Source organism: Aegilops tauschii, chromosome 4 (assembly GCF_002575655.3).
Source record: "Aegilops tauschii subsp. strangulata cultivar AL8/78 chromosome 4, Aet v6.0, whole genome shotgun sequence".
Classification (NCBI taxonomy): domain Eukaryota; kingdom Viridiplantae; phylum Streptophyta; class Magnoliopsida; order Poales; family Poaceae; genus Aegilops; species Aegilops tauschii.
The window spans coordinates 203606201-203678289 of record NC_053038.3 but is presented as its reverse complement, the minus strand read 5'-3'; the positions used below and the strand labels follow the sequence as shown (position 1 = coordinate 203678289).

The window sequence follows — 72089 nt, the reverse complement described above, 5'->3', positions numbered from 1 at the left end:
ATGACCGAGGTGGATTATGGTGGAGGGGGGCACCGCACACGGCTAAAAGATCACCAAATCAACTTGTGTGTCTATGGGGTGCCCCCCTCCCCCGTATATAAAGGAGTGGAGGAGGGGGGAGGGCCGGACCTCCTAGGGCGCACCCTGGAGGAGTCCTACTCCCACCGGGAGTAGGATTCCCCCCCCTTCCCTAGTTGGACTAGGAGAGAAGGAAGGGGGAGAGAGGGAGGAAGGAAAGGGGGGCGCCCCGCCCCCCTCCTAGTCCAATTCGGACTAGAGGGAGAGGGGGCGCGCGGCCTGCCCTGGTATCCTCTCTCTCTGTCTCTCTCCACTATGGCCCAATAAGGCCCATACACTTACCGGGGGGTTCCGGTAACCTCCCGGTACTCCGGTAAAATCCCGATTTCACCCGGAACCATTCCAATGTCCAAATATAGGCTTCCAATATATCGATCTTTATGTCTCGACCATTTCGAGACTCCTCGTCATGTCCGTGATCATATCCGAGACTCCGAACTACCTTCGGTACATGAAAACACATAAACTCATAATACCAAATTACCGATCGTCACCGAACGTTAAGCGTGCGGACCCTACGGGTTCGAGAACTATGTAGACATGACCGAGACACGTCTCCGGTCAATAACCAATAGCGGAACCTGGATGCTCATATTGGCTCCTACATATTCTACGAAGATCTTTATCGGTCGAACCGCATAACAACATACGTTGTTCCCTTTGTCATCGGTATGTTACTAGCCCGAGATTCGATCGTCGGTATCTCAATACCTAGTTCAATCTCGTTACCGGCAAGTCTCTTTACTCGTTCCGTAATGCATCATCCCGCAACTAACTCATTAGTCACATTGCTTGCAAGGCTTATAGTAATGTGCATTACCGAGAGGGCCCAGAGATACCTCTCCGACAATCGGAGTGACAAATCCTAATCTCGATCTATGCCAACTCAACAAGTACCATCGGAGACACCTGTAGAGCACCTTTATAATCACCCAGTTACGTTGTGACGTTTGGTAGCACACAAAGTGTTCCTCCGGTATTCGGGAGTTGCACAATCTCATAGTCATAGGAACATGTATAAGTCATGAAGAAAGCAATAGCAACATACTAAACAATCAAGTGCTAAGCTAACGGAATGGGTCAAGTCAATCATATCATTCTCTAATGATGTGATCCCGTTAATCAAATGACAACTCATGTCTATGGCTAGGAAACTGAACCATCTTTGATTCAACGAGCTAGTCAAGTAGAGGCATACTAGTGACACTCTGTTTGTCTATGTATTCACACATGTACTAAGTTTCCGGTTAATACAATTCTAGCATGAATAATAAACATTTATCATGATATAAGGAAATATAAATAACAACTTTATTATTGCCTCTAGGGCATATTTCCTTCAGTCTCCCACTTGCACTAGAGTCAATAATCTAGTTCACATCGCCATGTGATTTAACACCAATAGTTCACATCACCATGTGATTAATATCCATAGTTCACATCGCCATGTGGCCAACACTCAAAGGGTTTACTAGAGTCAGTAATCTAGTTCACATCGCCATGTGATTAACACCCAAAGAGTACTAAGGTGTGATCATGTTTTGCTTGTGAGAGAGGTTTAGTCAACGGGTCTGCCAAATTCAGATCCGTATGTATTTTGCAAATTTCTATGTTTACAATGCTCTGCACGGAGCTACTTTAGTTAATTGCTCCCACTTTCAATATGTATCCAGATTGAGACTTGGAGTCATCTGGATCAGTGTCAAAACTTGCATCGACGTAACCCTTTACGAAGAACCATTTGTCACCTCCATAATCGAGAAACATATCCTTATTCCACTAAGGATAATTTTGACCGTTGTTCAGTGATCTACTCCTAGATCACTATTGTACTCCCTTGCCAAACTCAGTGTAGGGTATACAATAGATCTGGTACACAGCATGGCATACTTTATAGAACCTATGGCTGAGGCATAGGGAATGACTTTCATTCTCTTTCTATCTTCTGCCGTGGTCGGGCTTTGAGTCTTACTCAATTTCACACCTTGTAACACAGGCGAGAACTCTTTCTTTGACTGTTCCATTTTGAACTGCTTCAAAATCTTGTCAAGGAATGTACTCATTGAAAAAACTTATCAAGCGTCTTGATCTATCTCTATAGATCTTGATGCTCAATATGTAAGCAGCTTCATCGAGGTCTTTCTTTGAAAAACTCCTTTCAAATACTCCTTTATGCTTTCCAGAAAATTCTACATTATTTCCGATCAACAATATGTCATTCACATATACTTATCAGAAATGCTGTAGTGCTCCCACTCACTTTCTTGTAAATACAGGCTTCACCGCAAGTCTGTATAAAACTATATGCTTTGATCAACTCATCAAAGCGTATATTCCAACTCCGAGATGCTTACACCAGTCCATAGATGGATCGCTGGAGCTTGCACATTTTGTTAGCACCTTTAGGATCGACAAAACCTTCTGGTTGCATCATATACAACTCTTCTTTAAGAAATCCATTAAGGAATGTAGTTTTTGACATCCATTTGCCAGATTTCATAATCATAAAATGCAGCAATTGCTAACATGATTCAGACGGACTTAAGCATCGCTGCGAGTGAGAAAATCTCATCGTAGTCAACACCTTGAACTTTGTCAAAAACCTTTTTCGACAAGTCTAGCTTTGTAGATAGTAACACTACTGTCAGCGTCTGTCTTCCTCTTGAAGATCCATTTATTTTCTATGGCTTGCCGATCATTGGGCAAGTCAACCAAAGTCCACACTTTGTTCTCATACATGGATCCCATCTCAGATTTCATGGCCTCAAGCCATTTCGCGGAATCTGGGCTCATCATCGCTTCCTCATAGTTCGTAGGTTCGTCATGGTCAAGTAACATGACCTCCAGAACAGGATTACCGTACCACTCTGGTGCGGATCTCACTCTGGTTGACCTACGAGGTTTGGTAGTAACTTGATCTGAAGTTACATGATCATCATCATTAGCTTCCTCACTAATTGGTGCAGGAGTCACAGGAACAGATTTCTGTGATGAACTACTTTCCAATAAGGGAGCAGGTACAGTTACCTCATCAAGTTCTACTTTCCTCCCACTCACTTATTTCGAGAGAAACTCCTTCTCTAGAAAGGATCCATTCTTAGCAACAAATGTCTTGCCTTCGGATCTGTGATAGAAGGTGTACCCAACTGTCTCCTTTGGGTATCCTATGAAGACACATGTCTCCGATTTGGGTTTGAGCTTATCAGGATGAAACTTTTTCACATAAGCATCGCAACCCCAAACTTTAAGAAACGACAACTTTAGTTTCTTGCCAAACCACGGTTCATATGGTGTCGTCTCAACGGATTTAGATGGTACCCTATTTAACGTGAATGCAGCTGTCTCTAATGCATAACCCCAAAACGATAGTGGTAAATCGGTAAGAGACATCATAGATTGCACCATATCTAATAAAGTACGGTTACGATGTTTGGACGCACCATTACGCTATGGTGTTCCAGGTGGCGTGAGTTGCGAAACTATTCCGCATTGTTTCAAATGAAGACCAAACTCGTAACTCAAATATTCTCCTCCACGATCAGATCATAGAAATTTTATTTTCTTGTTATGATGATTTTCCACTTCACTCTGAAATTATATGAACTTTTCAAATGTTTCAGACTTATGTTTCATCAAGTAGATATACCCATATCTGCTCAAATCATCTGTGAAGGTCAGAAAATAACGATACCCGCCGCGAGCCTCAACACTCATCGGATTGCATACATCAGTATGTATTATTTCCAATAAGTCAGTTGCTCAATCCAATGTTCCGGAGAACGGAGTTTTAGTCATCTTGCCCATAAGGCATGGTTCGCAAGCATCAAGTGATTCATAATCAAGTGATTCCAAAATCCAATCAGCATGGAGTTTCTTCATGCGCTTTACACCAATATGACCTAAACGGCAGTGCCACAAATAAGTTGCACTATCATTATTAACTTTGCATCTTTTGGCTTCAATATTATGAATATGTGTATTACTACGATCGAGATCCAACAAACCATTTTCATTGGGTGTATGACCATAGAAGGTTTTATTCATGTAAACAGAACAACAATTATTCTCTAACTTAAATGAATAACCGTATTGCAATAAACATGATCAAATCATATTCATGCTCAACGCAAACACCAAATAACACTTATTTAGGTTCAACACTAATCCCGAAAGTATAGGGAGCGTGCGATGATGGTCATATCAATCTTGGAACTACTTCCAACACACACCGTCACCTCGCCCTTAACTAGTTTATGTTCATTCTGCAACTCCCATTTTGAGTTACTACTCTTAGCAACTGAACCAGTATCAAAATGCCGAGGGGTTGCTATAAACACTAGTAAAGTACACATCAATAACATGTATATCCAATATACCTTTGTTCACTTTGCCATCCTTCTTATCCGCCAAGTATCTAGGGCAGTTCCACTTCCAGTGACCATTTCCTTTGCAGTAGAAGCACTCAGTTTCAGGCTTGGGTCTAGCTTTGGGCTTCTTCACGGGAGCAACAACTTCCATTCCGTAATTTTTGAAGTTCCCCTTCTTCCCTTTGCCCTTTTCTTGAAACTAGTGGTCTTGTCAACCATCAACACTTGATGCTTTTCTTGATTTCTACCTTCGTCGATTTCAGCATCACGAAGAGCTTGGGAATCGTTTCCGTTATCCCTTGCATATTATACTTCATCACGAAGTTCTAGTAACTTGGTGATAGTGACTAGAGAACTCTGTCAATCACTATCTTATTTGGAAGATTAACTCCCACTTGATTCAAGTGATTGTAGTACTCAGACATTCTGAGCATATGCTCACTAGCTGAACTATTCTCCTCCATCTTGTGGCAAAGTACTTGTCAAAGGTCTCATACCTTTTGACATAGGCATGAGTCTGAAATACTAATTTCAACTCTTGGAACATCTCATATGTTCCATGGCATTCAAAACGTCTTTGAAGCCCTGATTCTAAGCCGTAAAGCATGGTGCACTAAACTATCAAGTAGTCATCATATCGAGCTTGCCAAACGTTCATAACGTCTGCATCTGCTCCTGCAATCGGTCTGTCACCTAGCGGTGCATCAAGGACATAATTTTTCTGTGCAGCAATGAGGATAATCCTCAGATCACGGATCCAATCTGCGTCATTGCTACTAACATCTTTCAACTTAGTTTTCTCTAGGAACATATCAAAAATAAAACATGGGAGCTAAACGCGAGCTATTGATCTACAACATAGATATGCTAATACTACCAGGACTATGTTCATGATAAATTAAAGTTCAATTAATCAAATTACTTCAGAACTCCCACTTAGATAGACATCCCTCTAATCATCTAAGTGATCACGTGATCCATATCAGCTAAACCATGTCCGATCATCACGTGAGATGGAGTAGTTTTCAATGGTGAACATCACTATGTTGATCATATCTACTATATGATTCACGCTCGACCTTTCGGTCTCAGTGTTCTGAGGCCATATCTGCATATGCTAGCCTCGTCAAGTTTAACCCGGGTATTCTGCGTGTGCAAAACTGGCTTGCACCCGTTGTATGTGAACGTAGAGCTTATCACACCCGATCATCACGTGGTGACTCGGCACGACGAACTTTCGCAACGGTGCATACTCAGGGAGAACACTTACACCTTAAAATTTAGTGAGAGATCATCTTATAATGCTACCGTCGATCTAAGCAAAATAAGATGCATAAAAGATAAACATCACATGCAATCAATATAAGTGATATGATATGGCCATCATCATCGTGTGCCTTTCATCTCCATCTCCAAAGCACCGTCATGATCACCATCGTCACCGGTGCGACACCTTGATCTCCATCGTAGCATCGTTGTCATCTCGCCAACTATTGCTTCTACGACTATCGCTACCGCTTAGTGATAAAGTAAAGCAATTACATGGCGATTGCATTTCATACAATAAAGCGACAACCATATGGCTCCTGCCAGTTGCCGATAACTCGGTTACAAAACATGATCATCTCATACAATAAATTTTAGCATCATGTCTTGACCATATCCCATCACAGCATGCCCTGCAAAAACAAGTTAGACGTCCTCTACTTTGTTGTTGCAAGTTTTACGTGGTTGCTACGGGCTGAGCAAGAACCGTTCTTACCTACGCATCAAAACCACAATGATATTTCGTCAAGTATGTGCTGTTTTAACATTCACAAGAACCTGGCGTAGCCACACTCGATTCAACTAAAGTTGGAGAAACTGACACCCGCCAGCCACCTATGTGCGAAGCACGTCGGTAGAACCAGTCTCGCGTAAGCGTATGCGTAATGTCGGTCTGGGCCGCTTCATCCAACAATACCGCCGAATCAAAGTATGACATGATGGTAAGCAGTATGACTTGTATCGCCCACAACTCACTTGTGTTCTACTCGTGCATATAACATCTACGCATACACCTGGCTCGGATACCACTGTTGGGGAACGTAGTAATTTCAAAAAAAATCCTACGCACACGCAAGATCATGGTGATGCATAGCAACGAGAGGGGAGAGTGTCGTCCACGTACCCTCGTAGACCGTAAGCGGAAGCGTTATGAGAACGCGGTTGATGTAGTCGTACGTCTTCACGATCCGACCGATCCAAGTACCGAACGCACGGCACCTCCGAGTTCAGCACACGTTCAGCTCGGTGACGTCCCACGAACTCCGATCCAGTAGAGCTTCACGGGAGAGTTCCGTCAGCACGACGACGTGATGACGGTGATGATGTTGCTACCCACGCAAGGCTTCGCCTAAGCACCGCTACGATATGACCGAGGTGGATTATGGTGGAGAGGGGCACCGCACACGGCTAAAAGATCACCAAATCAACTTGTGTGTCTATGGGGTGCCCCCCTCCCCCGTATATAAAGGAGTGGAGGAGGGGGGAGGGCCGGCCCTCCTATGGCGCGCCCTGGAGGAGTCCTACTCCCACCGGGAGTAGGATTCCCCCCCCCCCTTCCCTAGTTGCCCTAGGAGAGAAGGAAGGGGGAGAGAGGGAGGAAGGGAAGGGCCCCCCTCCTAGTCCAATTCGGACCAGAGGGAGAGGGGGCGCGCGGCCTGCCCTGGTCTCCTCTCTCTCTCTCTCTCCACTATGGCCCAATAAGGCCCATACACTTACCGGGGGGTTCCGGTAACCTCCCGGTACTCCGGTAAAATCCTGATTTCACCCGGAACCATTCCGATGTCCAAATATAGGCTTCCAATATATCGATCTTTATGTCTCGACCATTTCGAGACTCCTCGTCATGTCTGTGATCATATCCGGGACTCCGAACTACCTTCGGTACATCAAAACACATAAACTCATAATACCGATCGTCACCGAACGTTAAGCGTGCGGACCCTACGGGTTCGAGAACTATGTAGACATGACCGAGACACGTCTCCGGTCAATAACCAATAGCGGAACCTGGATGCTCATATTGGCTCCTACATATTCTACGAAGATCTTTATCGGTCGAACCGCATAACAACATACGTTGGTCCCTTTGTCATCGGTATGTTACTAGCCCGAGATTCGATCGTCGGTATCTCAATACCTAGTTCAATCTCGTTACCGGCAAGTCTCTTTACTCGTTCCGTAATGCATCATCCCGCAACTAACTCATTAGTCACATTGCTTGCAAGGCTTATAGTAATGTGCATTACCGAGAGGGCCCAGAGATACCTCTCCGACAATCGGAGTGACAAATCCTAATCTCGATCTATGCCAACTCAACAAGTACCATCGGAGACACCTGTAGAGCACCTTTATAATCACCCAATTACGTTGTGACATTTGGTAGCACACAAAGTGTTCCTCCGGTATTCGGGAGTTGCACAATCTCATAGTCATAGGAACATGTATAAGTCATGAAGAAAGCAATAGCAACATACTAAACAATCAAGTGCTAAGCTAACGGAATGGGTCAAGTCAATCATATCATTCTCTAATGATGTGATCCCGTTAATCAAATGACAACTCATGTCTATGGCTAGGAAACTGAACCATCTTTGATTCAACGAGCTAGTCAAGCTGAGGCATACTAGTGACACTCTATTTTTCTATGTATTCACACATGTACTAAGTTTCCGGTTAATACAATTCTAGCATGAATAATAAACATTTATCATGATATAAGGAAATATAAATAACTTTATTATTGCCTCTAGGGCATATTTCCTTCATCAGCGTGCCTGGAAGAGCCTCACTCTGCTATGCTCTCAAGATGAACTTCAAGCAGATGGCTTCATTAAACGTTTCAAGTTTGACTCCAGGCCCTCACAGTCAGCAAGTTGGCGTCCAACACCATCCATTGAAGACTCTGACTATTCATCTTCGACTCCAACTATTGTTGCGTGAGTCATTGATGAGGAGGATGATGATACGTCTCCATCGTATCTATAATTTTTTATGGTTCCATGCTATTATATTATCTGTTTTGGATGTTTAATGGGCTTTAATATGCTCTTTTATATTATTTTTGGGACCAACCTATTAACCGGAGGCCCAGTGCCAGTTTATGTTTTTTTTGCCTATTTTAGTGTTTCGTAGAAAAGGAATACCAAACGGAGTCCAAACGGAATGAAACCTTCGCGATGAACTTTCTTGGATTGAAAGCAAACCAGAAGACTTGGAGATGAAGTCGGAGACGCAACGAGGCGGCCACGAGGCAGGAGGGCGCGCCCAGGGGGGTAGGCGCACCCCCACCCTCATGGGCCCCTCGGCGTACTTCTTTCGCCTATATATACTCTTATACCCTAGAAACATCAGGGGAAGCCACGAAACCACTTTTCCACCGCCGCAACCTTCTGTACCCGTGAGATCCCATCTTGGGGTCTTTTCCGGCGATCTGCCGGAGGGGGAATCGATCACGGAGGGCTTCTACATCAACACCATAGCCTCTCCGATGAAGCGTAAGTAGTTTACCACAGACCTTTGGGTCCATAGTTATTAGCTAGACGGTTTCTTCTCTCTCTTTGATTCTCAATACAAAGTTCTCCTCGATGTTCTTGGAGATCTATTCGATGTAATACTCTTTTGCGGTGTGTTTGCCGAGATCCGATGAATTGTGGATTTATGAACTTGATTATCTATGAATATTATTTGGTTCTTCTCTGAATTCTTATATGCATGATTTGATATCTTTGCAAGTCTCTTCGAATTATCAGTTTAGTTTGGCCTACTAGATTGATCTTTCTTGCAATGGGAGAAGTGCTTAGCTTTGGGTTCAATTTGCGGCGTCCTTTCCCAGTGACAGTAGGGGCAGCAAGGCACGTATTGTATTGTTGCCATCGAGGATAAAAAGATGGGGTTTATATCATATTGCTTGAGTTTATCCCTCTACATCATGTCATCTTGCTTAATGTGTTACTCTGTTCTTATGAACTTAATACTCTAGATGCATGCTGGATAGCGGTCGATGTGTGGAGTAATAGTAGTAGATGCGGAATCGTTTCGGTCTACTTGACACGGACGTGATGCCTATATTCATGATCATTGCCTTAGATATCTTCATAACTATGCGCTCTTCTATCAATTGCTCGACAGTAATTTGTTCACCCACCGTAATACATGCTATCTTGAGAGAAGCCACTAGTGAAACCTATGGCCCCCGGGTCTCTTTCTTATTATATTGCATCTCTTTTATTTACAACGCATCTCGTTTATTATTTTGCAGTCTTTACTTTCCAATCTATACAACAAAAATACCAAAAATATTTACTTTACTATATTTATTAGATCTCACTTTTGCGAGTGGCCGTGAAGGATTGACAACCCCTTTATCGCGTTGGTTGCAAGGTTCTTGATTGATTGTGCAGGTACTAGGTGACTTGTGCATTGTCCCCTACTGGGTTGATACCTTGTGTAACGCCCACGATGCGGCTATATCTCCCACGTGTCGCAGTGGAGAGGGCGGCGGACGTTGTCCGGCGCGGGCGGACGCGTCCGGCGGCGCGGAGGGAAAAATTTCTAGGGTTCGACTGCGGTTGTATTTCGGGATGCCCACATATTTATAGGTAGAGGGAGTTAGGAGACTCCAAATGAGGTGCGGTTTTCGCCCACACGATCATGATTGAACGACCTAGAGCATGGAAGAGAGTTTGGTGGGTTTTGGGCTGGTTTTAGAGGGGGGTTTTGCTGGATACTCAAATGGACTTTGCGGATGCCCGGTTAACCGTTGGAGTACCAAACGACCTCCGAATGGAACGAAACTTGACCGGTAGTCTCCGGGTGGTATAAGAAGACCACTTGACAAGCCTCGGTCCATTCCGAGAAAGTTTGACATACGCACACGAAAGAAAACAAGAGGGGTGCACCGGAGGAGATAGGAGCGCCGGATTGCAAAACGGACAACGGGGAAAATGCTCGGATGCATGAGACGAACACGTATGCAAATGCAATGCACATGATGACATGATAAGAAAATGCATTACATGACAAAATGCAAAACGAAAGACAAAACCCGACAACGGAGGGAAAAACATATCACATAGCCGGAAATGGCAAGAGTCGGAGTTACAAATATGGCAAGTTACATGCGGGGTGTTACACCTTGGTTCTCAAAAACTGAGGGAAATACTTACGCTACTTTGCTGCTTCACCCTTTCCTCTTCAAGGGAAAACCAACGCATGCTCAAGAGGTAGCAAAAAGGATTTATGGCGCCGTTGCCGGGGAGGTTTAAAGTCAAGTCAAGATTTGATCTACCGTCAACTTGCGGATTTCTGGCGCCGTTGTCGGGGAGATCTTCATTGTAACACCCCGAGAATCATGCTACAGTTGTCTCCCCCTAATGGTGGCCATGTCATCGTGATTACTATGCAGCTCGCCACTTGTCCAAAAATCAAAGCCTTTTTCAAATTTAAAATAAGTCAAATAAATTATTTCTTTGAGCAGTAAAACTAAAATGTTCACCTTATCTTGTAAATTTCCCTGATCACTGTCATGTTGAAACCAACCTCTTCTGAATTCCCAAAATGCCCATAGGAATTAATTCAGTGCTCCAGCAGCATTTAAATTGGCCTTTTTAATTTCTAAAATTGGTTAGGCAACTCCTTTTGACCCCAAACTTTTTGTTCCATCTCAAGGTATTGTGTTAGTTTTATGTGCCAAGTTTTGTTCAAAACAAAACTCATTTGGTACTAAAAGGAAAATGCAAAACAGAACAAATAAAAGAAAACAAAAAAGAAAAGGAAAAGGGAAAAGGCAGACGAGAGAGAGAGAGAGAGAGAGAGAGAGAGAGAAAGCCCCCTGTCCCCTTTGGGCCTCGGCCCACATCCACCAGCCGGCCCAGCTCCCCGCACCGGACACCCCGCCTCCCTGTTCCTCGGTTGCGCACGCTACAGGCGTGGTTGCCACCGGACTCCCTCGCCGGTGACGCCCCCACGCAGATAAGGTAGCCCTCGCGCCCCCTCGAGCTTCCCCCCGATCTCATCCACTCGCCCACTCGTCCCCACACCGTCTCCTCTCGGCCCTCGCCCCAGATCCCCTTCTTCCCCCTCTCCCGAACGCCGCCATCACCACGGCCTCGCCGTGCGCGTGGCCACCGGCCGCCGCCCTTTGTTCGACCACGTGAGAGCTTCCTTATCGCCGCCTACGCCGACTGCGTCCACTTCCCCGAGCTCGGAGCCCCTACCCCGTCGGCTTCGCGGTCATCGTCAACCTCCGTCCGCCTCGGGCCGCCGCACGCCGACGCCGTCCCGGCCACCTCGAATCTTCCCCGGGCCTTCCCTGCAATGGCAATGAGCCACCTCCCCTCCTCCTCCTCCCCTTTAGCTCTCCCGCATGTTGTAGGTCGCTCCCGCCGTCGCGCCCGAGCTCCCGAGGAGCTCGCGGTTGCCGCGCCCTGCCTTCCCTGCGCTGCTGCTGGCCCTCCGCGCGCGCTCTCGCAGACCCGCGCGCCCGGGGCCGTGCCTCGCCCGTAGTCGCCGTGCCCGGGTGGCGCCTCGCTCGCAGCCACCACGCTCGGGCCTCTACTGTTGCTTTGCTAGTTGCTGCTGCGCGGCCATAGCAGCTGCTGCTCAAGTACTGCTGCTACTCGCGTACTGCTGCTGCCACTAGGTGCCACCGCTGCTCGTCGGCGCCACTGCTCGCCGGCGCCGTTGCTCGCCGTTCATCGCTGCCGGCCGCTGCCCGCCGCTGCTACCGCTGGCCATGGCCATAGCCATGGGCGAGCGGCTATGGGTGTGTGCAGTGTGTGTGTGCGTGCAGTGTGAGTGTGTTGAGTGTGGTCGCGCCCACGTCCGGTCGCGTCCACCTCTGGCCTCGTCCGCCTCCGGCTGCCGCTGCTCCCTGCATTCTGCTGCTGCTCTGCTATAGTAACATTCAGTTACTGTAGCAGTAGCTAGCTTGGTTGCTGCTATGCCGACTGGCCCTCTGTACAACCCCTAAACAACAACTAAACAACAATTAATATGAGTAAAATTCATATGGGAAGGTAGTACACTTGACAAGGTTCAAAACATCCCATCGGTCCAAATTCAAAAGATGTAAGGATTAAATCCTATGAAAATCACAAAATCCTATGTTCGTATATTTTAACAGTTTCTGGAATTAACTTCAAGTGGTACTTTCCAAACGCAGTTTCGATCAAGCAACTGAACTCTAACATGGATGTCAATGATACTATCATGTAGATCACAGAAAGATGATAAAAATTGGTAAAGGGCACTAAGCCATAGGATGTACATAACTACAGTTATAGCCTTCGGAAAACAGCTAAGTGGTGTTAAAACTGAGCGATTCTCAGACTTAGCCAATTTTCAGGAAATTCCAAATAACTGTTTAAAACTTTGAAAATTCGTAGAAATTAAACCGTAGCTCGGATGGAAAAACTTTATACATGAAAGTTGCTCAGAATGACGAGACGAATCTGAATACGCGGTCCGTTCGTCTGCCACATACCCCTAGCATAGCGAACATGCAACCTTCCCCCTTCGGTTCGTCTGTCCGAAAATGCCAAACTTCGGGAAAACTTTCCCGGATGTTCTCCCCCTTCGCCGGTATCGTGTAGTGCCGCGTTAGAACACTCCTAGCACTGTGTATTGCCATGTTATGCCTTGTGATGCTCTGTGTGCTTTGTATTTACTGTTTCTTCCCCCTCTTCTTCTCTGGTAGACCTCGAGACCGCTGTTGATACCGCTGTGATTGACTACGTCGACGACGACCCTTCTTCCTTTTCAGCAGAGCTTCCAGGCAAGCCCCCCCTTTGATCATCCCGATATCGCCCATTTCCTTTCTCTCATGCTTGCATTAGATTTTGCTACTGTAATTGTTTGATTATATTCTGATGCATAGCCTGCTTTTGTAACCTGCTTATTGTTACCTGCCTGCTTATCCTAAACTGCTTAGTATAGGTTGGTTAGTGATCCATCAGTGACCCCCACCTTGTCCTTGTTGCCCCTGCTTCATCATCGAAGACCCGATCAACGGGATCGAAGACCAGGCCCCGGCACCGCACATCACTTTCCCCTTAGTTGCTCGACACTACTGGGTTACTATCGAGTGCCGAGGGTGAGACCTCATCAGCACTTCTGATGTTAACCCTGTAGTGTAGCTATTCGGTCGTGGTCATCGAGGGTGATTCCGCCTTAACCACTTCCGATACGACTCTGTCGTGCAACCCCTCAAGTGTGAACCTCGAGGGTGGATCCTCTTACGTTCACCTTGATGATTACATCGAGTGGAATCCGTCAAGGGTGATTCCTCAGGTTTTTCCCTTGGTGTTAGACACACGGTTACTATGGTTACTATGACTTTACACTGAACCCTGTTACTAAAGACGGGTCGGCCCTGATGGGTACCCGCGCGAGCATATTTGCGAGTGATGAGGAGTCGGGTTGACCTGGAGGGTGCCCGCGAGATAATTACGAGGCGTGGCCGGGCATTCTTAGCCCTTGCCGCAAGTCCTCGAGATGGGACGACGGGGTCACATCTTTCGTGAGTCTCTGCTTGTTACCGCACGTTCCTAATCCACTACGATTTGGATATTTGATCTGAGGGGCCTCTGGCCTAATAGCACTAACCATCACGTGGGCATAGTATGGGCGTTCTGCGTCGTATGCATCAGCCGAAGCTTAATAGACGTCAGCGACTGAGCGGCGCGCGCCGGGTTGGACTGCGTAAGCACCTGCCTTGTTAAAGGAGGTAGCTAGGTCTACTCACCGGCCGCCCACGCAACGTGCAGGAGTTCCCGGGGCGATGGCCCATGACCCCTGGGGGCATAGGTTTAGTCCGGCGTGCTGACCTCTCTATTAAGCCTAGGTCGGGTTGCGGCGTATTGTTTGGCCGAGGCCGGGCATGACCCAGGAAAGTGTGTCCGGCCGGAGTTAATCGAGCATGGTGGGTAAGTTGGTGCACCCCTGTAGGGAAGAAATAATCTATCGATAGCCTGTCCTACGGTAACGGACACTCGGAGTTGTATCCCGATCGATACAACTAGAACTGGATGCTGAGGCATGTTTTGGATATGTTGCTTTGGGAGTCGAGAAAGGATCCCGGAGCGTTGGTACAACAACATAAATATGACTTATGTTATACTACTCTACTCCCTCCTGTTGCTGCAAGATGGTGGTTTCCAGAAGATGCTAGTCTTCGATAGGACTAGCTTCTCCCCCTCTTATTCTGGCATTTCTGCAGCCCAGTCCACATATACCGCCTTCCTTTGATAATGTTGCATATGTAGTGTAGATCCTTGCTTGCTGAGTACTTCGGATGAGTACTCACGGTTGCTTTGCTTCCTTTTCCCCCTTTTTCCATTCTTCTAGGATGTTGCAACCAGATGGTGGAGCCCAGGATCTAGACGACACCACCGATGACTACTACTACCCCGAGGGTGCCTACTACTACGTGGAGGCCGCCGACGACCAGGAGTAGTTAGGAGGCTCCCAGGTAGGAGGCCTTGCCTTTTCGATCGATGTTGCTTTTGTGCTAGCCTTCTTAAGGCAAACTTGTTCAACTTATGTCTGTACTCAGATACTGTTGCTTCCGCTGACTCTTGTGTTTTCGAGCTTATGTATTCGAGCCCTCGAGGCCCCTGGCTTGTAATATAAAGCTTGTATTATTTTAATTTGTGTCTAGAGTTGTGTTGTGATATCTTCTCATGAGTCCTTGATCTTGATCGTACACATTTGCGTGTATGATTAGTGTACGATTGAATCGAGGGCGTCACATACGCCAAGTCAAGACATACCAAGTACCCATCATAAACTCTCCTCCCTCGCATTACATTATTTGCCATTCCCCTCTCGTTTTCCTCTCCCCCACTTCTAAAACGATTTCCGAAAACCTTTGCCTTTTCTTCGCCCCTTTTCCGTTCGTCTCTTTTCGCTTGCTTCTTGTGTGCTTGTGTGTTGGATTGATTGTTTGTCACGATGGCTCAAGATAATATAAATTGTGTGACTTTTCCAATACCAACAACAATGATTTTATTAGCACTCCGATTGCTCCTACTACCGATGATGAATCTTGTGAAATTAATACCGCTTTGTTGAATCTTGTTATGAAAGATTAATTTTCCGGCCTTCCTAGTGAAGATGCTGCTACCCATCTAAACAACTTCGTTGATTTGTGTGATATGCAAAAGAAGAAAGATGTGGATAATGATATTGTTAAATTGAAGCTATTTCCGTTTTCGCTTAGAGATCGTGCTAAAACTTGGTTCTCTTCTTTGCCTAAAAATAGTATTGATTCATGGAATAAGTGCAAAGATGCTTTTATCTCTATGTATTTTCCTCCTGCTAAGATCATCTCTCTTAGGAACAATATTATGAATTTTAAGCAACTTGATCATGAGCATGTTGCACAAGCTTGGGAGAGGATGAAATAAATGATACGTAATTGCCCTACACATGGTTTCAATTTGTGGATGATTATACAAAAAAATTATGCTGGATTGAATTTTGCTTCTAGAAATCTTTTAGATTCGGCCGCGGGAGGCACTTTTATGGGAATCACTTTAGGAGAAGCTGCTAAACTCCTAGGCAATATTATGGTTAATTATTCTCAATGGCACACCGAAAGATCCACTAGTAAAAAGGTTCATGCGATTGAAGAGATTAATGTTTTGAGTGGAAAGATGGATGAACTTATGAAATTGTTTGCTAATAAAATTGTTTCTTCTGATCTTAATGATATGCCTTTGTCCACTTTGATTAAGAATAATAATGAATCTATGGATGTGAATTTTGTTGGTAGGAGCAATTTTGGTAACAACGCGTATAGAGGAAATTTTAATTCTAGGTCGTTTCCTAGTAATTCCTCTAATAATTATGGTAATTCCTACAACAACTCTTATGGAAATTTTAATAAGATGCCCTCTGATTTTGAGACTAGTGTTAAAGAATTTATGAATTCGCAAAAGAATTTCAGTGCTTTGCTTGAAAAAAATTGCCTAAGATTGATGAGTTGGCTAGGAACATGGATAGAATTTCTCTTGATGTTGATTCTTTGAAACTTAGATCTATTCCACCTAAGCATGACATCAATGAGTCTCTCAAAGCCATGAGAATTTCCATTGATGAGTGCAAAGAAAGAACCGCTAGGATGCGTGCTAAAAAAGATTGCTTTGTGAAAGTGTGTTCTTCTAGTTTTCATCATAATAATGATGAAGATCTAAAAGTAATTGATGTGTCTCCTATTAAATATTTGTTTTCCAATATGAATCTTGATAAATATGGGACTGGAGATGAGTCAACTTTAGTTAAAAGGCGCCCCAATGATTCGGAGTTTTTAGATCTTGATCAAAAATTGATAAAAGTGGGATTGAAGAGGTCAAAACTTTACATAGCAATGAACCCACTATTTTGGATTTCAAGGAATTTAATTATAATAATTGCTCTTTGATAGATTCTATTTCCTTCTTGCAATCTGTGTTAAATTCTCCTCATGCTTATAATCAAACTAAAGCTTTTACTAAACATATCGTTGATGCTTTAATGCAATCCCATGAAGAAAAGCTTGAACTAGAAGTTTCTATCCCTAGAAAACTTTATAACGAGTGGGAACCTATTATTAAAATTAAGATTAAAGATTATGAATGTTATGCTTTATGTGATTTCGGTGCTAGTGTTTCCACGATTCCAAAAACTTTGTGTGATGTGCTAGGTTTCCGTGAATTTGATGATTGTTCTTTATATTTGCATCTTGCGGATTCCACCATTAAGAAACCTATGGGAAGGATTAATGATGTTCTTATTGTTGCAAATAGGAATTATGTGCCCGTAGATTTCATTGTTCTTGATATAGATTGCAATCCTACATGTCCTATTATTCTTGGTAGACCTTTCCTTAGAACGATTGGTGCAATTATTGATATGAAAGAAGGAAATATTAGATTCCAATTTTCGTTAAGGAAAGGCATGGAACACTTTCCTAGGAAGAAAATTAAATTGCCTTATGAACCTATTATGAGAGCCACTTATGGATTGCATACCAAAGAATGGCAATACCTAGATCTATTCTTGCTTTTATGCCTAGCTAGGGGCGTTAAACGATAGCGCTTGTTGGGAGGCAACCCAATTTTATTTTTGTTCCTTGCTTTTTGTTCCTGTTTAGTAATAGATAATTCATCTAGCCTCTGATTAGATGTGTTTTTATATTTTAATTAGTGTTTGTGCCAAGTAGAACCTTTGGGAAGACTTGGGTGAAGTCTTTGCGATCTTGCTGTAAAAAACAGAAAATTTTGCGCTCACGAGATTAGCTCCCATTTTTTTACTGGAAAGTGCTTTTAGGTTGATTATTTTTGCAGATGATTAATAGACAAATTCCTCACGTCTACCAATTTATTTCAAAAAAAATTGAGTTCCAGAAGTATTCGATTAAGTCAGATTGCTACAGACTGTTCTGTTTTGACAGATTCTGTTTTTCGTGTGTTGTTTACTTATTTTGATGAATCTATGAGTAGTATCGGGGGGTATGAACCATAGAGAAGTTGGAATACAGTAGGTTTAACACCAATATAAATAAAGAATGAGTTCATTACAGTACCTTAAAGTGGTGGTTTATTTTCTTTTACTAACGGAGCTCATGAGATTTTCTGTTGAGTTTTGTGTTGTGAAGTTTTCAAGTTTTTGGGTAAAGATTTGATGGATTTTGGAACAAGGAGTGGCAAGAGCCTAAGCTTGGGGATGCCCAAGGCACCCCAAGGTAAAATTCAAGGACAACCAAAAGCCTAAGCTTGGGGATGCCCCGGAAGGCATCCCCTCTTTCGTCTTCGTCTATCGGTAACTTTACTTGAGGCTATATTTTTATTCACCACATGATATGTGTTTTGCTTGGAGCGTCTTGTATGATTTGAGTCTTTGATTTTTAGTTTACCACAATCATCCTTGTTGTACACACCTTTTGGGAGAGACACGCATGAATCGGAATTTATTAGAATACTCTATGTGCTTCACTTATATCTTTTGAACTATACAATTTTGCTCTAGTGCTTCACTTATATCTTTTGAACTATACAATTTTGCTCTAGTGCTTCACTTATATCTTTTTGGAGCACGGTGGTGGTTTTATTTTATAGAAATTATTGATCTCTCATGCTTCACTTATATTATTTTGAGAGTCTTTTAGAACAGCGTGGTAATTTGCTTCGGTTATAAAACTAGTCCTAATATGATGGGCATCCAAGATGGGTATAATAAAAACTTTCATATAAAGTGCGTTGAATACTATGAGAAGTTTGATGCTTGATGATTGTTTTGAGACATGAGGATGGTGATATTAGAGTCATGCTAGTAAATTAATTATGAATTTAAGAAATACTTGTGTTGAGGTTTGCAAGTCACGTAGCATGCACGTATGGTAACCGTTGTGTAACAAATTTGAAGCATAAGGTATTTCTTTGATTGTCTACCTTATGAGTGGCGGTCGGGGACGAGCGATGGTCTTTTCCTACCAATCTATCCCCCTAGGAGCATGCGCGTAGTGCTTGGTTTTTGATGACTTGTAGATTTTTGCAATAAGTATGTGAGTTCTTATGACTAATGTTGAGTCCATGGATTATACGCACTCTCACCCTTTCACCATTGCTAGCCTCTCTAATACCGTGCAACTTCCGCCGGTACCATGAACCCACCATTTATTTTCCTCAAAACAGCCACCATACCTACCTATTATGGCATTTTCATAGCCATTCCGAGATAATATTGCCATGCAACTTTTCACCGTTTCGTTTATTATGACACGCTTCATCATTATCATATTGCCTTGCATGATCATGTAGTTGACATCGTATTTGTGGCAAAGCCACCATTCATAATCTCTCATACATGTCACTCTTGATTCATTACACATCCCGGTACACCGCCGGAGGCATGCATATAGAGTCATATTTTGTTCTAAGTATCGAGTTGTAATCCTTGAGTTGTAAATAAATAGAAGTGTGATGATCATCATTATTAGAGCATTTTCCCGTGTGAGGAAAAAAAGAGGCCAAAGAAGCCCATAAAAAAAGAGGCCAAAGAAGCCCAACAAAAATATGAGAGAAAAAGAGAGAAGGGACAATGCTACTATCCTTTTTCCACACTTGTGCTTCAAAGTAGCACCATGATCTTCATGATAGAGAGTCTCTTATTTTGCCACTTTCATATACTAGTGGGAATTTTCATTATAGAACTTGGCTTGTATATTCCAACGATGGGCTTCCTCAAATGCCCTAGGTCTTCGTGAGCAAGCAAGTTGGATGCACACCCACTTAGTTTCTTTTGTTGAGCTTTCATACATTTATAGCTCTAGTGCATCCATTGCATTGCAATCCCTACTCACTCACATTGATATCTATTGATGGGCATCTTCCATAGCCCATTGATACGCCTAGTTGATGTGAGACCATCTTCCTCCTTTTTGTCTTCTCCACAACCACCATTCTATTCCACCTATAGTGCTATGTCCATGGCTCACACTCATGTATTGCGTGAAAGTTGAAAAAGTTTGAGAATATTAAAGTATGAAACAATTGCTTGGCTTGTCATCGGGGTTGTGCATGATTTGAATATTATGTGTGACGAAGATGGAGCATAACCAAACTATATGATTTTGTAGGGATGAACTTTCTTTGGCCATGTTATTTTGAGAAGACATAATTACTTTGTTAGTATGCTTGAAGTATTCATATTTTTATGTCAATATTAAACTTTTGTCTTGAATCTTTCGGATCTGGACATTCATGCCACAATAAAGAAAATTACATTGATAAATATGTTAGGTAGCATTCCACATCAAAAATTCTATTTTTATCATTTACCTACTCGAGGACGAGCAGGAATTAAGCTTGGCGATGCTTGATGCGTCTCCAACGTATCTATAATTTTTATTGTTCCATGCTATTATATTATCTGTTTTGTATGTTTAATGGGCTTTAATATGCTCTTTTATATTATTTTTAGAACTAACCTATTAACCGGAGGCCCAGTGCCAGTTTCTGTTTTTTTTTGCCTATTTTAGTGTTTCGCAGAAAAGGAATACCAAACGGAGTCCAAACGGAATGAAACCTTCGCGATGATCTTTCTTGGACCGAAAGCAAACCAGAAGACTTGGAGATGAAGTCGGAGACGCAACGAGGCGGCCACGAGGCAGGAGGGCGCGCCCCCACCCTCGTGGGCCCCTCGTAGCTTCACCGACGTGCTTCTTTCGCCTATATATACTCTTATACCCTAGAAACATCAGGGGGAGCCACGAAACCACTTTTCCACCGCCGCAACCTTCTGTACCCGTGAGATCCCATCTTGGGGCCTTTCCCGGTGATCTGCCGGAGGGGGAATCGATCACGGAGGGCTTCTACATCAACACCATAGCCTCTCCGATGAAGCGTAAGTAGTTTACCACAGACCTTTGGGTCCATAGTTATTAGCTAGATGGCTTCTTCTCTCTCTTTGATTCTCAATACAAAGTTCTCCTCGATGTTCTTGGAGATCTATTCGATGTAATACTCTTTTGCGGTGTGTTTGCCGAGATCCGATGAATTGTGGATTTATGAACTTGATTATCTATGAATATTATTTGGTTCTTCTCTGAATTGTTATATGCATGATTTGATATCTTTGCAAGTCTCTTCAAATTATCGGTTTAGTTTGGCCTACTAGATTGATCTTTCTTGCAATGGGAGAAGTGCTTAGCTTTGGGTTTAATCTTGCGGTGTCCTTTCCCAGTGACAGTAGGGGCAGCAAGGCACGTATTGTATTGTTGCCATCGAGGATGAAAAGATGGGGTTTATATCATATTGCTTGAGTTTATCCCTCTACATCATGTCATCTTGCTTAATGCGTTACTCTGTTCTTATGAACTTAATACTCTAGATGCATGCTGGATAGCGGTCGATGTGTGGAGTAATAGTAGTAGATGCGGAATCGTTTCGGTCTACTTGACACGGACGTGATGCCTATATTCATGATCATTGCCTTAGATATCTTCATAACTATGCGCTCTTCTATCAATTGCTCGGCAGTAATTTGTTCACCCACCATAATACATGCTATCTTGAGAGAAGCCACTAGTGAAACCTATGGCCCCTGGGTCTCTTTCTTATGATATTGCATCTCTTTTATTTACATCGCATCTCGTTTACTATTTTGCAATCTTTACTTTCCAATCTATACAACAAAAATACCAAAAATATTTACTTTACTATCTTTATTAGATCTCACTTTTGCAAGTGGCTGTGAAGGGATTGACAACCCCTTTATCGCGTTGGTTGCAAGGTTCTTGATTGTTTGTGCAGGTACTAGGTGACTTGTGCGTTGTCTCCTACTGGATTGATACCTTGGTTCTCAAAAACTGAGGGAAATACTTACGCTACTTTGCTGCATCACCCTTTCCTCTTCAAGGGAAAACCAACGCACACTCAAGAGGTAGCAGACGACGCCACTTCACCAGCCATGACTTCACTGCATCATGATTCTGCATCAGGCCCTTCTACACCGCCCAACTCCACCGTCGACCCGGCTGTCCCAACATCTTCACCAACACCTTCTAGGAACGCTTAGACACTCTATGTCTTCACTCCTTTTGGTCATTCCTGACAAAAAGGGGAGAAGCATATGAGTTGATAGTCTTCAAGCGGGTCTATATGGGTCGGGTGCTTATTTTTGTTAAGTTTTGCAACTCTCGTTCTTGAACTGTTGGTTTTTGAGTTGTAACACTTAAGCCTTTGATGGTCGTCTGCTACTTTTGCTGCTACCTTTTATTGTGATGATAAATTCCGCATGAAGTTATTCTGCAGACACCCATTTTTCATTGTGGATATCATTATATTCACTACATTTTTGTATGCACGATGAATTGTCCTCATGAATTGAAGGAGATCTCCACAAAGCAGAACCTGCCATGTGCATTTGCATTCAAAGGCAAATTACTTATATGCACATCTTCAGGGGGAGCCCTTTCAACTTCATGAAGACAATGACCTCGTTCTTTAACTTTCACATATTTTTATCCCCATTAAAAACTTCAACCAGTTTGTCATCAATCACCAAAAGGGGGGAGATTGTAAGTGCATCTAGTGCCACCCCTAGCTGGTTTTGGAGTATTGACAACAAACGTGGTTGAGGGACTAATGTGTTTGTGAGAATTGTAGGATAACACAAGTAGAAGTCCCTCGTTGATTCGGTTTACCTACCAGATATGACCCCTAAAAATGTATGAAGACATTAAAGACAATGGTGGTTCGTGAAGACATTCACGTTGAAGATAATGGCGTGTGAAGACATTCACGTGAAGGCTATGGAGTGCGAAGACATAGTTTCTTTCGTAGTTTCATTTTCTTCTTTCTTGAGTCATATGAACCACCTAACTGTTAAGTGGGGTCCAGGTGAACAAAGTCGGAAGACTGACGTGATGCTCAACCAAAATCCTATGTCTTCTAGTGAAGACAATGAGAGCAAATCTTATCCAGAGTTGGATGAGTCAGCTTTACTTGTAGCCCAAGTCAAGCTGCCTCGTGTGTTTGAAATCCGACCGTTGGACACGTGTCAGTTCCTTAGTGACCCAGGGTCATTTCGGACATATCATGTCGGGTTGCCTCCTAGCTATAGATAGCCCACCCCCTACACCATAAATTGGTGGCTGCTCAAAGTTAGTGCACGGCTTTTGTCGTTTGAGAGCAACCCACCTCCGAAGCCTTTGAGAGAGAAACCTTGCGAGGACAAACCCAAAACACCCAGAGCCAAAGAGTGTTAGGCATCACTGAAGTCTTTCTGTCCCCGTGATCTGAAGACTTATTACAATTGAGGACTATGTATCCTCCAGCCGGTTAGGCGTCATGTTCTGAGGATTCAAGAGTCATTGTGGATCGCCGGTGAACGGAGTCTGTGAAGGTTTGGAAGTCCACCTTGAAGACTTACATGAGTGATTGGGTGAGCACTAAGTGTCCTTAGCTCAAGGGAATAAGGTGAAGACATGGTCTTCTGAGTTCAATCTCAGCCTCCCTAGCCAGACATATAGTTTGCACAGCAACTGGAACTGGTCTACCAAATCCTTGTCTTCATCAAGCAACTGGTTGTATCCCCTAACTCCTTTACATTTCAGTTTGCCTTCGTGAAGTCATTGCTTGCTTGCCTGGTCTGTTTGACTTCGTTGTGTGAAGACTTTCACATATTTGGCTTCATACTGTCTTCCATTCCGATCTGTTCTACCTAGTTTCCTTTAGTCTTCGTGCTTTCATTATACTGTTTACTTGACTATGGTATGTCTAGCGTAGTTTATCTTTCGTTGCATATCGTATAGGTGTTGTTTGGTTGTCTGTCTTTGAAGATCTTGCATCTTTCGAAGACTGCCATAAAAATCGCCTATTCACCCCCCCCCCCCCCCCGTCCTCTAGTCGATAACTAGCATTTTCAGGTGGCATAAAATTTATGCAATTGTTAGCAAGATTCAATAATGTTGAAAGAGATTCACAATTTTGCAAGTGAAACAAGTAGACCAAAGCAAGATGTGGCACACGGAAACACACGCACGGATAGATAAATGGGGTCGTGCAACCAAGGGACGAGCTCAAAATGTGGAATCCACGAAAAATGCTCTTGTTGCACAAGACTAGAGAGACGCTAGCACGATTTTCAATAGCCAGATACGATACTTGTGCACAACCTACAAAGCAAAAATGCAATGAATTCTATCCCAAGTATGCTATATGTATGATTCCCGGTGATTCTCTTAAGATGATCCAAGATGATCGAGTATGGCAATTTGTATGCAATATGTTATGGTTCTTGCTTACAAGCTTCTTTGTTCTCTTTTTGCTTAAAAGCTTTCCTCTCTTGCTCTTTTGATATCTTTCTTTGGCCACTTTTGCAAAATGCTCGAACCAAGAAGCAATTGTGTATATGCCGGAACAATGTATGACACTATAGATGATACAATGATAAATGCGCGCAAAGGAATGTGTGGATCGATTATCACTAAAGTGCACAAGAAACGTTGCCCGACAATACTCAAATGGTTAGTATCGATAGGAAACTGACGCAAAATGGGCTCGGGGTTAACAATGCAATGGCAAGGGAGAGTATACGAAGGTGTCGTCGAGGTTGCCGCCCTTGCCTACGGTTGAAGGTATCAAAATGGTGAAGTGGTCGTTGTCGATGACGAATCCGTGTCGAGGATGAGTGGCGGTGATGTCGTTGTCGAACCGTCACTAGTAGCCGAAACACGTTAGGAAACGGAAACCCCAACTCAAATTCTCAAAACAAAATGTGTCAAAATTGTCGGAGGTGGTAGCGGAAAAGTGATGGTGGTTGCAGAAAGCGGTGGTCGTATGCAGAAGTAATGGTGGAAACTCCGATCAAAATGGTGAAATCGGGGGGAAATGGTGGTGATGGAGACGTTTGCTGCTGCCAGGCGCCAGATGTCCATGCGTTGGGCCGGATGCCCGGGGGCCACGGGCCGGATGTCCGAGGCGCCAAATCTATGGACGAACTCGATGAACTGGGTGGAAAAAGAAAAATTCGGGGCAAAATTCATGGAATTTCGTGGATGGAAATTGGGCAAAAGTGAAGGGAAGCTAGATTCACTAGTAACACAGCAAATCCATGGATCAAATCCAACAAAACATCATCAAACCAACAAATCACAAAAAAATTCGAGACTGTTTTTTATGGGGATTTTCGAAATTGGTCGAAAACACACAAAATTGGGGCTAGAAATCGAAGGGGGAGAACTCCAAGTTGTGAATCAACGTGGCTCTAATCCAAGATGATGTAGGGTGGAACCCTAATAGGTTGATCTTTTCACACTTGGAGGGGGAAAGAGGGTAAATCAAAGAGAAATACAAGAACTCTCAAATAGACTTGATCCAACCACAATTGTGCTAGATCCACATACACAAAGAGGTAGCAAGGGTCCAAATCCAACAAATGAGGATCTTCCCACAAGGGGTTTTTTAATCCACTTGGGGGACCTTCTCCTAGGAGGCCTTGGTCTCCAACGGAGTAGGTACAAGTGGATCAGCAAAGCTTTATCTCCAAAATGAGCTATCACAATGCTAACCCTAAAACGTAGGTAGAGGAAGAGTATATATAGTCTAGGGGGCGAAGGGGTACATGGGCCTCGGCCTAGATACACTGCACGCAGGCAGGAGGGGCCGGATGTCCGGCACTGGGGCCAGATGTCCGGGCTGGCAGGGGCAAGTTTTGGGTGCTCTCTGTATTAAAGGGGGCGGATTTCCGGGGCTGGGCCGGATGTCCGGGCTGGTCGGGCCGGATGTCCGGGGCTGGGCCGGATGTCCGATGCCTGTAGGTGGTCTTCAGCCGAGCTGCTGCTGTGGTTGACATCTCCAAGGGCCGGATGTCCGAGGCATGTAGACCTTCTCCGGTTCCTTCCGCCATGCTCCTTCATCCATGCACTTGGGGACTTGTCCGTCGTCACGAGCATCTCCGAGGGGGTGTTCTTCATACCTAATCATACATATCATTTCGGCTTTAGGTAGTAGCCATGTCTCACGTGGGCCATACCTAATCACACATATCACTAAGGAGAGATGTCACCTCGATCTCGAGAGCTCTTGCACATGCTCGTGTCATCGATCCACTTAACACTTGGAGAGGTGTAGATAGGTCCATAGGAATGGCCATAGGATGCTCCGCATCAGATAGAGTACCTTGTTAGAGACAATATGGCTGGGTTGGGAGGGTTGCCGCCTGCACCGCCACCTTCGCCCGCCGCCGGCGATGCACGATCAGAAATCAAGGGCTGGAATTTTACTACCAAAGAATTGTTCTCCAGCAACCAGACTGAAGGACTAACTACACCTGAACAACGCCTCTCCGGCCACCACCGAAAGATCTCCGCCGCCTCAACCGGAGCTCGAGCACGGATTTTACGAGAGATCCCAACCTCAAAAAAATCTCAAATACGCACGAATGTGCTTATCATATTTCATAGAAAGAGGGGGTTGGTATAGAACCCAAACCAGGATGTTACAATACAATTACAGCTACAACATCGCCTGCAACCCACTACTCCACCCGTGATTTGCATTAATGAATCACTCGCATCTCACCCACCCCGACAACATAGCTACCAACAATTGAAGTTAGCACTTGTATTCAAGGCTTTACGGATTTTCTCTCTAACTAATCTCTCTCCCATTCAGCCGGGATGGGGCCCATCCTCCCCTCTTCTCCAATCCTAATCTCCCACGTTTGCTAGTCCGTGAGTCCCGTAATCCTCCCCTCCGTGTGTCGCATTTCTCGTATTCAAACATTCAGAGAGAAATTGTGGACCGAGTTCTAGAATGGGAAAGTAGGTAAAGCTCACCACCGGCGGCTAGGGTTACAACCCGATTACAAATCACATGCCCTCTAAGGAGAAATGGGGGCTTTATAGCCCTTACACACAGAGAGTGGTTGAAAAGCTAAACAAACTTAGTCAAAATAGCAGTGACCCGGGAACGAAGGACAGCCGTTCCATGGATGATGGATGACGAAGAGAGTTCCCCAACAAGCGAAACGTTATCTTCAACCGTGTGCCTTAAAATGGACAATGTGCCTTTACATGGACGATCGACGTCTCAGAGCGCATCCAAAACACGAGAACAGGGGAAACACAGCCAACTGTAGTTATCTTCAGTATGAAGAGCCTGAGAGGGCTATGAACATGATGCCATGCTTTTTTAGTCAAATCATTACCTTAAATGTTGTCTCACGCTATATCATGAAAACTTTTCTGGACATATGTGATAAGAAGTACAGGTCAAGGGGCAGACTGAACAGTAGTGAATTAATCTACAGAACAGGCCTACAAAACTGGAAGTTAAATGTTTTCTCGAGTAAGCATTTTTTACCAACGGATAGGAGCAGCCTGCTCTGGAGTTAAAAATGAACCTGCAGTAATGTGTGACCTATCTTGCCTTCATCACAGAATGTCATCCCTTTTCATGGTTGATCTATTGTCCGACCTCAAAATTCAGGCCCAAGGTGGATGGTCCTCTTCCCTATTCTGTGGGGGGTGTGGCTTCCAACCTGGTTTATCATCCCAGTACATGTCATAGTATATGTGCCCAATTTCACGGAACTCAACACAACACCATATTCCTGTATACCTCTTCACACGATTCCGAAACTGCGTCTCCACAGCCTGGTTTTTCGTAATTAGATAAAATTTAAGAGTGCAGACTTTCATCCAGAAATTTAATCAAAACTGAGGTAAATGATCAGCAGCTTACCGCATCAGCAAAACCTCTGAAGCCATCAACCATAGACGAGAAATGTATGATCTTGATATTCTTATACGATGAAAAGACATCCAAAAGCTGCAAAAAAATAGGGGGGTGGGGGGGGGGGGGGGGGGGGGGGGGGGCTTCAGCATAAAGCTCTTAATTAAACCCTGTAATAGATTTTGTTCATTATATATCTTAGGACTCCCAGTTTGTATCTACAGGAATGTTAGGTGTATCAATCTCTGTACACCTTTATATTTACTTCTTTACAAAAATATGTATGCCACTTTCCTCACTGATGGACTGATACTGAAACAGAAAACCCATATCGGCACACCTTGAAATTATAGCAGTAATCGCGAGTTAGCAGGAAATGCATTAATTTATTTGCTTCAATTTTATATTAGCTTTTGCCTTGTTTTCATATTATTTTAGATGACTGATCTATGCATATGCATACAGAATGCATAGCTCTCCTAGAAAGGAAAATAACAATTCGTAAAGGAGTTGATTGGGAGCAACTAAATCAAACAAGATTAAAGGAAACATATGGGACATTTTACAATGTGACAAGTGTGACCAAGTGAATGATGTGTTGCGCTGAACTGAAACCAGACACAACAGTAGGTTCCTCATAATTTACCATTTGTTCGGTGCTATTCCTTGGCAATAGAAGGGCTCTGTGTTTATTGGTTCCATTGGCTGTGGAGCATCTGGTGCTATGCTCATTGCAGAGCCGCACCTCAAGAAACGACTCTTTCACCTAAATTAATACTCCAAACAGAAACTATTAGGGAACAAGCCATCTTGTTTCCGGATAAAGGTGAAATGCCTGCAAAGAGCATAGTGTTACCTGTTTAGGCAATGATGGATTCTCAAGAAATGTGTATTCTCTGAAATCAATACGTGGCCCAAATTCCTCCTCAGGCAAGTCCTTCAGCATAACATGTACCTATACATGTAAATCACTGAGCTGAAGTAGGAAAATGTTGCTTCATGGTTGATGTACAAAAATAAGTTAGATACCCCCTCCGTTCCAAATTAATATAAGTTCTAGGTTTGTCCAAAGTTAAACTTACTGAAGTTTGACCAAGTCTATATTAACATCTGCAACACCAAATTAGTTTCATTAGATTCTTTATAAAATAAAGATTTGTATTATAAATATTTAATGTTGTAGTCTTGGCAGATTTTTCATAGATTTGGTCAAACTTTAAAAGATTGACTTTGGACAATCTTAGAATTTTAATTAATTTGGAACAGAGGGAGTACCATATAGAAGCAAGTCTACCAGATTTTGGCACGAGGGAAATGTCACCTCCCGCCCGTGGCTATTCGCGATCTCCACCGCCAGACTAGCGTTGATACCCCCCCCCCCCCCCCCCCCCCACGAGCGTGCTCCTCCCCTTTTCCCACCTCCCAGCAATATTAAAGCACCGGCGGAGCGGTCATAGGCCTGGGCGGCCATCTCCGGCAAGTGGCAGATGCTGAGCCACACGCACATCCAGTTCTAGCGAGCCGGATCTCCGCAGCCCACTTGCCCCATTGCCGCTACCACACCATGTGGTACATCTTCACCGCCCCCCCCCCCCCCCCCCCCCCCCCCGCGCCGGGAGGAAGACCTGATGAGGAACCAACGGTGTGGTGGTGGCTCTGCAAGCTGCATGGCGGCGAAGTTGGTAGGGACGTGGCTTTGGCAGTAGTACACGCTGGAACCGAGCGGCGGGATGGTGACAAGGGGCACCAGATGGGAGTAGACAGTGTTGAGCGCATTGGCGCTACCGGGGGAGCGCAGTTGGGACAACGCCGCTGAGCGCACCTCCCGGGGAAGCTGACCGGAGGCGGTGTGTAGAGGCTGGCGTAGATGGATGCCATTGTTCAGGGTGGGCTGTTCTGGGTTTTCACGGGCGGGGTAGGAAGCTCATCATCGAAGGACATCATATCACCCTTGCTCAGCCTTCTCAAGGAGGGACATGACATCACGGTGTGCGCGCTTGGGCTGCGACGCTGAGAGTGTCAAAGAGCTCGTGCAGGCCGGGATTTGTTCACACCACCGCGCTCAAGGAGCTGCTCACCCAGAGGGGACACTTGCAGGCCCGGTGCAGGAGTTTACGATGTGCAGATTCAATGGCGGAACGGAGGTTACAAATGGGAAAAGCCAACCTCAGTGACAAATGGATCCGGTATGGCAGAAGCAATATAAAGGCTGTTTTTTTAGGGTGTCTGAGTTTGCGCGATTGCACAGCAACCTTAATAAAAATTTAAAGGGTGCTTGGTTTTAAAGGCTCTGAATTTAGGGAATCTGATAGAGTTGCTCTAATTCAACTCACAAGCAAGGCTAGCGTATGAGTATATTTCTTCTCCAAAGTTCAAACTGAAGAGACATGTCCCCAGATATATCAACTGTTACAAACCACTTTATAGACATCCTGTAGTGCTCACTGCACTTGTCTGCCCTATCTATCATGTCAAGTACAACCAACTTTATTTCACTCTATTGTCAACTGGTTTGGTTGAAAGCACTATGTTCTATCAACACTTTCTCTGTTCAACAATATTTAGCATGCCTCCAAAGAATATATTGCACTTCCACATTTGTAGACATAATAATCAAAGGCTTTTTACAATGATAGACCCTCGATGATGACTGATTGAAAGATTAAAATAGTATCTTCGGATTGGGTTCAACAAAAAATGGTGCGAAATTCTGTAGTGTGAAGACACAAACTTATGTAAAATGCCTTCTTTACAGAGGAAGTATTTGTAAAATGAAAAGTAGAAACCAATTGAGCAGCTACCGTGAAAGCTGTTATATTCTTGCCTGATAGTCATACAAATTTGTTTGCGGCAAAGTGTGAAGGATAATACAGGTCATTTGACCGCCAGAGGCAGCCATATATGAGTAGTTCACCAGATCACAAAAGAAGGCATTCCTAAAATCAAGTTCTCCAAATCCAGAAGACAGGATTGTAGAACTATCCTGCTTTTGGGCAAATACTTCTGAGCGACCTTCTACGTCATCTATACCGAACTGTCATGTCATCACATGATACAATTTCACTTAAAATTATATTTTTTTTACTCTTTTAATTACTCAGTTCAGTTGACCAACAGATGAACCTATTTGTGACAAGCTGTCTGAAACTGTAACTCTTACAGCAACTAGTTACATAAGGGTAGTTAAACATAGCATACAAAATGATAAAGGGCAATAGGTACCTTCCTGACAGAATTCATACAGGTATAAATAAAACCATGAGAAACGATTTTTGTTCCTCGAGTAATTACCTCAAATACATGATCCATTGGACAGAGAAAAGGTTGTCTAGTCATTGTGCCTTCCATAACTCCAGGATGCCCAAACCACATCCTATCAAGCCTGCACCATAATGGAGGCATTACCTAAAAGTACCAAAAGTGGTCAGAAAAGGATGATTCACATGCTTGCACAAAGCTCAACAAACAAGATAATGCTATAAAAGGTTCACACTATAAGCCCTGAACTATTCGGTTTTGTTCAATCAAACCTGAGTAGCATCAAAAAGAAACTTCACTGACCAGGGTCCGCTTTAACAAGGAAGCCATAGCCAACGCCGTTCTTATTTGCTTCATCTGAAGAGTTTCAAGCAAGTGACTCCTCAGATAGTAAACAGACAACTTTTACCAATAGAAGTGCACCCATAAAATTGGTGAAATATAGATATGCCAGAAGATACCTGGTAATTGACCAACGCAAAATGAGATTCAACGGTATGGGCACCATCTAACAGCATTCGTTTGGGAATATTAGGCCTAAATGATAGGAAACCTCCTGCAACATGAGACCGCATACTATATGGGCATGATAAAATTGGAATGAGGTAAAAAAATATTATCTATGCAGTGGGAAATGCACCATCCAATGAAGCCTAACAATATTAATAAAAGCAACGTCAACAATGAAGTCACAGCTGAAGTCTGGCATGTGCAAAAATGATGTTATAGGCAATGTCGTCTTGAGGGCTTAAAAGGCAGTGTCGGCCTTCATGGACCAGCAGTAACCCTCCTTCTTGAGGAGCTTTCTGAGGGGTGTCGCGGTGGTGCCCAAGTTTTGGATGAATATCCTGTAGTACCCCGCGAAGCCAAGGAAGCCGAGAAGTGCCCGCACTGCCTTGGGTATTGGCCAGTCCACCACCGCTTGCACCTTGCTACAGTCCATCACAACATTGTCGGCTGACATGACGTGGCCCAGGTATGCAACAGATGTTGCACCGTATGTGCACTTGGACTATTTGAGCAAGAGCTCGTGCTGCTGTAAAAGTTGCAACACTGCGAACATGCCGAAACTGATCAGCCCAAGATGGACTAAATATCAAAATATCATTGACAAAGACAAGCACGAAGTGGCGTAAGAAGGCCACAGCACTTTGTTTATGAGAGCTTGGAATGTCAACGATGCGTTCATCAAGCCAAAAGCATGACGAGGAACTCAAACAAGCGTTCATGTGTGTGAAATTGCGGACATCATCGAGATGCATGCGGACTTAGTGGCAGCCTGAGTAAAGGTCAAGCTTGGTGACGAACTTGGCACAGTAGTCCACGCAGAAACGGCACAACTTGTCGGGCTTCCACCAAGAGCATGGACGAGAACTCAGAGTGGCTATGGCAGATCAGTCAAGGGCTCAAACATCTCCGCGCACTGGCACTCAATCTCATACCTTTGGATGGTGGGGTAGCAATATGGACGGACAATGACCGAGCCTGGGCCAGGTTGCAAGTGGACCTTTGACAAGGGCTCGCACACATGCCACTGAAAGCAAGGTGAACTCACTCCTCTTCGAGCTCCATATACATTTAGATGAGACTAGGCTACTACTCCCTCCGTCCCACAATATAAGATCGTTTTTTGTTAGCTTGAAAAACGATCTTATATTATGGGACAGAGGGAGTACCTCACAAAGAGACCCTATGTGGCATTAGGTAAATTGATGAACATCACGAAGAAGCGAGGAAGGAACACCAAGTCCATGAAGAGGAGCAAGAAGAACGCACGGAAGACAGTGCCCAGCAGCTGGAGGAGAAGATCAGCTCTCTGGACACCCCGTGCCCACGAGGCCCCAGACCCCATGTGCACGGGGCATCAACTCTCTGGACACCCGTACCCACAGGGTCCTGGACATCGTGCGCACGGGCCACCGCTACAGCTATTGGACACCCCGAACGTTTTTTGGGTGTCGCACGGGGCTTGTACCGTGCCCACAAAACCCCCGTGCGCACGGCCCCTTTACACCGTGCACACGGGCCTTGCCTGCGTGCAAATATGGGAAATGCCCCTTGTACCCCCTAGCTCATCCCTTACCTCCAGCCACCTATACATTTCGTACCTCTCTCATTTGTTAGGGTTAGCAAAGCATAATAGACCAAGGTAGAGAGGGCTTTACTCATCTATCACTCCTTTGAAGTCCAAGGCCTCCTTTGGAAAAGATCCTCTTGGATTCATAACATCCTCTTCCTCTTGTGGATTTGGAGAAGACTACCCTATCAAGACCTCATCTCCCTAGTGGATTTGGGAAAAACTTACCCTAGCTACTTGTTCCTCTAGTTGTTTATGGATCTTATGCATCTTGTGTGGATTTGTGGAGAGAGAACATGTGTGATTAGATCTCGTCTTTTGGTGTTTGTTCTTGTGGTTCCGTTTGTTCCTCTTGATCCATCTCCAAGTTATGAAAGATTTGGCAACCTAGGGCTTGGCCTGGCCCTACATCACCCTGGTATCATGAGCTTTGGTTGTCACAATTTGGGGCCCTCCCTTTCACCTTTCTAGCCTAATTTTGTTTGTTCTTACCTAAATTCGAAAATTCCCCACAAAGAATAGCCATACCAATTTCTTGCAATTTGTTGTTCCTTGTGAGTTTTTGTTGATATCAATCCATGGATTTGGTATTTGGCAAGTGGATCTGGCCTCCTTTGTGTTGCTTTGGCCGAAAAAATTTCTTTCCATCTTGAATTTGTACAGCCACCGAGCCCCCGTGCCGACGGCCTTGTACCGTGCGCACGACCCCCCCCCCCCCCCCCCATGCACATGAGCCCTGGAGACCCCGTGCGGACGGCCCCCTAAAGAGTCGGCGCCTTCACCTTCTGTGTGGCATATTTGCCATTGGTGCAGCGGCATCTTCGCCAACATACTGGAAACCGTGTACCACTACATCGACCATTTCCATCATTTAACACGAACACTGGAAGCAAGGACAGTTACCCTTCGACCTCAACGAAGGTATATATTCTGTTAACCACTATCTTCCCATGCCATTGAACTTGATAGCCCACCATTCTAGTGATAACTACCTATTTGAGAATTGTTGGGCCTCGTGACTTGTGCACCATAGTGATAGTACATCATCTTCTATGTTCTAAGTTACTCCGTGCATATCTTAAATACTTGTCTCGCATATTTGCTCGAGCATCAAGGAAAGTGGTAAAGGACGAAATATCAAAGAGAGAGAGAGAGAGAGAGAGAGAGAGAGAGACCAAAGAAAGATACAAAAGAAAGCTTTTAACCTTTGGCAAGCTTTTCACCCATTGGCACGGAGAAGTGGTATAGAAAAATGTTGCATTGTTCTTGTAGGTCAGTGCACAAGTGCAAATCCAGACCACGAGAGCAATCAAGCTAGCGTCTCTCCTTGTGTTTGTGCAGCAAGAGCTAGTCTTCGCTAGGCCCAATTTTATATGCCCATTTCTTGATGCACAAGCCCCATTATCCCACCGTGTGCGTTCCTATTGATCATCTCCTATACATTTATGATCTATTGCTTGGCATTTTGAGTCCTTCGAATTGATTTCAACTTTTACAATATCTTGGACCTCAATTTGCATGACTTTGTGCCACTAATCCTCACCAAACTACTCTTACAAGCCTTGTTGTGTAGGTGTGAGATTGACAAGATTCAGTACCAATTGCACTCTTTTCGCATTCCATAGTGAGAGATCACTTAATCCATTCTCAACTTCGGGAAGAGGTAACTTTAGTATTGTTCTTTTCAATCCCTACTTACTCCGGTCTTTGATGACCACGAAGACGCCAATCAACTCGTCACCAAGTCACACCACTTCGGACTTCAACGAGCAATGAATAACGCCAATGCAATCTTGCATGAGCGCATTCGTAGTCTTCGATGCCAAGATGAACATTTCAAGTCTTCCTCATCTTCATCGTCAAGAAGGCGTTCAAGTCGACATTCATCCGAGCTACCATCCAGCGCAAGTTCACACGACACCGTTATCATCTACGTGACGACCGTGAAGACCCTCAAGCTCCAAATCATTTCCATGGCAACGGGTTACAAGGGTACATTCTTGAGCGTGACCGACGTTGCGAAGAGCAAGAGCATCAAGATGCCTTCAATCGCCAATCGCGTGAAGATGATGAAAGACGTCGACAACAAGAAAGCCGTCTTCATCAAGATGAAGAACGTCAGGCACACCGGCAAGAAGAACGCCGTGTGGAGCAAGCTAATCTAGCGCACCAAGCTCCCTGTGACGCTACCTACAACCTCCAAGAGCGCAACCGGAGAGCATGCGAAGAGCACCAAGATGAAGAGGCTCGCATCAAGGAACGCCATGAAATAAGGCGTATAGGAACGCACCTCGTTTCCCACATCAAGCACATCATGAGGAGCGTGAAGACTTTCGACCTCCTCCGCGTCAAGAGCAACGCCAACCTCACAACAATCAAGAAGGTGGAGAACGATTTGGCAAGCTCAAGTTCAATATGCCAAAGTTCCCCGGAGGAACCTCTCATGGGCACTTGAAGTGGACAAAATCTTTCGCCTCCACAACTTTGATGAAGCGAAGAAGATAGCAATGGCTTCACTCGAGTTTGATGAGTATGTCCTCATTCGGTGGGAGCAAGCCACTGAACGATGACAAGAACAAGGCGAACCTTCTATCGCCACTTGGGATGCCATGAAGCAAGTTATTCAGAGCAAGATTTGTGCCTACACATTACACGTGGGATCTCTACAAGAAGTTGCAAGATCTCAAGCAACGCATAAAGTCCATAGAAGAATACTACCAAGGAAATGGAGATTGCGATGATATGAGCCAATGTGAAGGAAGACGAGGAGCAAACTATGGCAAGATTCCTCAATGGTCTCAACTATCTAATAAAGAAGATTGTGGACTTTTAACCACACTCCAACCTTCTCGAGATCGCACATCAAGCATCAAAGGCAAAACAACAAGTGCAAGATGATATCAAGTACTCCAAGTTCTCCGCCTATCCTTGAAGAAACTTTGGTGCCAACAATACTCAAGCTTCTCCAAGTGCGGCACCATACACTCGAGCTACACCCGCTAGTAGTGTGACACCAAATTCAAGGCCACCAGCGACTAACTCAAGTCGTCCACCTACTACAGCAAGCTCCTTCAAGCCCCGCGCTTCATGAACTACAATTATTCCAACAGACTCCACTGACAAAACAAGTTGCATATAATGCTTCACATGTGAGGCTCTTACTCGAAGTCGCCACAAAACATTCGAGTGTCCTACAAGAACAATGATCCTCAACATGGATGGCAGGTATAACTAAGCGAAGATGAATTAGAAGCACTGGATCATGTGGCTATGCACCGCCAAATAAATGATGCGGAAGATGGTCAAGTCATTTGTGACAATGATTCGAGCCCGGCTCTTGTTGTCTCAAAGATTTTGACACTTCAACAAACTAAGATGACCAACAATGCCATATCTTCCATACCAAAGCGGGCATATAAGGAAGATCAATCAAAGTCATAACCGATAGAGGAAGTTGCCTTTATTTGGCTAGTCAAGAGCTTTGTTCCAAATTGCATCTTATCAAGAAGAAGCACCCGCGCCCTATACAAGGTTCAATGGTTGAGGGACTTCTGACACCATACAAGTGGAGCACACCGTGGAAGTATCTTTCAAGATCGGCGCCTATGAAGACACATTGAAATGTGATGTAGTTCCCATGCTCGTATTTCATCTTCTATTGGGACGTCCATGGCAATATGACCACTGAGTAATTCATAATGGACGCACAAACCATTATAGTTTCAAGTGGAAGGGCAAGGACTATGTGCTTCGACCTACGACCCCAAGTCTAGTCACAACCGACAGACACCAATCTTCAAGCCATCATAAAGAAGATTTGGAACCACCATAAAGTGAGCGAGTGTCACAAGCCAAAAATGGGTACCTCCATGATGAGTGGTCAAAAAGATGTAGTTCTCTGAGCCACCAACAAAGATGAGGGAAGTGACTGAGCGCCCATCACATGTTCTTCACTTTGTACTCCTGTACAAATATGAGGTCATTATGACTAACAACTCACAACATCTTCCTAGTGCTTTGTCAAATGTTTTGCGAGAATTTGAGGATGTGTTTCCCTTTGAGCACCACCGAGACTACCTCCTCTACAAGGGATCAAACACCGCATTGACCTCATCCCTGGCACACCCCTACCGAACCCTGAGGAGACCAAAGAAATACAATGGCAAGTTCAACACCTCAAGAACGGAGACATCTTGCATACACATGGAGTGCCAAAGACAATCTTCTCCGACTGCCACGTCAAGTTCTGGAGTTACTTTTGGAAGAGACCCTCTGCACCAAGTTAGGAATCAAGCTCTTGTTCTCTTCGGCATATTATCCTCAAACCGATGGCCAAATGGCGGCCGTCAACCGCATGCTATCTACCCTACTTTGAGTACTCATCAAGAAGAACATCAAGGAGGTAGAAGAGTGTTTGCCCATCACCGAGTTCGCCTACAGCCGCGCAAGACACTCGACGATGATGAAGTCCCCTTTTGAGGCTGTTTATGGCTTAAATCCTTTGTCGCCATTGGACATCCGCTTCCACTACAAGAGCGCACCAATATTGACGCAAGTGCTCGGGCGATCTTCATGAAGAAGATGCATGAAGACACAAGGCACACCATCGAGCGTCAAGTGCAAAGGCATACATCCAAGATCAACACCAACAAGAAGCCCATGGTGTTCAACCCTGGAGATACTTCGAAAGGATCATTTCCCGAAACAACGCAAGTCCAAGCTTCTACCCTGAGCCGATAGCCCTTCAAGGTGCTAGAAAGGATAAACAACAACGCCCATAAGATCGACAAGTACTCCGTGAGTGACATGTTCAATGTCACCGACTTAGTCCCTTACCATGGTGATGTCGTTTTTTATCCGAGAGTGGGTCTTCCACAAGAGGAGGGGGGAGATGATGCGAAGCACCCCATGGACATCGCCATGGATCCTACACCAACACCTACACCTTCAAGTGGACCTTTGACAAGAGCTCACACACGTGCCATTAAAAGCGAGGTGAACTCGCTCCTCTTCGAGCTCCATATGCATTTAGATGAGACTTGTCTACTGCCTCACAAAGAGACCCTATGTGTCATTAGGTACATTGACGAACATCACGAAGGAGTGAAGAAGGAACACCAAGTCCATTAAGAGGAGCAAAAAGAACGCACGGAAGACGGTGCTCGGCAGTTGAAGGAGAAGATCAGCTCTATGGGCACCCCGTGCCCACGGGCCTTGCCTGCATGCAGCTCTTCCCTTACCTCTAGCCACCTATATATTGCATACCTCTCTCAGTCCATGGCATCCTCCAAGGTGGCCGGGAATTTTAGCTAGACTTCCGTTCGTAGGGCCTTCCTCTGGGCTCTCCCGTTCATCATAAGCGTGCGCTTAGTCCATGGCATCATCCAAGGTGGTCGGGTATTTCAGCAAGATGCAAAGAAGGCCGCAAAGCAAGCTGTGAGTGAACCAAGGGGTCGGGCGTATGAGGACCTCTACCAGTGGTTAGACGCGAAGGAAGGCGAAAGGGACATCTATAAGATGGCCAAGATCCGAGAGAGGAAGACGAGGGATGTTGACCAAGCCAAATGCATCAAGGACGAAGCAGACCGGCTCCTGGTGAAGGACGAGGAGATTAAGCATAGATGGCGGGAGTACTTCGACAAGTTGTTCAATGGGGAGAATGAGAGCTCTACCATTGAACTGGACAACTCCTTTGATGATACTAGCATGCGTTTTGTGTGGTGAATCCAGGAGTCAGAAGTCAAGGAGGCTTAAAAAAGGATGAAAGGAGGCAAGGCGATGGGCCCTGATTGTATCCCCATTGAGGTGTGGAGAGGCCTCGAAGACATAGCTATAGTATGGCTAACTAAGCTTTTCAACCTCATTTTTCAGGCAAACAAGGGGGATGCCAGAAGAATGGAGACGGAGTATATTAGTATCAATCTTCAAGAACAAGGGGGATGTTTAGAGTTATACTAATTACCGTGGAATTAAGCTGATGAGCCATACAATAAAGCAATGGGAGAGAGTCATTGAGCACCGCTTAAGAAGTATGACATGCGTGACCAAAAATCAGTTTGGTTTCATGCCTGGGAGGTCGACAATGGAAGCCATTTTCTTGATACAACAACTCATGGAGAGATACAGGGAGGAAAAGAAGGACATGCATATGGTATTCATGACTTAGAGAAGGCCTACGATGATACCGCGAAATGTCATGTGGTGGGCCTTGGAGAAACACAAAGTTCCAACAAAGTACATTACCCTCATCAAGGACATGTACGATATGAAGGAAATATGCCCTAGAGGCAATAATAAAGTTGTTATTTTATATTTTCTTATATCATGATAAATGTTTATTATTCATGCTAGAATTGTATTAACCAGAAACTTGATACATGTGTGGATACATAGACAAAACACGGTGTCCCTAGTAAGCCTCTACTAGACTAGCTCGTTAATCAAAGATGGTTAAGTTTCCTAACCATAGACATGTGTTGTCATTTGATGAACGGGATCACATCATTAGGAGAATGATGTGATGGACAAGACCCATCCATTAGCTTAGCATAATGATCGTTAAGGTTTATTGCTATTGCTTTCTTCATGACATACATATTCCTTTGACTATGAGATTATGCAACTCCCGGATACCGGAGGAATACCTTGTGTGTTATCAAACGTCACAACGTAATTGAGTGATTATAAAGATGCTCTACAGGTATCTCTGAAGGTGTTTGTTGGGTTGGCATAGATCGAGATTAGGATTTGTCACTCCGAGTATCGGAGAGGTATCTCTGGGCCCTCTCGGTAATGCACATCATAATAAGCCTTGCAAGCAATCTGACTACTGAGTTAGTTGCGGGATGATGCATTACGGAACGAGTAAAGAGACTTGCCGGTAACGAGATTGAACTAGGTATGAAGATACCGATGATCGAATCTCGGGCAAGTAACATACCGATGACAAAGGGAAAAACGTATGTTGTCATTACGGTTTGACCGATAAAGATCTTCGTAGAATATATAGGAACCAATATGTATCCAGGTTCCGCTGTTGGTTATTGACCGGAGAAGTGTCTCGGTCATGTCTACATAGTTCTCGAACCCGTAGGGTTCGCACGCTTAACGTTCGATGACGATTTTGTATTATATGAGTTATGTGATTTGGTGACCACATGTTGTTCGGAGTCTCGGATGAGATCACGGACATGACGAGGAGTCTCGAAATGGCCGAGAGGTATTCGGACACCGAAAGTGTTCCGGGGGTACCGGGTGCATATAGGGTCACCGGAAGGGGTTCCGGGCATCCCCCCGGCAACTACATGGGCGTTAATGGGCCAAGAGGGGGACAAACCAGCCCCTTAGGGGCTGGTGCGCTCCTCCCATATGGGTTGGCCAAATTGGAGTAGAAAAGGGGGAGGACAGAAAGAAGGGAATAGGATTCCCTCTTCCCCCTCTTCCCTTCCTACTCCGAATAGGAATAGGAAAGGGGGTAGGCCGAATTGGGAGGACACCAAGTAGGATTCCTCCTACTTGTGGCGCCCCCTTGGCTGCCTCTCCTCCCCTCCAACCTATATATATGAAGGGGGTGCACCGCTAGAAGACACACCAACAATTGTTAGCCGTGTGCGGCGCCCCCCTCCACAGTTTACGCCTCCGGTCATATTCACGTAGTGCTTAGGCGAAGCCCTGCGCGGATTACTTCACCATCACCGTCACCACGCCGTCGTGCTGACGGAACTCTCCCTCGATACTTTGCTGGATCAAGAGTTCGAGGGATGTCATCGAGCTGAACGTGTGCAGAACTCGAAGGTGCCGTACGTTCGGTGCTTGATCGGTCGGAACGAGAAGAAGTTCGACTACATCAACCGCGTTGTCAAACGCTTCCGCTTTCGATCTACGAGGGTACGTGGACACACTCTCCCCCTCTCGTTGCTATGCATCTCCTAGATAGATCTTGCGTGAGCGTAGGAAATTTTTGAAATTGCATGCTACGTTCCCCAACACGATAATGCTGTGACAAGCGTGCGGACAAGTGATGGCGACACTAATGACTTCCCGATTAAAATAGGACTGAACCAGGGGTCAACTTTGAGCCCTTATCTTCTCGCTCTGGTGATGGATGAGGTCACAAGGGATATACAAGGAGATACCCCATGGTGTATGCTCTTTGTGGATGATGTGGTGCTAGTAGATAATAGTCGGACGGGGGTCAATAGGAAGTTAGAGCTATGGAGACAAACCTTGGAATCCAAAGGTTTTAGACTTGTAGAACTAAAACCGAGTACATGAGGTGTGGTTTCAGTACTACTAGGCACGAGGTGAAGGAGGTTAGCCTTGATGGGCAGGTGGTGCCTCAGAAGGACACCTTTAGATAATTGGGGTCTATGTTGCAGAAGGATGGGCATATCGATGACGATGTGAATCATCGAATCAAAGTTGGATGGATGAAGTGGCGCCAAGCTTCTGGCATTCTTTGTGACAAGAGAGTGCCACAAAAGCTAAAAGGTAAGTTCTATAGGACGGCAATTCGACCCGCAATGTTGTATGGCGCTAAGTGTTGGCTGACTAAACAGCGACATGTTCAATAGTTAGGTGTGGCGGAGATGCGCATGTTGAGATGGATGTGTGGCCACACAAGGAAGGACCGAGTCCGGAATGATGATATACGAGATAAGAGTTGGGGTGGCACCAATTGAAGAGAAGCTTGTCCAACATCATCTGAGATGGTATGGGCATATTCAGCGCAGGCCCCCAGAAGCGCCAGTGCATAGCGGACAGCTAAAGAGTGCCGATAATGTCGAGAGGTCGGGGTAGACCGAACTTGACATGGGAGGAGTCCATAAAGAGGAATCTGAAGGACTGGAGTATCACCAGAGAACTAGCCATAGACAGGGGTGCGTGGAAGCTTACTATCCATGTGCCAGAACCATGAGTTGGTTGCGAGATCTTATGGGTTTCACCTCTAGCCTACCCCAACTTGTTTGGGACTAAAGGCTTTGTGTTGTGTGTGTGTGTGTGTGCTGTGTATCCGTCCGGAGGGGATTGTGGAGGCCAGCCACGAACAACTCCACCTTGTGCTGCTCAGCGAGTCCTTCACACCTACACATGAGGGTGAGAAATTTTTCTTCATACTCATCTGCCACATCAGACTGCTGCAGGTTCTTGATTGTGCCAAGCTGGGTGTTTCAGATTTTAGGTTCAAAATGGTGGGTGATGCGTTCAGCGAACACAGGGCAGGATAGGGCGTTGTGGGAGATTTTGCAGTTGTGGTACCACAGCGCCGTGTGACCAGCCAGCTGATATGAGCCAGCCAGACCTTACCCCACTCAGGTGTGCCCTGCCCTTCGAAAAATTGGTCCACACGGGTTAGCCATGGGAACACATTTTTCGAACCATTGAAGGTCGAAATTTTCAGCTTCTAGAACTTGGGAGCACCTTGCCAAGCATCATCATCAATGTTGTACTGCTTGCTGTCACGAGTCAGCAGCTCACTCGCCTTCGTCGCGCTCGGCCCACCTTGTGTTTGGCACAATTTGGTCACGTCTTCCATCAGCTTGCAGAGATCGGTCTTGAGCTCAAGAGTCTCGGTAGACAAGGCAGTAACTTGGTCAACAAGGCCGGCAAACTTGCTGCTGACAATGCCCTCCACATCATCGCGGACAATGGACAGCAGTGATCCCATCTTCCTGCACGCGCGTGGCCTAGTAACTAGGAACAAGAGCATATCCGTGCAGATCCTTGTGCGGTGAAGGCGCAGGGAGGTTAGGGTTTGGGGATAACTAGAGGCAAGCCTCATCTTTTCTTCTTTATTGATTCTCTGATGCCCACGTACTAGGCCTAGGTCCCTTCATATATAAGGCCGGGCCGGCTGATACAAATTCAACTTAATTTTCCAATTAAAACAATCATTATCTATGGAAATAATTAACTAACTTGACATACAAGCAAACTAAAGATAATGCCTCTCGCTAAGCAGATTTGAGACCCTCCTTGTTCATGCGCTTCAAGTGCTGGTCCCACATGACACATATACAGAAGAAGCATACGAACACTAGGACACACCACCAAGAACTGCTAGCCTGAACTTTATTTCCGAAGGTCGACTATTGTAATATTTATGGTGGGATAGGCAGTGAACAAACCTGGTGAGTCATAATAAGATGGTTGATCAAAGAAAAGCATTGCCTCCCGTAATCTATGGCGCTTTCCTTCAGTACCTGCATACTGGAAAGTAGTGTGCACGGCATATGGTTCTAGCCGAAGCTGCTGATGCATGCCCTGTCAATTAAACAAGAGTATACGGAGCAGTTAGATATCAATAGCACTATGAGTTCTAAGTACAAAATGGTGGCACAAAAGAGTAATACCCAAGAATGGAATAACATAAATGAAACTAACAAAAAATGATTCTTAGTCACCAACCTCAAACAAAAAATGCTCCTACCTGCACAAAGTAGGTATGGCCGCTGCAGAATATACTTGCTGGTAGGACTCCAAGCTTCAATTTTCCATCATATGAGTAGACAAGTTCATCTTCTCCTTGAACAGGTTGTCCAAAAACTGTGTGTACGAGATCATTAAAAGCATTCTGGTCCCATATCTTATCATCAGATATGACAAGGTCTTTCCAATCTTTTGCCAGCCTTTTAGCAGGTTCAGTGGGTCGCCAATGGAAAATACCAATATTATATGCCCCAGTTACTGTGGATAAGGACACGGACAAATAGCAATGAATTATATCCTTAAGTTACGAGTGTCAAACTCTATAACTCGGAAACATCAAGATACCTCATGTCAAACTGAAACAAATTGCTGGTAACTGATGCTAAACAAAAAAAGAAGGTACTGTAATCTTATTAAGGTGAATCGCAGCACATTTCCGTAATGATATGAGAAACCCTGTAATGAGAGTACTATTGTAATTTGTGTCCTTGTTCTCTGAGGATTTGATGATATATGTTGGCAGGCACAAATATCTTCAGCAATGGTATTACACGAACTAGACCAATATAGTGTGAAAAGGTATTCGCTGACATTTTCCAATAAGCTAGCTAAGTGAGTTCCTCCTTTCTTTCACCGACAAAATCTTGTTTAATCAAATGTTTGGATTACAAACACTGAAATATTAGTTTCGTGGTTGAACTAAATTCATTTGAATTTCAAGGGCGAGGGGTAACAAGAGAGATAATAGATCCCACATATTTGGCAACGAGTATAGTTTTACAGCATTTAATTTAATAGTCTGAAAAGCGCAAGGAGACACTTCTCAGTAATGCTCAGTTTTGATAGTACTAGCGGGTGGGATACAACATCTTTGACAGATTGCTATCAGCTTATCAACGGATGAAAATCAAAAACCAATGTCTCTTCATGACATTCATTCTTAAATGTAATTGCAACATGTTTTTTAGAATAACAGGGAGAGCTCCCCGGCTCCATTTTCATAGAAAAGAAGCCTGATAAAACAGGTCCACATCACCATTATTACAGCAGCCTAAGTCTGGGACAAAAAACAGTTTTAGCTAGGAAAGAGTTAGAAGCTAAAATGTAACTGCAACATGTCAGTGTGCGGGTAGATTACCTTCCCTCCAGTTCTCCAGGCTGTCGTCGGTGACTGTGGGTATGACCTGGTCGCTGGAGGTGAGGAGATCCGCACTGGGGTAGCGGGCGAGATATGGCAACGGGTTCTTGAGCCACACCATGTCCGTGTCGCACATGAGCAGTTCGTACCCGAAGGGCAGGAGCTCGTTGATGAGCAGCACCTTCTCCCTGCCCATCTTGTGGAAGGTGGGGGACCCCCAGCCAACGTCCTCCGTGACCATCCTGCTGCCCATGTCGAAGACGGGCACGCCCGTGAGGTAGAGTTGCCGGAGTAACTTGGTGTCCATGGCGCCGACAAGGAGATTGTCTACCCCGAGGCCTGTGAGGTGGCGCACCCAGGTGAGGATAAAGTCCATGAAGGCGTAGTTGCCAAAGGTGACGACGATGACCCCATCGCGGGCGCGGGCGCGCACCATGTCGCGGGTGAGGCGGAACGCGCGCGGCGAAGGCATCCGCGACCCCCGAGCCGGGGATTTCCAGATAGGGCGGTTGTACATGGTCTCCGGCTGGGCGGGGGTGGAGAGAGCAGAGAGGTTGGTGGTGGTGGCGGTGACGACCGGGAAGGGGAGCGCGGGGGCGGTGATAGAGGAGAAAGAAAGGAGGAAGAAAACAGCGGAGACGGCGAATCCGCCGACGATGGCGCCGAATATCCCGATGAAGGCCGGCTTGGTAGATTCGGCAGGGCAACACGGCGCCATTTCGCCGCCCGGGGGAGGAGGGCGGGGGATCGGGGTCGCCGGAGCAGAGGGGGTCAACTGGCGGTGGGGACGGGTGCTCCAGTCATATCTATCGCGTGGCCCATTGGACGGTGGGGTTTTCCTTCAACGCCAATATCCGGGGAACGTTCGCTCGGACCGTTTTTCCAGCGAACAGTTAAATTGTCACGCGGTTTCAACCAAAGTAGCGCAAAAAAATGTCAGCGATTTAAAAAAAAATGTCATCCGCGTGATCTTCATCTCTACTCCTAATGTCTTGGTACTGGAAAAGGCTCCTTCGCGGCCGCGCCTCGCAACGCGCAATTAGCCTCAGGCGTTGCATGCTTTCGGACAGGGAGAAGGGGGCCCACCACATGTGTCTTCAACATCAAAAAATCACAACCCCCCCCCCTATTACAACTGATGGGGCCGGGGTGTGCCTTCCATACTTTTATCTTCCCCCATGATTTCAACTAGTGGGGCCGAGGTGTTTCCTTTTCTATCTTTCATCCTGGCTTATTTAAAATGGAAAGTTTATTTCGTAGCTCCTGTCGGAAATCGCTCGTCGCAACGAGCACGCGCGGAATAGCATCCCTCCTCGGTACTTAGGTCGTTCGTTGGTTTCATTCGTTTCCCACTCTTCCATCGATCGATATATGCCCCATCTCGTGATCTCCCTTCCACCGATTTTCCCCCTCCCTCCGAAAACCAACACCGGTTTTAATTCATCACCACACCCACACGTCCCATGCCAAAAAAAAAAAACCAAACCAACCCTACGATCCTTCCAGCGATCGCACCCTTCCATATTTATTTATTTATTACAGAAGGAGGATCACCCCCGGCCTCTGCATCTGGGCAATGCATGCAGTCATTTTATTAATTACTTCCTCCGTTCCTTTATCTAAGGTGCATTTTTTCCAGCTCGGTGACCAAGGCAACAATTTTTGGAGCATCTGGGACAATACTACCCATGGTATTAGTTTAGCGTTGGAAATCAATTACGTGAGCCTCCACTGATTTGGCCGCTGCATGCAGATATGCTGTCGGCCTTGCATGGCACATGCAATCCGGGTATCCCAACAAATCAGGGATGCAAATAATTGTCTTGCCTCCTATACGAAAATGAGTACCTATGTGTTCGCGCGGTCATCAGAAAAAGGGAGGGAAGTGACTTGGCGCCAAGACAATGAAGATTTTAAAATATGTTTTCGTGTACACAATGAGTTAACTCCCCCTGGGTTTTCTTCATCTCCCCCTTCTTTCAGTACGTGGCCAACAAAAAAATGGTTGATCTAGACTTGTATCCAGCACCTAATTGGGATTCAATAGAGGAGAACGAAGACAGTGCCTGTGATCTTGGATACGACTATGACTGGCTAGCTTCCGATGACTCCGACGACGGTATGTTCTTGTGCAGTCTCACCTTTTTGCAGTAATAGCGGAATAATTTTTTCTTTGCGGGCTCCATGTAGAAGTTGAGCATGCGCTCGATGACGGCAATGGACGCCAGCATGATCGACTTGATGCCAGCAAAGAAGCCGACCATGAGGTGGACCTCCTTCAGCACACGCGAGGTGCTTCTGCCGAGCACGGGCGACTTGACGTACGCACGCCGGCGGAAGACGCGGGGCCGCGCGGGCACGGGCACGGCCAAGGCGCCGGCGGGCGCGGACGCGGGCACGGCCAGCGCGCCGGCGGGCGCGGACGCGGACACGGCCACGGCCAACGCGCCGGCGGGCGCGGACGCGCGCGAGGCCAACAGGCTGACGGACGCGGCCACACAGTGGATGCAACGCAGTCTTCACAGGTACGTACTGTATGTATTCCATATTCCTTGAACCAGATCAGATCATGTACTCTGAGGTAGTACTTGACCCGTTGTGTCACCATCTCTACACAGGTCGATCGCCGAGGCGCTGGTGGACGAGGCCACGCAGAGGATGGAATACAGTGCAAGCCGCCGGTGAATCCAGCGGAGAAGTGGTGGCCGGTGTCCTTTTGCACGACGGTTTCGCTCAGAAGTACGCATACCTTCTATCCGGGGGCGATCCGGCTTGGTACCACCAGGGCCTATCTCTTCGACGGTGAACATATTCTTATAGATTCTCGTGCGCGCCGTACCGGTGAAGTATTCATCCAGGGAACGGTTGTCATGTTCCCCTGCCATCTCGCGAACATCGCCACCGGTGACCAAGGAGTTGATGCAGCAGGTTCTATGTCCGCACACAACTCAGGCCATGGAGTAGATGCTGGTGGTGGATGCAATGGCTCGGAAGGGGAAGAAGCTGCCAGTGTGCACGCGGGTCTCGGACGTGCTCATGGTGCACATGATGTCGTGCTTAAACGCGTGCGTGCGACGCTACTTGCTGGTCCTGTCGTCGGGCGTGTCCGTGGAGGTGAGGACAATGCCGTCGGGGACGCCAGTGACGCTCGACGTGGTCGTCGACGCTTGGGCTTGGCTGGTCGCAGCAGAATGCGCCCGGCTCTGACGAAGTGGCAAGGCGGCCGTGCCGAAGTTGTTCCATCTTTGGTAAATGGCAGCGGCAATGATGCAACCAGCCCTGCCGGCAACGTTAACCAAGGTGATTGTACCGAAGGTGTTCCATCTCTGGTAGATGGCAGCGGCAATGATGCAACCATCCCCGCCGGCAACGTTAACCCATGCATCCGTGTGGAGTTGAACAAAGGTGTTGTTCCGGAGAGTGACCCTGGACCTGGAGTACAAGCTGAAGTAGCTGACACCGGCAGCAACAATGGTTAGTCTACTCCATGAGTTATTTAAGTTAGTCCTTGTTTGACGTCACTGTGAGTAATCTGTGGCACTAAATTCCTGTTAATTTCTAGAGAATGTTAGTAGTTCATTTTAGCTGAAAGTAATTCAGTTCTTGTTCTGAATGTTCTGTAGGCCCAAATGCTAATAGAAAAAATAAGAGAAGATGGTACCCAGACAATCAAAAGCAAGAAATTTATGCCATGATATTAGAGCGGACAAATCAAGGCGTACTAAACCAAGGGGTGGTTGAGGAGGTGGCAGAGCTTTGTTAAGTTAATTACCAGACTGTTCAAAACATATGGTTGAAAGGCAAGCGAGCTGGTGGTTATTCATGGGGTAGCAAACAAAAGGGTGAAAACTTGTGGCCGCAAGAAGATACCCTTTGATTCGGATGCCATAAAACAGATTGAATTGAGCAAAAGAACTACGCTCAAAGATCTTGCTACTGAGCTTAAAATGGCGAAGACAACATTATGGATAAGGTTGAAGGAGGGCAGACTGAAGCGCCATATAAATTCAATTAAATCCACACTGACTGATGACAACAAGCTAGGTCGGATTCGGTTTTGTTTATCCATGTTGGATGAACTAAGTGTGCCTGAAGAACCAACATTTAAAGGCATGTACAATGTCATTCATATTGATGAGAAGTGGTTCTACCGCACTAAAGATACTCATAACTACTACTTGGCATCTGATGAAGAAGAGCCCTATCGCGGCACACAGAGCAAGGGATTTATTGGGAAAGTGATGTTCTTGGCAGCGGTAGCAAGGCCTCGTTATGATGATCATGGTGTCATGACATTTGATGGCAAGATTGGAATTTGGCCGTTCACATATCAGGACTTTGCAAAGAGGCGTAGCCCTTACCGAGAGAGGGGGGAAGAGGTAACCAAAGTTTTGCCGTCGGTGACAAAGGATGTCAGTAGAGATTATATGGTGAACAAGCTTCTACCTGCCATCAAGGCTTTGTGGCCGACTTCGGAACGCGGACGCATGATATACATTCAGCAAGATAATGCAAAGACCCATATTTCTGTGAATGACAGTGTGTTTTGTGCAGCGGCACAGGCGGATGGATGGGATATTAGGCTTACATGTCAGCCGCCGAACTCACCTGATTTGAACATCCTTGGCTTAGGGTTCTTTGTGGCACTTCAGGCTCTTTTTGAGAAGATGTCCCCTGGTAAAATTGTTGATATTGTTGCGAAGGTGGAAAAAGCATATGACACATACCCGGCTGAGAGAAGCAACCGTATTTTTCTTACCTTTCAGTCATGCATGCGCGAGGTACTGAAGCAGAAAGGAGGTAACATGTACAAGGTCCCGCACATGAGGAAGTCATTTCTGGCAGCACTCGAAATGCTTCCGGACGTAATACCCTGCGATGCTGATGTTGTAATTGCTGCTATTGAGGCCCTTCCAGATGCTTGATGTACTTCTTCTGGCTTGTTATCATTAACAAACTTAGCGAATTCATTATCTATACAGTCCTAAATTTAAGCATACTCGTACTGCACTTGTAGCATTATTCATAATCTTAGAGAACTCGTTCTTTGTTTTCTGATGCTTATTACTCCATGCCATCGAGTAATCTTAGAAGAACTCGTTGCAAGTAAAAGTAACCAACAAAATGTGCTTCATTCATGCCATTATTAAAGAGAACTCGTTGCAAGTAAAAGTAACCAACAAAATGTGCTTCATTCATGCCATTATTAAAGTATGGTGTCACTTAACAAACTCATGCAATTCAAAAAAGACTTTGGGCACAATGATAATTTCTGAAATCACACCAAATGTTGAGTGCTAAACAGAGAGTAGTTGCGTCACTGATTACGTGGTCATTTCTTCATCATCTTTGGATCATACGATGTCATCAAGGACTTTAGTATGAAATCCCTATATGATTCCATTCCTGGGGGTACCGAGTCCGGCATTGAATCTGGGGCATAAAATCGTTCCACACGCACTTCACTTGCTCTGGCAGCTTGCATTGCTTCAAACTCGAAATCGATGGTCTCAGCATCGCTATCCACCGCATCATTCTTGATGGCCTTGTCATTTACCGTGTTGCTCTTATCGTTCTCCTCGCCTTGATCGACGCCTCCGGTTGTGGCGCTAAAAGTTAGAACAAGGCATGCCATACTACATGTACAGATATGATGGAGAAAAGCAAACGTATAAGTGGGACTAACCAAAAATCAGTGATGTTATTTGACATGATGGATATTCCATACATACGGCAAAGGTCAGAGCGCCGAGCATTGCTTGACATGGCATGCTACAAGAGGCCGATGCGGCGTACGGTTCGGACACAGCGCAGTTCACGACCTCGTTGACGGTGGCGATTCCCGCCATGGAAGAAGTTACAGACTGGATGTCGAGCACCATGTGTGCGCAATAACCCGGCTTGTCGGACGCCGCCGCTGTCGGCCGTGGCCGCATCATGCAAAATCTGGTCGGCGAGCTTCACGTTGGACAACACAGGCGAGGAGTCCTCGGCGAGACACTGGCCGCGGTCTTGCACCTCACTAAACAGGCCCAAGGACTCGTCCGTTTCTTCCACCTGACTGAACAGTTCCATAGCGGGATCATCCTCTTGGCTAAAAACATGCAGCAATGAGTTGAACCTATCTTCCTCTAGCGTGAACGGATCCATGGTGGAAGAGAAAGGGCATCCGTTGAGAATCTTTGTTCGTGTGATGGTTTCTGTTCTTAGGAGAAGGCTTAGATCAGGTAGAGAAAGATGTTGTCTACGCTCTCAAGGAGGAAGCACTAAAAAAATGGGATTGCGTGCGACGGGAGGATATACAATTTCCTAACTAAACGATGGGGCCCTTTTTCCCAACAAACGCATTAAGTGGTTGGCTTGATTTTAGCATCAAGAGGATAGCTACCATGTATGTGGCGGTGGAGGGGTAAAAGAGGAATTAAGTGAGATTACAACAAATACACCTTACATTGTGAAATTTTTGTAAAAAAAAATGCACCTCAGATAAAGGAACGGAGGGAGTATTCACCAAAGACCTTATTGCACCTTTTCATATAACACACCAATTCTTCCATCCTTCCAGCGATCCCACCCTTCCATATAAGACACCAATCAAATCATATCGTGAAGGGTGGGTTTAAAACCTTCCATCCAAAACATATCGCATCACAAAAAGCTTCCATAAACAACAACAATCGAATCGCATCGCAATCAAATCTTTTCGCTATTTCCATCGCAATCAAACATATACCAATCAAACACACTCTTTCCATAATCAGCAAACAATCTCTACTCCTAGAGGAGGAGTCTACGGTTTGTGATGGTATCGTCCGCTTCGTCCGCTGCAACACTACATTGACTAGTAGAGTGCCCGTGCGTTGCCATGGGCTATTGAAAAAGTTTATAATAGTTACATGTTAAATTTCACATGCACAAACAATATAACACAAACACAATTACTGAATAATTGAAGTCCATTTTGCAATGAAAATTGATAACAAAAAGAAAGACTAACGACATGTCCATGTAACAAACTGAGCGATGTTCCAGTTAAACATCTATTACAAAATTATCAATATCTAGATGATGCGCTTAAGAAGTTCTTTAACAATACCAGGAAAATTTTCTTTAGCTTCATTCCCACGGTGTTTTAGCAGGTATAATAAAAACTGCTTTCTCAACTCATACTCATTCTGCACAAACAATATATGTAGTTAGTATGCAAATTTCACGCCGAAGGTCTTAAAACATGTAACGGACAATACTTACCACGCAAAACCGGCTTGACCAATTCTATACCGTTCCACCAGAGCATAAAATAAAAAACAAAATAGCCAGACACATTCCTGCAATATTTTAAATTACTAATGTAAAGAATATAGTGATAACAAAAATAAATATTTATTTTATTATGAATTCATTACCCGTCTATACTCGTTGGAATACCAAATGGAAATAAACGTTGCCATTTAGAAATATCGAAATTCCAATCAGGCAGCTTTATTTCGAGTGCTTCTTTGAAACCCCTTGCAAAAGTTTTTAATTTCAGTGCATGTCTTAAATTTTTACCCTCTAACGATTGTGATGTTTGAATAGGGTCCATAATATATATCCGACGTGCCTCTTTGTCGATCACGTACAAGATGTATCGGCCGATGAATGCATAGGGAAGATAAATCTACAAGTGGAGCTATTAGAAACAACAATAAACCATGATAACAATAGACAAAATACTTTACTTACAATGTTGCACGATGATATGTTGCTGTCCATCCTAGGCCAGCTATCAAATAATATTGCCAACGTTTGGATAGTTTCCTTCTCGCAAAACTTCTGACTCTTGTTGACTCTAGCATCATGGACTAAGTAAAAAAAAATTGCTTCAACATGTTAATACTAATGCCACATAGAATGCAGAGTTACAATAACTTACACAAAATCTTATATCCATGTAGTGTATAGGAAGGTATGTGAACAATACTCCCTCGTCACATGCCAGTATATGCACGACAGTGTTGAAGCAATCATTGTCCATAGCCTGCTCCATGTTAAGTATGCTCTGAAGTTTCTTAAGACTTAAGCCCATTGGATCGGGTGTTGCTACGAGCTACAATATATATAAATAAATCAAATAAATAATTAAGATCGTCTTCAAAGTAAAAGTTCATTTTAGTATGTTAGATGCCCGTCCATTACCACGGGCCTTTTAGTGTATTGTTGTATAAAACTCGAAGAATTTTTAGCCCCTTTCAAAGACATTGCCTAAGGACCCTTGTCGATGGATTCTTTTTTAACATCAAAATAATCTATTTCCATTTCTCTCATACTCTGTAAAAACAAACATATATAAAAATACACATTTTGCATTATCACGGGTAGTCCCTCTAGACCTCTCACGCCCTCTCAATAAAACAAGTTAAAATGTCCCTTTGTGGTACATTTCACTTCATGGTGAATACAAGAACAAATGTGCAAACCCTTAGTGTTTTTTCAAACAACCAAAGATCCTTATTGTTTTTTTACTTTGGCTACTTTGTTTGAATTATTACCATATTCTTTACAAGAACTGGAACCGGTAAATAAGGGGGATGATCCCGCAAAACCTCCTAGGCCTTCTCAATAAAAAAACGAGCAAGTTCATGGAAGCTACATTTGCTTTTCGCCCACACTGCATGCATAATCCTCGCCCTGCCAAAGTTTGTCATCAAATTCCAGCAATAAGTGACAACCGCCCCTGAACTGTGGTACTCTGATGGGTTCTTCATGGCTTGCATAATTTTCATTGAGTCTCTCCATCACAAGGAAGTGGATGTCCAATTCTTTTTTACTTCTACCTGCATGAAGCAACAACGAAGCCCCCAAATGAGTCACGAAGAATAGCCCACAGGGCCTCGTTGCCTCCATCAATATGAAACGAAGTGTCCTTGTTGAGGTTCACACTGCTGGACGCAGGTCAAGTCCAGTTATGAACTTGGCACCGGTGCTTGATCCTCCCAGAGCAATGGAGTTTGCAACTATAGTCCTCATGCTCATCGATAAGTCTACAAGGCGGTCCCTTTTTTTATCATGAAAATGCTTCCACACTCCCACCAGGTAAACCAACAGGAAACCATTACAAGATCTTTGTTGTTGATTAGAGCCCCTGCTTTTACCAGCTGCCTCGTGACAATTATGAAGTCCATCCACACTTATCGAAAGTACCAACAGAAATAAAATGCAATGATATTTGCTTTGTTGGAAACGGCTTGGGGTTAAGATATAACCGTTTCTAAATAAATATGGTAATTAGGGGTTCTATTGAGATGAACAAGTTTTGCTTTTGTGGATGCATTGCTAATTAGTCAGTAGTTTGTTACTTGAGATGATCAAGTGGATTATTAGTAGTTTCTAAGCATAGCTTTGGCCTAGATTTTGTATTTGAGAAATTATTAAGAATAAATTTCAAAGAATTGTATATATATCCAGACAGACAGTTAGGCAAGCACAAGATAAACTATTTAAAAATTGTGAAGGATTAAATAGAATTGACAAACAACAGCAACCAATAGTTGTTTCTAAAATTTAATTCCTTTGCACTATATTTCCATGAGGGAATGACATTTAATAAAATGTAGATGAAATGCCGCATAAGACTATGACAGCACCTCGCAAGCTATATGGATTTAAATCAGCGAGCTAAAAACTCATCAAGAAGCGAATCAGTTACATTTCTACGGAAGTGAAGACTCAAGTTGAACTTGCAATAGTAGAAGCATTTACAGTGCACTCAATATGTGATCATACTGAAACTGGAGGTACCTAAGACCATTTTCAATGCATAGGAATATAAGGTTACTACTTAAGTTTGCTCACATGATTTTTTTCATAGCATATAGTGCAAAGTAGTGATTGACTGGTTATATGTAGATGTAAGACATTTTTGCATGCATACTACTCTAAATATTTGAATGCACACAATGGAACAAATCTGTTAATTCAATGGAAATAGATTTATCCAACAATGTTTTGACCATTATCAATCCGTACAGTAACTTGAAACTGATAACGAACACATATCTATGAGATTACCTCCAAATAAGTCACTTGCTTTCCTTCTAACATAAAAAGAGCAAAGAGGCCTGACTGACATATGAACCTTCCAAGAATATTAGAGTATATAGATTCATTTCTTATCGTGCTTGCTTGATATGCCATAGTAAAGGTAAAATGATCGTGTACATTGTGATTAAATTATATAATTTTCTTCCCTCAAAAAATAAATCAATATACTCTCCCACATATCGTTTCACAGGCATTATGAACTTAAATTAGTGATTTTTACTGATGCTTCCCATTCTAGACCACAAGAAATTCCTACATTGTTGAAGCAATCGCTGAACCTTGCAACACCAGCATCAAAACATAAATAAATGACAAATAAAAATGCAGAGGAAATATTTCACGGAAAAGAGGAGTATCGAATCTGAATCTAGTTCACCATCTTGCTGGCACGTATGCTACAAAAGGAAATATTTCAGAACTGTAACTTGGCAAGTTGTCATTTTTTTCATATGCTATTACGATGAACTGCAAAAGGTGAAACAAATGGCTATCCTTATTTTTAGATAAAGTATATAGGGAATATCCAGATAATCATACATCTAACTGATCTTCAGGGATGCATAAGCAACTGATCTTCAGTGATGCATAAGCAGCAGTAAGAGACAACCTGGCGAATTGAAACATCTTAGTAGCCATCAAGTGTGTCAACCTCACGATCCCCATGTCTCTTAAAGTAATAAATTTTAAGGAAGCGCCCTAGTGGGGAAAAAGATGACAAATCCAAAATGGCTGGCAATTTAGTGTCATTATTCTTTGTCAAACTCAAGGTAGTAGTACTATCTTTATCAAGTTAATATGCAAAATCACTACAGTCGGTACCCTTGACATAGGTTGTAGGGAAAGTGCGTATGTGAAATCATTATTTTACCTCCTTTTTTGTTCATACATTCATATATGGCAATGTCCTTTTTTCACGAATATGCAAAAGCCTTGCATATCATTGCATTGATAGGAGAGTGTGAAAATACAGGGTTTAGTTGTTACAGGATATATGCCGCAACAAAAGGCCGCCTACAAGCATGTGCGCATGGATGGCATGAGTAAGCTGCCTCGACGCATGGATCTCTGTGGAAGCGCCTCCCACGATGGACCAGGACTGCGTCTCCGGGATGATGACCGCAAGGCCTTTGGCGCCGGCGCATGCTCACAAGCGGGCCTCCTCCTGAATTGTTTGTATGGCGCGTGTGACGGATGGTTGGTCACCATCGAATAGGTAACTATGCTTAAAGAAAAGTGCCTAGGCTATAAATCAGATTATGTGAATTAGTAGCTGGAAGAACTCTGCCCTGTATTACACAGCCTAAGTACCAGATTGACACCTAAGAAATGGATATCCAGCGTCCACATTTCCCTATTTGTAGTAGAACATAAAACTGAATCAAATCGAAGGTCCCCGTGCATTGCAACGGGATGACAAAATAAACACATGGATATACTTTGATAAAAGAGAGAATCATGCATAATGTAGCATATACATTTTGCACACAACTTTATTGTAAACAAAACATACTCGTGGAAATTGCTAAGCTACTGGCTATGTCCTGAATATACTGAAATTGACTTCACTGGATTTATGACTTCAAGGTGGGCAGGATCTGCATGTTGATCCAGCACAGGAAAATTCATTACCCCTAATATTTGATAGAGACAAAGGCACCGACACATGATCATGGAAAAGCAAAATCCAGTTTTATCACCAAAAAGAAATGAAAAAACAAGTTATTGGTGCTTTCTTTCTCTGTAGTCCTGAACCACTGCTTGGATTGTGTGGATAATAGGGAACTTACATATAACAAGAACTCTTTATAATTTGGAAGTATACGATATAACGTGGACAACAGTGTTCTCTCAAAATCTGTAGCAATCAATGGAAAAAAGTAAAAGCTAATCTCCTAACACTACAATATTCTCAGGTATGTATTCTTAAGAATAGGGGTCATCTTACTTTGCCAGGTACTCCCTCTGTAAACTAATATAAGAACATTTAGATCACTACTTTAGTATTCTAAACGCTCTTATATTAGTTTACGGAGGGAGTACAAAATTGACAAATACAATGGTACTGCTAGTAGCCTATTAACGATTTTGAAGATGTGCAACAAGACAAGTTGTGCCATTTGAAAATGAGTGTAACCATGGACAATTAGGTCAACATGTTCTAGTGGTAATAAAACCAGGGACACCTGAATTAGTACTACAATTATGTTAATGTCAAATTCTTCAGTTTGTTCCTATAAAAAACGCCCACTGTAACTATGTTTCAGTTCTTCATCACTCCTTCCACTTTCGTGAAAAAGGGAAAAGGAATAGGGCAGTATTAACGAAGGGGGATATCTTACTGGAGAAATAACGATGAATATCTTAGACTTTTCTCTGTAGCTCTGAACCACTACTTGTATTCTGTGGATAATAGGTAACTTACATACAACAAGAACGCTTTATAATTTGGAAGTATATGATATAACGTGGACAACAGTGTTCTCCCAAAATCTGTAGCAATCGATGGAAAGAAGTAAAAGCTAATCTCATAACACTACAATATCATCTATTATGTATTCTTAAGAATAGGGGTCATCTTACTATGGCAGGTACAAAATTGACAAAGACAATGGTACTGCTAGTAGCCTAGTATCGATTTTGGTGGAACTGGTTCTACTTTTTTTTATAGCATCCAAACCAATCCAGAAGACCGGCAACCACATGGGCAGGAAAATTCTTGTGCACATCCCCTGCTCCTAGTGTAACCCAACTGACAAACGTGAACATACATATCTGGCGGATTGCATTACCTGAAGCGCACATAGTCAGGGTTCTGGCCAGAGAGTTGCTCTGACATGCCGCTGAACACGTGATTGACGCCCCAACCGCGCAGACCTGGACCTGCGACGAACAGAGAATCACGTGAGCAGCTGGAGGGTGAAGGAACCATGATGAGGCCAACAGAGGTCACAGACGCTAGACAGCAGTTAAGGACGATGACTGCGTAGACATCCATGGAGCCGGCGGGGTTGCGTGCCATAGCAGAAGATGAATTCTTTAACATTTCTCTTTACCTTTTAGAATCATCAACGGCAAGAATGTTGAAAGAATTAGCATAAATAAATTAGTGATACTAAAAACATGATGGGATGATTAGTTAAACCATTACCGCTCATTCTCACCTTACTGACTCATAACAATCAAGCTTAAAAACATGATCTGACCATGGACAAAGACAAAGACAAAATGACCAAAAAGTCTATAAATAGAACTGCAGCAACATGATTGTGTACCAACAAAAATTACATGGCAGTGTGATGGTAATGTGCATTCAACCCAGGGTTTTTTATAGGCCACTTGCAATTGGACAAGGATTCAGATTAGCACCTGATCGGCACCAATGCAACCGATGCGGGGACAATCTTGGACTCTTCGATGACAACGACAAAGTGGCTGGCGGCGCCCTTGGACCTTGGTCATCTTCTTGTTGAAAAGAAAGCCGCTCCTGCTCGCGGCCCTTGACGGGGTTGAGCTCCGAGTCGTCCACGCCAACGCTGTCGTTCCGCTCTCATAATTTGAAAAAGAGGTAATGTACCGCACCACCAGGCAAGTAGTCAGAATCAACTTTCACTTTCATATGGTTAGATATAGTGGACTAAATTAATTAGGCAGGGTTTGTGTACACATTAGTAACAAAATCAGTAATCAACAAGGCATAGTTAGGCAAATCGACACACTGAAAAAACATTGTTAATGCAGTGTGAAATAAGAGAGGGATGGAACATAGTACCTATTCATCGTATGGTAAGAGAAGATGTGGCAGCAAAACAAGTTGTGCCATTTGAAGATGAGTGTAACCATGGACAATCAGGTCAACATGTTCTGATGGAAGCAATATATGAAAGGAACTGATAGTAAATGGATGGAGCAACATGAATCTAACCAACAAATCCTAGCTAATGTTTCAATTTTTTCCGGTAAGACCGCAGATTCTCCTTTCACATTTATTCCAAGGGTGTGTTCATAGTTATTTGGCTTTATATAGTTTTCAAATTACAAATCTCATAAATGTTCACACACTTGTTTGGTCAACCTCAGTGCTCGATGGTGCCGGGGAGCCAATGAGTTCCTCTCTATGTGGCAGACCGAATTTCAAAAAAGGTTCACTCGCTATTTTTCTAAAGTAAAAGACAGAACGCAACCTGAATTCTAACGAAGTCATATAATGTGTGAAAAGTCTGATGGAACAAACCCAAGCTGATGACATACAACGTCAAAGCTAGAACAGTTAGTGAATCAATCAAGACACCCTCCCCCCACACACGTACACGACCAAAATAATAATAAAATTTACCTCTAGAAAGGGCACCCAGTAGTAAATCAGAGCGCCGGCACAATTTTAGTCATAGGAGCAACTTATCTCGCCAACAATCTATAATGAACGGTTAGTGCTCACCAAGATGAATCTCTGTTTTCTTCAATGCATATTATATATTCTGTAGATGAATCTTCTTCTTCAGAACTCCTTTGTCCCGATCTCTGTACGAAATGAATGTATGAATGTACATTGTAATGTGTAAATATTAATGCTGATGCATAGTCCAATAGTTAATATGCGTGTACGTACATGTATATATCCACACCAAAATAAAAGGGAAATAGTTCTGATATGGTACAGAACATAGCACCAAATGCCAATGAATTTGAAATAGTAGTTCTGATGTTCGATGACAGACATGTAGGGAAATCTAATGTTTTTAATGGTCCAGCGTGAGATATACATCTTATGTTTCGATGTTAGCTCAGAAACCGTTGGTTACAAAAATCTCATCATCCCCAACACATCAACGAGTATATACTATTGCACAATATTGGTTTGTAGATGTTCTCATACATTCAAAAGGGCCTTTCCAGTTCCATCATGAAACCTGCATCAGTGTTTCATGTTCCAGTTTCGTGTTAAGCGAAGTATCCAACACTGTGAGTATGAGAATCAATATCGAGGAGAAGCTACACACTATTGGCTAAACGCAAGGATTGTTTTTCAAGTGTGCGACAATGTAGAAAAAAAAACAGTATCAAGGAGAACCTACACACCTTGCTTCCTCGACTTAGCAATTAGTATCGCATATATATCTTATCTCCAAATAAAATTAAAATATGCATGCATATCTTGTTTATCATGTCGGCATATGCATCAGCAAAGCTAGCTGCCCCTGCAAGTGTACATATGATTAGTCTTAGGGTAGTTCATACAGAATAATTATATGATGTGTCTTGAACTGTGAGGCTGCTCTTATCACCAATTAACATTAAAAAGTGGATGAACCACCTATAAATTTGAACATGGGATCTTATGTTGAACATGATATCCAGTTTGTAATTTAGAAGTGAGTGATGTAGTCCATAATCAACCAATAGAAAAGAAGCGCATAACCAAGCAATGGTTGTCTATAAACAATACATGATAAGGAAATTAGCTATTGCATAATAATACGTATTTTTGTCTCTTCAGTGTTACTTGGTTATTACATCTCAATAAGCTGTCTCTTGTTCGCATGATATATTCACACACCAAAATTAGAAAACAACATGTGTCGTTGTTGCTTGATCCAGCAAACACTACACACATGCATGCACACGCAACAAGCATCCATCGGCAGCCAGCAAGCAGCACGCACACAAACACGCTGAGTTCATACAAGCATCAATCGGCGGAGAACACGCACGCACACAAGCTAAGCTAGCAAGCCACACACAGAGCACGCCCATCCCATCACTAACGCAGAGCACACACGCACACAGCGCAACACATACACAAAGGTCAGATTTGGCGGAGAGGGAAAGGGAGCCATACCACGAACGGGCGGATCCTATAGGCGGTACGCGGCGGAACCTTGAAGTGATCGGCGGCGGATCCTGTAGGCGGTACGCGGCGGATCCTAGAAGTGGTCGGCGGCGGATCCTGGAAGTGATCCGTGGCGGATCCTGAAAGTGATCGGCGGCGGATCCGGGAAGGGATCGTCGTGCGACTCCACAAGTAGATCGTCGCCGGTTCATGAAGCAAAGCGGTGGCGGCTTTGAACTGGGAGGGCACCGGCGAAGGGATGCAGCGGCGGGGGCGAAGTGCAGATGCCGTCGTGGATCTGGGCGCTCCCTCTCCCTTCCCTTCCCTTCCCCTGCCTTCCCTTCCCTTGGGATTCCCTTGGGAGAGGAATAGAAGGTTGGGGGCGCCGGCGCAGGGGGGCGAGGAGATCGCCGGCGGCGGGGTTGGATTGGGGTGCGGCGGCGGCTGCGACTGGAGACGGGAGACGAGGCCGGGCTAGCGAGGGATTGGTTCTCTCCCGACGGTAAAACCAGCGGAGGAGAGGTGGTGGACGGAAAAAAAAAACCTAACAAAAAAACGGACGAAAGTGGTGGGACGAAAATAAACCCGAAACGTAGACTACCAACTGAGATATTAGAATCTCCTCACCGATTCTTTTCCCTTCCATCTATCCCCAATGCGACGCCGCACAAACCAACGTTGTCCTCCCGCCTCCCAGTGCCACACTCCCGCCATTGGAGGTTGTGTGCGAGCTGGTCGCCATCCCCAATGGCGGCTGCCCAGGCGGCAACGCGACGACGGCAAGGATAAATTTTCGCCGGAGGCCAAACCGCGAAAGGCCAACAAGATGAAGGTGTGCTCCGACCACAAGATCGTTTCTTCTCAAGAGTCAGGCACCCGGTACCGCCACCGAAAGATCTAATCGGAAAGCCTCTTCGTTCCGGCCTCCTCGCCACCGTCCATGCCATCATCGCATACACGCCAGCGCTCGACAAGACCAGGCGCCGCGACGATGATGCATGACGACATCCCTGCCGGCTAGATGGCGGCCGTGCCATAGATCCCTTGTCGGGTTCGATAGCTGGTGCCCACCCGGCAGCAAGCACACCGTGCTGCTGTACACCACACCGTTGTGCAGAGTACAGAAGACGTTTGAGGACTGCTCCACTGTGCGCTGGCTGCTCAACAGGGTTCGCATCACCTTCATGGAGTGTGATGTGATGAGCTCCGCGCAGCTGCCGGAGCCGAGCACAGCATGCTCCTGCCGCTGTCGTGGATGGCAGGTACGTCAGCAGAGCTGACGTGCTGGTGGAGCGGCACGAGAAGTCGTTGTTCCGGATGCAATGGGAACGGTCACATGCATCCTTTGTTGTTGAGATGAACCTTACCCTTCCCGGGCAGACATGTAAATATCATGCCACCACTTCCAATCTTCTCTCCCTCTCCTGTTATTCCCATAGTGAAGAACTCCTCCGCACTATAATGCTAGCGACGCTGCAGGTGATAGGTAGAAATCCCCTGCTCTTTTTTATTTCGGCTTGATTTGGTTCAGGTTTTTTTAATTTGGTTTGCTTGCAGGGTCCTTTTGGCTTACTCCTAAGTGAGGCTGACGCTGATGCACCTAGAGTTAGTGCAGGTGCCGTCAACGAAGGCGAGGATCCCACTCCAGTTTCCAGCAACGCTCTCTGCCTGTCCATATCTTCATCTTCAGTATTCAAAGGACATAGCCCAGATGAACATGTTGTAAGTAGTCAACAATAGCAGTAACTTCAATGATTCGTGTTCATTTAATGAAGATTCCCCATGTTGAATAACATTAAGACCAAAAGAAATAGTTAAATAATAAAAAATCTTAATATTTTTGCAACAAATAGTTTTATGTTTTCTAATTACGTGCAATTTTTTTGTGAAAAAAACGTGTGGTTATATGGGCAAAAACCAAACTTCCTACCCTAAGAAGGGTTATGTTTATTAGAGCATCGATCTTTATTTATCATAACCCGAGAGATGTTATTTTCTCAAGAAACATGGAATGCAGTTATAAGATACGAACATATTAGTTGTAAAAAACACTTTTTTAATGAATTTGATTTTACTATTCATCTACGAGTTTTTAGGGCATATAAGTTTGTGAGTAATACCATAGTCCCAAAAAAAGACAGATATGTGAGGTCCATGATAGTTTCATTTTGCAGCCACATTTGGAGAACAAATAACCTCTTTGAGTATGAATTATGTGCGAGATAATTTTAGCACCTTATTAAATTCATACCCGGGTGCTTTGTGGGACCACATGAGATGCCAATAAGGTGAAGAGTGACATCACCATCTTGAGTTGCATTCTATTGACTTTTCATTTGACACATAATATCTCTGATTGTGATATTCTTGCTAAGAAGAAGAAAGAGAGAAGAAGAGGGTAGGAGGCAAACACGTGGTATTCAAGAGATGGCAAGAGGAACAAAGTAGAGTATGTCACGTCCTATTTCATATATTCAACCATAATCCTGTAATATCATCCCTTTATTATTATATTGGTCCAATTTTCTCGACATATGGTATTCATGCATTTGTTGTTCTGTGTTGAACATATTTATGCATGTATCTGTTAGGATAATCTCCTACCGGCGACGCCTCTAGTTTCCTTGTATAGATGAGGTTGAGGGCTGCCCTTGTATCCATATATACGTGCACCGTGCACCCGATCAATACATCGAGAGTTGCATTGGCTCCAATATGGTATCAGTTTTTTTTCCGATCCAACCCTAGCTTCCGCTCCTAGCCGCCGCCGCAGCTCCTAGCCGCCGCCGCCATCTCTTGCGTCGCCGCCGCACCCTCTCCCCGTCGCCACGCGCGCACCACCCCTCCCCATCCCTCTCTTCTCCCGAGCCGCCTTCCTTCCTCCCACTCGATCGCCCCGAGCCGCCTCCCTCCTATCCGCTCATTATAAGCTCTCACGGTCAACGAAGGATAAACCTTCTCCCGGGAAGACCCGATCAGTCTCGGAATCCCGGTTTACAAGACATTTCGACAATGGTAAAACAAGACCAGCAAAGCCGCCCGAATGTGCCGACAAATCCCGATAGGAACTGCACATATCTCGTTCTCAGGGCACACCGGATTGTCCAAGCTTCCGATAGGCAAGCCCAGAGTTGCCCCTGGTGGCCACCGGCGGCTGACGGGTTGGACCAACACTCAGAGGAGCACTGGCCCGGGGGTTTAAAATAAAGATGACCCTCGGGCTCGCGAAAACCCGAGGGAAGAAGGCTTAGGTGGCAAATGGTAAAACCAAGGTTGGGCCTTGCTGGAGGAGTTTTATTCAAGGCGAACTATCAAGGGGGTCCCATAAATCACCCAACCGCGTAAGGAACGCAAACTCAAGGAACATAATACCGGTATGACGGAAACTAGGGCGGCAAAAGTGGAACAAAACACCAGGCATAAGACCGAGCCTTCCACCCTTTACCAAATGTATAGATGCATTAATTAAATAAGAGATATTGTGATATTCCAAAAATATCCATGTTCCAACATGGAACCAACTTCAACTTCACCTGCAACTAGCAACGCTATAAGAAGGGCTGAGCAAAAGCGGTAACTTAGCCAAACAACGGTTTGCTAGGAAAGGATGGTTAGAGGCTTGACATGGCAATATGGGAGGCATGATATAGCAAGTGGTAGGTAGCGCAGCATAGCAATAGAACAAACAACTAGCAAAGCAAAGATAGAAGTGATTTCGAGGGTATGGTCATCTTGCCTGCAAGGTTCTCAGAGTTGTCGAAAGCTTGATCCTCGTAAGCGTACTCAACAGGTTCCTCGTTCATGAACTCGTCTCCCGGCTCTACCCACAGCAAGAACACAAGCAATGGAACCACAATAAATCACGGGAAATGCACAAGCAACATGATGCAATGCATGCATGATATGCGAGATGTGATATGCGATGCATATGCGTGCTCCGAAAGAAAAAGGATGAACAAGGCACCAACTTGGCAAACCAAGTATGCCACTGGAAAGATGAGATGATTTTGGTCGAAATCGATATAAAGATCACCGGAAACGGATGCACGGTTTGCAAATGGCAAGCAAAACAAGAATGACATAATTCTGCGATTAATAGCAGGATAGCACCTAGAATACATCAAGTAACTATGCTACAGCACCCCAACATAGCAAAAAAATCATATGTCAGTGATCTACAAGAGATTCTTGACAAAAGATGAACACTGAGCTACGGCTAGATCACACAATAACAAGCTCAAACAAGCATGGCAAAAGTGCAGAAGATATCAGCTTCACAGACTTGGTGAAAATACTGAACATGGCTGAAATAGCATCAGGAAGCAATGTTCAGAGCAAGCAATCAACATGCTACAGGAACTTATCCTAGCAAAACAAGGCATGGTATGAATCTACTAAATACATAGAACAAAATTCCTTACTCATCATGAGCCAAAAAGGCACAGAAGATATGATGGCACCCATGTAAACATAGCAAGTTTCGTTAACAGGTTCCAGACTTAGCAGAAAACAGAGCATGGCATTAACAGGAATATGAAGGCATCTTTGTGAGCTCGATTCACTCATCACAAAGCAATGCATGACAAAACAAGCATACCTACAGCAATATGGCATGTTCATGAAGCTAACCATGGCAAGAGCAAGTTCGTAGCATGTATGGATCAACTACAACAACCTTGGCAAAATTGAATATCATGTTAACATTCTGCCAGGAACATTTTATAGCAAAATTAGAGCAAGCTGAAGACATGCTAGGGCACTCCATAATTGCAAACAGGGGCATGGATGGATAGAGCACAACTATATACACAAAACATCCTTACTAAACATACCCAAAAGAAGCATGGATCTCACTGTAGACACATGGATACATGGCATCAAAATAACAACAGCAAAAGACTGCAAAATTCTAAGTCCCTGGAAACAGAAACATCACGAAGCCTAGTTTGCATGCTTGTGCTAGTCACCACATAGATCACAAAAAATACATGGCATACACCTCTGTAAAAATGGCATGACATAGATCAAAACACCCGTAGAGCTCATGCCCATAAGATGCACACATCAAATGCAACAAAAATAACAAAACATCAAGTTCTGATAAGTAACAACAGTAAACATCATATAGCACTCTTGCACCAGAGATTTGGGCATCAAGATGAACTCAAACGAGCATGGCACAATGGAACAAAATGAAGAGCATCTCGTGATGAACATTTAGATATATCATGCACGCAAAATGGAGCAGTATGCAATGAGATATGCCATGATGAACAGAGCAATGTAAAGTGATACATTCGGGACTTGGCAGAAAAACAGAGGGGGGAAACGACCTCGATCTAGGGTTTGTGGGCGCGACTTTCGAGGCAGTGGCGGCTCGCCGGAGAAGTGGCCAGAGAGAGCTCGGGGGAGGCACCGGTGGGTCGGGGCGCCGGATCCGGCCGGCCCCTCGCCGGATCTGGCGCCGACGGAGACGACGGCGACCGGCACGGGCGCGGGCGCGGGACGGTGAGCGGAGGACGGCGGCGCGGGCCGGTGGGGTCAAGGCGGCGGCGAGCGGAGGCGAGGCGCGTGCGGGCGGCAGCGTACGGGCGCGGGGGCCGGCCTCGGGTCCGACGGGCTTCGGCGGGGGAGGCAGCGGTGCGACAAGTGGCGCAGCCCGATTGGCTGCGGGCGGCGGCGCGGGTTTGTCCGGCCGGACCGGACACGTCCGGCTGCGGAGAGGGGAAGGGGTTTGGGTTGATCTGCGCGAAAATTCCGGGGGATCACCTATTTATAGCTAGAGGGAGCTAGGAGACTCCAAATGGAGTGCGGTTTTCGCCCACACGATCGTGATCGAACGACCGAGAGCATGGAGGGGGGCTTAGATGGGTTATTGGGCTGTTTGGAGGGGTGTTTGGCTGCAACACACGAAAGGCCTATGCGGTTACCCGGTTAACCGTTGGAGCATCAAACGACCTCCAAATGGAACGAAACTTGACAGGTGGTCTACCGGTGGTGTACCAAGGCCACTTGGCAAGACTCGGTCCATTCCGAGAACGTTTAACACCCGCTCACGAAAAGAGACAAGAGGGGTGCGCCGGTGCATGTGGGAGTGTCGGAATGCAAAACGGACAACGGGGAAAATGCTCGGATGCATGAGACGAACACGTATGCAAATGAGATGCACATGATGACATGATATGCAATGCATGAAACAAAAAAAATGCAAAACAAAGACGGAACCCAACCACGGAGGGAATGTCATAACACATAGCCGAAAATGGCAAGAGTTGGAGTTACAAATATGGAAAGTTACATCCGGGGTGTTACAGCCACCTCCGACTCCTGTTGAGTCCGTAGCCCGGTCAGCGAGCGCATCCCATGCGCCTGACCCAGGCTCCTCGACGGCTTCCGCCGGCCCGGCTGCATCTTCGCCAGCGGCCACGGCGCCCCCGACTCCCGTTGAGTCCGCAGCCCGGGCAGTGAGCGCGTCTCCCGCTCCTGACCCCAGCTCCTCGACGGCTTCTTCGCCTGCCTCGTCGCCGGGCCCGCCGACCCCGCCAGCCCCGCCGATCCCGCCGGCCGCCCCTGACACCCGCATGGTCACCCGTGCTCGCGCTGGCATTCACCGGCCCAGCACGCGCTATTCTGCGGATGAGTACCTCCTCGCTGGCTCGACGTCTGCTCCGTCACCTCTCCCGTCGTCCGTTCGAGCTGCACTTTGCGATCCGCATTGGCTCGCGGCGATGCAGGAGGAGTTCGACGCGTTGGTGCGCAACCGCACCTGGCAGCTTGTCCCGCGGCCACCCCATGCCAACGTCATCTCTGGCAAGTGGGTATTCCGGCATAAGACTCGCCCTGACGGGTCTCTCGAGCGCTATAAGGCTCGGTGGGTGGTCCGCGGGTTTCGGCAACGCGCTGGAGTCGACTTCACCGACACGTTCGCCCCGGTTGTCAAACCGGGCACGATTCGCGCGGTCCTTCAGCTCGCGGTCTCTCGCGCCTGGCCGGTGCATCAGATGGATGTGTCGAATGCGTTCTTGCATGGCCATCTCTCGGAGCAGGTTTTCTGTCAGCAGCCCATCGGCTTCGTCGACGCGGCTCAGCCTGACCATGTGTGCCTGCTCTCCCGCTCTTTGTACGGGTTGAAGTAGGCCCCTCGCGCCTGGTACCAGCGAATCGCCGGTTTTCTGCAGCATCTCGGGTTCCGGGCTACTCGCTCCGACGCCTCATTGTTTGTCTACCACCAGGCTCCGGCGACCGCTTACCTCCTGCTCTACGTCGACGACATCATCCTGACGGCTTCCTCGCCCGAGCTCCTTCGCCAGCATACTGCTCGCCTCAGCGCTGAGTTCGCCATTAAGGACCTCGGCCCGCTGCACTACTTCCTCGGCATTGAGGTGGTACGACGCGCCGATCGGTTCTTTCTTCATCAGCAGCAGTATGCCCAGGACCTTCTCGAGCGGGCAGGCATGCTTAACTGCAAGCCTGTCCCCACGCCTATCGACACGAAGGCCAAGGTCTCTGCGCTCGACGGCTCGCCCGCGCTAGATGCAGCGTTCTATCGCTCCATCGTCGGCGCCCTCCAGTACTTGACACTCACTCGGCCGGACCTACAGTACGCCGTCCAGCAGGTGTGTCTCCACATGCACGCCCCTCGCGACACTCACTGGAACCTGGTGAAGCGGATTCTTTGGTACATCCGCGGCACCACGGCCTTGGGTCTTACGTTGACGGCCTCATCCTCGACTGACCTGGTGGCCTACAGTGACGCCGATTGGGCTGGCTGCCCGGACACACGACGCTCGACTTCACGTTATCTCTGGCTCATAGACACTTCGATGGACCTTTGCCACCGCTAATAGTCTGTATTGTACAATCCGGCGTCCACAGCCAGATCAGGGACATGAAGTTTGTGAGACGCTGAAGCATGGCGCAAGGGCACCATCTCCATGGCAAACTCTAGGATCAAGGCGATGGACGCGTTCTTGGCTGGTCGATGGTGATTGCTCCCATGTCACTGTTGTTTTCTTGTTCTTTACAAATTTGGTTCTATAGTGTCATAATTTAGTTACAAGAATTTTACCCACCTGCACGAACATGATATGACTTGCTCTTCCCTGTTCTCTTAGGCAATGTACCAATTTGTTGCTTAATTAAGAAGAGGTTGAATCGTGTTGGCTTTGCAGCGAGACGAAGCTTGTCAACATGATGAACATGGTAGTGTTTACTGAGGGCGGCTCGGCAAGGAAGAGACCAAATGTTTGTCGTTGACCTACTTTGAAAGTGAGCATCTTTACCTCATATGGTCGTTGTTTTCCCTTGAATTAACTTCAGGTTGTGCACTTTGCCATCCTTGTTCTACATGTGTATTTTATTGGGTTTCGGTTTGATTGAGATTCTTCATGATAATGATCCATAATTTTTTATGCTTTTTAAACTTATTTAGTAAGGCTGAAAGCAATAATAAATAGATTTTATTGGGTTTTAATTTGATTGATATTCTTAGTGAAAATGATCCATAATCTAGCTAAATATCCATGGCAGTGCACTACCAGTCTAGATCTAAAATTGCTGTCAAAGAAACAAAAACATTTATCAATAAGATATCTATGCATAAGAGATGACAATTGAATGTTAGGGAAAGCATCTTTTAGAAGATACTGGTGCTCCTGCATACAAACATGTTTCCATGTTAAACGCTACAAGGCGGCAACGGAAATATAGGTGAATTTGGTCCAGTGTTTTTTATCCCAACTCCCTAAACACCTGGAAAAATAATGCCACTTCTAATTTCAGGGAACTGGAAAAATAATTGTCGATTTGCAGGGCCATGTCTATTGGTGCTATTATACGTTAATAAATAAATTATCTTGATGGTATCATTAGTTGAATTTACAATATCATGTAATTCAGACTATTGTTAACTTTCTATCCTTTCTATTTTTTGGCATATGTGATATGACAGATTGTCTAATTTTACCATGTAATTTCTTCTTCTCTTTTATCGATGGAGTATGTGTTCAGAAGATGCAATATTTTCAAACCCCTCCACTTGTTCCGTAGAGAGATTGGTGATTTTTCCAGAGGGGTGGAAGTAACTGTTCATAGGATCTACTCACATGAGGTACACATAATTTTTTATAAATGGTTCTTGTGTTACTTAAAGAGTTTGAGCTCGGACAAACATTAGTAGTCATTTGTCACATTGTACCTGTTGTATCAAATGGTTCAATGGTAGATTACATGAGTTGTTGATGTAAAATGTGCTCTTGGTACATATGTGGATGTTGCAACGTCAGTATTATGCTTGGTTGTGCAAGATTGTATCTAGAAGGATGCACCTGACTATGACCAATTGACATTAGGGAATGATTTTTGAAGACCTTCGTAGTGGTTAGAGATGCATAACTACGCGCCTTTCTACTTTGTGCTCAGGCTTAAGCCTATGATTGTGTCAATCGATGTGTGACTCTATGGGATCGTTATATCATGTCTCCTCATACTGCAGTCCGTATTAATTGACGCAACCCATATGCAATAGTATCTTACTTACAGCAACGATGATCTTAGTGTTTCTTAACTATTGTAAAAATTGAATGTGATTGAATCAAAATATCCCATTTATGAAAACTTGAAATCTGGAAGAAAAGAGAAAGTATCATATTTGCATGTAATTTGGATAGAGATAAAAATTAATGGCTTTGGATATGATGCTTTGAAAATGTCGATTGACAAGGCTTTATGATGGATGGACTGAAAACTCATCGAGACTCGCACAGTTGGAAAAGATGCATACAACAATGGTACAACGACGTCCTAAACAAACGGTTTAAAACCCCTTTCTGCAACGACATTTGGAACTATCGCCAAGTGAGTGTGGGCGATAGGGGGTTCCTTCCCACATGACCCAGAAATCGTCGGGGATAGGCTCTCGTGGGACCCAGGCTCGGGCCGTGTGCGATCGGGCGAGGCATGGAAACCCAATCATTTCCTAGGTATGTACATCCCACACGGTGAATCCCAGAAATCATTTCCATAGGTATGTGCATCCCACACGGTGAATCCCAGAAATCATTTTCGTAGGTATGTACATCCCACACGGTGAATCCCAGAAATCATTTCCGTAGGTATGTTCATCCCACACGATGAATCCCAGAAATCATTTCCGTAGATATGTACATCCCACACGGTGAATCCCAGAAAATCATTTCCGTAGGTATGTACATCCCACACAGTTCTTTGTGTGGAAACGTGTGTGCAAGGAGTCCTAACGCAAACAGTTCGCTGCCGGAAGCCGTGTGTGATTGTTAGTTGATCGAACACGCCTACTTTCTAGAAACCGTGCGGGTTGTTTGAGTTCATCGCCCACGGTGCTGTCTGAGTAACCATTTGCAATAGAAAACCCCAATAAGCAGGGTAATTAGCCTATTATTGATAATCCATGTACTAATCAAGCTGATATTATATTTCATATCCGTATAAAAGCAACCAGGATTTCATAATCGAATTACATCAGATAGCTTCGGCACTCAGTTACGCCATTACACAACAGCACCAAGTTTCACATGCAGCATCAAAAACCTTTGGAAAGTAGCATCATACACGGTAAATAGACAGATGAATCTCATCTGGGAAACTGCAGAAGCGGAAGGCAAATATTGAGCCTTCAGTGATGTTGAATGTCCTTGCAACTTTAGGCCAGTGGCTATGGATAATTGCCCGCCCAACCTTCGTCCTCTTCAGCAAGACTTCAATATTGTACTATGTGCCGTGGAATTGTCACGACAGATGTCCTCGTGCAAGGACTTAGTCGTGGAGCCATCGCCGCTAGGAAGCTTAAACGGGTTAAACGGGACAAGGAATACGAGGGTTATACTGGTTCGGCCCCTTACGGTGAAGGTAAAAGCCTACGTCCAGTTGAGGTGGTATTACTTAGGGTTTCGATGACCAGGGAGCTTAATCGCTATGCCCGGCTCTCGATCTGTTGTCTCTCTCCTTGAACCGCCGCCGGGTCGTCCCTTTATATAGAGAGGTTGATGCCCCGCGGCTCTCAGAGTCCCGGCCGGATTATAACAGTATCCGGCTCGGACTCTTAACTACTCTTGCCTTATATTACAAGTCTTGCCATAACGGCGGGTTATCACTACGGGCCTTAAGCCGCCTCCGGGTCTTAAGCCCATTATTGATCCGCCATCCTCAAGCTTGGTATTGGGCTTCGTGATGATCATTATGACGTAACCCGGCCCCTCCTGGGCGGGTGACTCTAATGGTTATATCCTCAACATTAGGCCCCAGATTGATTTGAACCGGTTCATGTCAATCTTCAATCCCTTTGAAAGAAAATCTTCCGGCTTCTGCTTGTGCGAAAGTTATAACCCGCCGTGACGTCATTTCTGGATTCTTGGTAACCCGCCGTGACGTCATCTTCCATTAAATTCATTTTTTTTATTCTGTCATATCCCAACGGATCTTATCTTTAATGACCATCCCGAAAATCGAGGCGTTTCTATGGCGAGATAATCACGTCTTGGCCTCCTCGTTTCTCGCGCCCATTTATCAGTCACCCTTATAAATAGGCCCG

The 72089-nt window shown here is 45.0% G+C and overlaps 2 protein-coding genes and 1 long non-coding RNA gene across 23 annotated transcripts; 1 reads left to right on the top strand and 2 right to left on the bottom strand.

Annotated features, from left to right (window-relative positions):
- Positions 1-27099: 27099 nt before the first annotated feature.
- Positions 27100-45424, bottom strand: LOC109743573 (arabinosyltransferase XEG113). Its single transcript, XM_020302673.4, has 10 exons — positions 44614-45424; positions 43477-43733; positions 43175-43310; positions 31432-31526; positions 31274-31327; positions 31004-31117; positions 28569-28667; positions 28359-28478; positions 27722-27808; positions 27100-27633 (listed from the first exon to the last, which is right to left on the bottom strand). Exons 1-10 carry the CDS (start codon positions 45329-45331, stop codon positions 27463-27465), a joined length of 1851 nt encoding a protein of 616 aa, XP_020158262.1. The 5' UTR covers positions 45332-45424; the 3' UTR covers positions 27100-27462.
- A 3136-nt stretch (positions 45425-48560) lies between these two features.
- LOC109743569 (uncharacterized) lies at positions 48561-49538 on the top strand. The gene has a single exon (XM_020302668.1). It carries the CDS (start codon positions 48561-48563, stop codon positions 49536-49538), a length of 978 nt encoding a protein of 325 aa, XP_020158257.1.
- A 1834-nt stretch (positions 49539-51372) lies between these two features.
- On the bottom strand, positions 51373-61033 carry LOC109743572 (uncharacterized). Of its 21 annotated transcripts, XR_012181770.1 has the most exons (9): positions 60533-61033; positions 59773-59891; positions 58063-59214; positions 57651-57749; positions 57486-57576; positions 52529-52702; positions 52339-52457; positions 51865-51941; positions 51538-51788 (listed from the first exon to the last, which is right to left on the bottom strand). It is a non-coding gene; the product is annotated as an uncharacterized lncRNA (long non-coding RNA). The 21 variants fall into 21 exon arrangements; XR_012181759.1 differs by lacking the exons at positions 52529-52702; positions 57651-57749; positions 59773-59891 and adding exons at positions 51373-51483; positions 52020-52273 and having other exon boundaries at positions 51710-51788; XR_012181763.1 differs by lacking the exon at positions 57651-57749.
- Positions 61034-72089: the final 11056 nt, after the last annotated feature.

Excerpts from the sequence above, each read along its gene's own strand:
- LOC109743573 (XM_020302673.4), bottom strand. The coding sequence starts at position 45,331 with ATGGCGCCGTGTTGCCCTGCCGAATCTACCAAGCCGGCCTTCATCGGG. Across the intron at positions 43,311-43,476 it reads GCCATACCTACTTTGTGCAG|GGCATGCATCAGCAGCTTCG; the intron begins GTAGGAGCATTT and ends TTTAATTGACAG. Across the intron at positions 28,479-28,568 it reads ATCCATCATTGCCTAAACAG|GTGAAAGAGTCGTTTCTTGA; the intron begins GTAACACTATGC and ends GTATTAATTTAG.
- LOC109743569 (XM_020302668.1), top strand. The coding sequence starts at position 48,561 with ATGGCGAAGACAACATTATGGATAAGGTTGAAGGAGGGCAGACTGAAG.